The following is a 72,089-nucleotide window of genomic DNA, read 5'->3' on the forward strand; positions in this document are numbered from 1 at the left end:
AGCCCTCGGCCACACGCGCGCCACAGCCGACCGTTCAACAGACGCGAGCCGCAACAGAGACGCCTCTGACACCTGAGGATACCACTTCCACGGAGACAGCGCCTACTGGGGACCCAGCACACACGCCGGAAGCGGAAAGGCAGCTCGCCTTCCTGATGGGCCTCATCCCAGGCGCCAAACCATCTCCGGAAACTACGGAAGTGGTGCAGCACTCGCGTAAGCGGCCAGCTGACGCGAGCGCGGAAACCGACACCAAAAGGACCGCCACTAGCTCGTCTAATAGCGCGCCCACGCTCCGCACCCAGCGGAAGGCGTCGCGGAATGGATCCAGGACCCTTCCCCCGACCGTGGACGACGAGGGTTTCATGCAGCCCTCCCGCAAGCACACAGCCAGGGCTGTGGTGCTTGCCCAACAGTCGGCGGTGCACACCAGCAACCGGTTCGCTGGCCTCTCCAATGATGCCAGTTAACCCATGGACAGCCAGCAGCAGCAGCAGCAGCAGCAGCAGCAGATGAAGTCGTAGCCCCCACCACCTCCCGTGGTCATCAAGTGGACGGGCGACTTCCGTGAATTCAGAGAAAAAGTAAAATCGGTAGTCAAAGGGAACGTGACGTTCCGAGTCGCAGGGCGCGACTTGAACCGCGCCATTACGAAGACTGCCGAAGATTACCGCGGGGTCATGGACCTCGCAGAGAAGGAAGGGCTGCACAGCATCACCTACTCCTCGGAGCCGGTGAAGACGCTCAAAGTCGTGTTCTGCAAGCTACCATTTAGTATGGACCCTGGATACTTGCGGGAGCTGCTCGAGGACCTGGGCTTCCCGATACGCGCCACCGCGCGTATGAAGTCACCCAGGGACTTCTCCGACATGCCGCTATTTATGGCGGTTCACGATGACACCGTCGAGAATCGCAAAATATTCCAGCTGACCCACGTGGCTGATGTCGGCGTCACCGTGGAGAAGCTGCGCAGAAGACGCGGCCCGCCGCAGTGCTTCAATTGCCAAGGCCTGGACCACGTGGCGAAGTATTGTAAGATTCCTCCCCGCTGCGTCAAATGCGCGGGAGAGCATCCCAGTCGGGAGTGCAAAATCCCGCGGACCGACGCGCCCACATACTGCCATTGCGGCGAAAAGCATGTGGCGTGTTACCGCGGCTGCACTGCCTTCCGGCGCGACGCATCTAGAAGAGGACAGCCGGCGCGTTCTGCGCGGGTGCAAACTGGAAGGAGCTATGCATCCGCTGCCACCGACAAGGCACCCGCCAAATCGGTTGAGCAGCGCCCTGTCGCCCCCGCTGACGTCCAGGGGCGTGGGTCAGCCGGAGCGAACGAACGAACATACGAACGAAACGGGCTTCTGCAGGGGCCCGAACGAACGAACATACGAACGAAACGGGCTTCTGCAGGGGCCCCCCGACCCCTGGTTGGCGGAGTTCTAGTAGGCTTTCCCTACTTTGTCTCCAAGTCTTCTCCTATTTGGTGTGGTTTATTCTTCTCTGTTGATTTGTGTCTTCTTGTGGCCCTTCTCAGGTTGCTGAAACTTCTTGGCGACTGCACTGCAGACACTGGGTGGGCCCATGACAGGCCGTCTTCGCTGCTCCCGGCGCGGACGGCGTAGGGAGCGCCTTATTTCGACGGCTGCTGAGCAGCCGCCGGTGCGGGCACCACACACTCGCTCGGCGGACGCTGGAGACTGCGGACGGAGTGCACGAGGCAGTAGAAGAAGCCGGCGCGCACGCACCTCCACACGCAGGCGAACATGGCTTGACGCAGGAAGGGCAGCAAGATTGCGGCCGCGATCGAACTCCTGGTCGATGCGATCGGGAAGGACCGCGGTCGCAGTCGCCGCCACAAGAAGAAGCAGCGCACTGAGCAGCAATGCTTCAAGTGCCAAAAGATGGGGCACATCGCGAAAGTGTGCAGGGGCACTCCAGCGTGTCTGAAGTGTGCCGAGGCACACGACACACGCGACTGCACCAAGCCTCGCGACGCGGCTGCCAAGTGCGTGAATTGCGGCGGTGCCCACGCCGCAAACTCGCGCAGCTGCGTCTACGTGCGGGGCTACAGAAACAAGATGGCCGCCCCACGCCCAGCAGAAGTACCTGGCGTCGAGACGGACGTCCCGCCCCCCGTTCCCGCGGGGCTGGTGGACCGTGCCGTCACGAAGCCGCCACGGACGACGCACTGGCCGTCTTCCACACCAACCTTGCGGCCGAGAGGGCCGCCATGAGGGAGGAACTCGTGGCTGTTCACCGCCAGCTGCAACAGTTGCGTGAGGAGCTGCGGGTCCTCAAGAAGATGTCTACCCCCAACGCCAGCTCCACTGCGAGTCGGCCAGCGGGGGTTGACGCCTCCACCCAGACGGAGCCACCTGCGCCGCCAGTTGACGAGACGAGCGTCGTAGCGGCTCCCATGGACATCGAGGTGGAGCAGCCTGCTCTCCCTCCCGACGGGGAGGTCGAGCCGCGGGCACACGACAAGGAGGCGCACACTGAGACACCCCCACTTGCTGCAGTGGAGGCTGGATGGCTGCCACTCCCTAAGGCGGGCAGCGTGCAGCCAGTGCTGCAGAAGGTCGCCGCGTCTCTTCGTGATGGGACATACCCGCACCTAGACAACCCCTATCCTTTCACGCCACCCGACAGGACGAAACCGGCCCTTCCTCACCAGCCCTACGGACCAGTCAGGAGCAACAAGGCCCTCAGAGGACTGGTATCGAGGAAGGACCTGATCATCATCAACCACCACCCTGTCTTCACGCCCACTGACTGGGAATACATCTTCGAGGTCTCAGCACTGGGCGTGACGCCTGGGGAAGTGCGTCCGGAAATAAGTCAGCACCCGGCTTACCGGGAATTCCAGGAGATCGGAAAGCTCGGAGAGAACATGACCAAGGAGGATGTCGTCCAATTCTGTCTACGAAATCCAGATTTCATAGACATACTACGAGGCCAAAAGGCCACATAGAGCGCCTCTCTAGTCAGAGGCGCTCCCAGCGAAGATTCAAGTAGCTAGGGGACCAAATACGAAAATAGAAGACCAAGCAGGAACAGCAGCTACGCTGCTTACCCTGCTAACACACCTGGCAGAGGCCGCCAGAGTTTTACAGCGAGCGAGCGAGCGAGCGAGCGAGCGAGCGAGCCGCCGGTGCGGCGGTCATCACTGCTTCCGCAACTCTCTGCAGCGTGTCGGCAAGGTTTGCCGCAGAGTGCGGAAATTGCTGCTGCCAGCCCTCCTTTTTGCGCTGTTGTATCGGCGCCTTGGCTGGTTGCTGCCGGGTGAAGTGAGGCGGCTGGCGCATTACGACGCCTTTCGCCTCCCGTCGATGCGTGGTCTTCTCTGCGCGCCTTCCCTTCGACGTGGTAGGCGCGCTGGTCATCGGGTGTGCGCTCGCGCGCACGGTTTCTGACGCGAGTGCGCCAGCTTCTGTTGCCCCCTTCAGGCGGAGGGAGCGGTCGGCAGTCGTCGTGGCCAGCCGGAGCCGCCGCCGCTAGAGCATCTTCTTCAGGGTGTGCCCTCTTCCCCTGGTTAGTTGGAGTCCTTGCAGGATACCCCTGCATTGTCTCCATGTCATCTCTTTGACGAATGTTGGTAATGCTTCACTTTTTGTTGATGTCTTCTCGTAGCCCTTCTCAGGAATTTTTTGGCTTCTGTGTTGCCCGCGTGTAGGGACAACGGTGCTGGCCCATGGTGGGCCGACTGCATGTCTCCCGGCGCGGACGGCGCAGGGAGCGCCTCACTGCGGCTGCTGCTTGGCGGCCGCTTGTGTGGCCGTCATCATTGCCTCTGCAACACGCTGCAACGTGTCGGCAAGGTTAGCAACCTTGTCGATCGCCACAGACAGTGCAGAGACGGCTGCGACCAGGATTTCTTCATGCGCTGCCGTTGCAGCGTCTTGCCTTGGCGCAGCAGGCTGACGGGCGGTGGCAGTCGTGTTGCCACTCTTGCCTCCTCCCGTTGTTGTGGCGTCTTATTTGCGCATTATCCCCTGGGGGGGGGGGGGGGGGGGGGGACGCGCTCGGCTTCAGGTGTGCCCTCTCGAGCACGTTTTCTGGCGCGAATGCGCCTTCTTCTGTTCCCCACAGCGGTGGGGGCGTTGTTAGCGCCTGCGGCTGTCTTCTGCGTAGTCGCTGTTGCCGTACCGTACCGTACCGTGTGACTCACGTGCAATTCCCTGCACGATTTGAGGCAGGTTAAGCAGGTCAACTGCTGTTCCTGTGTGTTGTATTCTCAAGATTGATGTGGTCCTCACTTTATGGTAGGTCTTCTCATTTCACAGTGGTGGTCGTCCTCACTGGGTACTTGGAGTTATTCCAGCAACTGGTCCGGCCATCTGGTCGCTGGACGCCAGTGGAGTTGGTTTCCCAATCCACTGACCAGCGGGTTCCTGGACGTCCTCGCCGACTCGTAGAAGTTCCGTGCGAGCGTGCGGAAGCGGCGCTTCAGCATCGGAACTCCCGCGATGTCGTGCAGCATACGGGTGTCTTAGTCCCTCGGCAGGTGGAGCGCCAGCCGAAGGGCTTTGTTCCGCACCCGTTGCAGCGTCTGGACGTGTGTGTCGGCGGCATTTCCCCACACCACGGCCGCGTACTCTAGCACTGGCCTGATTAGTGCTAGGTAGAGCGTGAGGCCGCAGTGGGAGGGCAGTGTCGTCGTGGGGTTGAGGAGGGGGTACAGCGAGCGCATCCGTCCAAGCGCCCGGCCCCTCAGCTCCCTGATGTGTGGACCCCAGGTCAGGCGTCGGTCCATAGTGACGCTGAGGTACTTCCCAGTGCGCGACCACGGGATAGGGCCTCCCATGATCCGTACTTGCGGCAGCGCGTCGGGTATGCGGCGGCGAGTAAACACCACCGCCTGGCTCTTCCCGGCGTTGAACTTGAGCCGCTATTTGATGGCCCAGGCTCCAATCTCGTTGCAGGCGAGCTGCAGGCTGCGGCGCATCAGCTGCGCGCTCATGCTGCGCGTGTACTGCGCGGTGTCATCGGCGTAGAGCGGCAGATGAAGCCTCGGCGTCGTCTTTGGGACGTCGGCAGTGAAGAGGGAGTACAGCAGGGGGCCAAGGACGGACCCCTGCGGCACTCCGGCACGTATGTGGCGCGCCGTTGACACGCCACCGTCTGCACGCACATGGAACGTGCGCCCTCGCAGGTAGGACTGGAGAAGGCGGACGTGCGACACGGGCACCCCCTGTACCAGCAGCTTATACAGGAGGCCGTCGTGCCACACGCTATCAAAGGCCTTGGAGACGTCGAGGAGTACCGCCCCAAGGTACTCACGACGCTCCAGGGCCCCCATCGCCTGCTCCACTAGTCGCAATAGTTTGTGCTGCGACGAATGCCCACTGCGAAAGCCAAACGGCTCGTCAGGAAGCAGGCCTTCTTCTCTGACGTGACGTTGCAGCCGTTTGGCGAATATCCTCTCGAAGGTCTTGGAGAGGGAGGGCAGCAGGCTTATTGGGCGATCTGCGCCAGCCTGGGGTCCTTGCCAGCCTTCGGGATGGCGACCACCTCAGCGTGTTTCCACGCATCGGGGTAGGCGCCTGTGCGGAGGATGGCGTTAAAGATCGATGTGACAATACGCATTGCTTCTGATGGCAGCTTCTTCAGCAGTGCGTTGTCGATCTTGTCGCAACCCCCCGCCTTCCTGGGCTGTAGGAAGTCTAGGTGGTGTTGCACTTCCTCTGCAGTGGTTGGCTCGATGACGTCGTCCGCCTCCTGATGGGTCAGGTACAGCGGAAGACGCTCTTGCACCTCCTGGATGGTCTCTTCGTCGACAACATCGTCCACGGTGGAGAAGTTCTCGGCGAAGGTGTCCGCGAGCACGCTGGCCTACATGTCCGGCTCTGCGGCGACGTCACGGCCAACTTGAAGCGGCGGGATGCGCTGCCCCTTGCGCAGGAAGCTCCTGGTCATGGCCCAGGCGCTTCCGTCATCGATCCTGAGCGTGGCTATTTTGCCAGCTCAGTCCCGATTACGGTGGTGGCCGACGGCCGCCGAAATCTCCCGGCGCAAGCGGTTTAGCAGCCGCTTGGTGGCGGGGTTTCTCGTGATCTGCCACTCACGAAAAACCCGGTTCTCCTGTCGGATCAGCGCCAAGATGTCCGGCGGAAGCTGTTTGGAGTTGTCCTTCGGCTTCCGCGGTCCTCGCGGCGCTGCTACATCTGCCGCCGCAAGTGTGTAGTGGGTGAATGCTGCTAGTGCTGCATCCATCCCCTCCTCGTCAGGATCAGGTGTGGCTGCGACTGTCTCCGCCAGGTGCTGCTGGAAGTGCGCCCAGTCGGTGTTGAGGCGGGCGCTGCGGTGCTCAGGTGGCGCCCTACCGTCTGTGTCCAGGTCGAAGATCACTGGCAGGTGATCGGAAGATAGGGCACAGCGAGTGGTCGCGATCGCGTTGTGTGCTGCCCCTTTCACAATCGCGATGTCGAGCACGTCGGGACGGCCGCGCGTCGGGTAGTGCGTCGGGTCGAAGGGACCCAGCACCACGGCGTCATGGTCGTTAGCGACCTGGAGAAGCCGTCTGCCGCTGATGGTGGTGACCCTGGAGTTCCACTCCGGGTGTTTTGCGTTGAGATCGCCGCCGATGAACAGGTTCCCGCGCATCGACAGCAGCGTCTCAATTTCCCTGGAGGCCGCCACGAATGTTACGTGGCCCACAGAGGTGTTGACCACGACGCCGGTCGTCTCCAGGGTTGGCGTCACCGGGAGCTGCACCTGGTGGTGGCGCAACGACGTCTTCACGTACACCGCCGTTCCGCCGCCGTGGGTGACCCGGTATGCGCGGTAGCAGCGGAAGTTTGCCGCCCGCACGTCCACGCCCGGCTTCAGCCAAGTTTCTGTGACGAGACAGACGTCCACGTGTTCGTCCCGCAGAAAGTGGCGGAATTCTCCCGCTTGGGAGCGTATGCTGTTCGCGTTCCACACGCAAACGGATAGACCCTGGATGTGTCTATCCATGTTTGGGTGTGGGAACAGCTGGTGTGGTGGTGGCCTGGGCGGCCGACTGCACTGCAGACGCGATCATCCGCGGGAGTTGTTGCAGGAGCAGCTTGAAGTCCTTCCTCAAGGCCCTGACTTCGTCCGCGACGCTCGCTGCGGATGTAAAGTCAGTGTGGGGAGAGGATGCTGGCTCCTACGCTCGAACAGCTGCTGGCTCGCGGGCAGGGCGCTCCCTCCGCCGTCCGCGCCGGCGGCCGACCCTGGCTGGCGTTGGGTGCTCTCTCGGCGGTCCGCGCCCGCGCACGACTACCGCCGATGGCGCAGGCTCAGACTGGCGCTCTCTCTGCGGTCCGCGCCCGCGCACGGCTACCGCCGCTGGCGCAGGCTCCGGTGGAATTCCGAGCCGTGATGTCGTACCGAGCGGACCGCAGTGAGGAAGCGGAGGGTGTGGCGGATCGCTGTTCGGCAGAGCCTGCTCTGTCGGCGGCCCCATCCGGCCCCCCAACGGCAACAACTCAGCAGACGCCCCTGGACGTCGAGATGGATAGCGGCACGAACCAGGGCGGTCGTTATGCGACCTCAGCTTCGGCTGAGGCAGCGAGTGGCGCGGCGGTCGGTGGCACGGCGGGGCTTGCCCCGACAGCTGTCACAAACCGCCGCCCACCTACGACCGTCCGGTCCAGACGCACGGGTGTTACCCAGAGAGGCAGGCGCGCACTTTCGGCGGATGGGGGCATGCCCCTGCACGCCTTTGCCCGCGCGCTCGATGTTGGTGGCCCGCAGGCCGTACCCGCGGCCTCAGGCGCGCCACAGTCGACGGCCTTGACACCTGAGGCTACCACTTCGGCGGAGACAGCGCCTTCCGGGGACCCAGCCCACACGCCGGAAGCGGAAAGGCAGCTCGCCTTCCTGATGGGCCTCATCCCAGGCGCCAAACCATCTCCTACCATGAATGTGGTGCAGCACTCGCGTAAGCGGCCAGCTGACGCGAGCGCGGAAACAAACAGCAAGAGGACCGCCACTAGCACGTCTAGTAGCGCGCCCACGCTCCGCACCCAGCGGAAGGCGTCGCGGAAGGGATCCAGGACCCTTCCCCCGACCGTGGACGACGAGGGCTTCATGCAGCCCTCCCGCAAGCACACAGCCAGGGCTATGGTGCTTGCGCAACAGTCGGCGGTGCACACCGGCAACAGGTTCGCTGGCCTCTCCAATGATGCCAGTGAGCCCATGGACAGCCAGCAGCAGCAGAAGTCGCCCCCACCACCTCCCGTGGTCATCAAGTGGACTGGCGACTTCCGCGAATTCAGGGAGAAGGTGAAAGCTGTCGTCAAAGGGAATGTGACGTTCAGAGTCGCAGGGCGTGACCTGAACCGAGTCATTACGAAGACGGCAGAGGATTACCGCGGGGTCATGGACCTCGCAGAGAGAGAAGGGCTACACAGCTTCACCTACTCCTCGGAGCCGGTGAAGACGCTGAAAGTCGTGTTCCGCAAGCTCCCGTTCAGCATGGACCCGGGATACTTGCGGGAGCTGCTCGAAGACCTGGGCTTCCCGATACGCGCCACGGCGCGTATGGAGTCACCCAGGGATTTCTCCGACATGCCGCTATTTTTGGCGGTTCTCGACGACACCGTCGAGAACCGCAAAATATTCCAGGTAACCCACGTGGCTGATGTCGGCGTCACCGTGGAGAAGTTGCGCAGAAGACGCGGCTCAGCGCAGTGCTTCAATTGCCAAGGCCTGGACCATGTGGCGAAGTACTGCAAGATGCCTCCCCGCTGCGTCAAATGCGCGGGGGAGCATCCCAGCCGAGAGTGCAAAATCCCGCGGACCGACGCGCCCACATGCTGCCATTGCGGCGAAAAGCATGTGGCGTGTTACCGCGGCTGCACTGCCTTCCGTCGCGCCGCTTCAAGAAGAGGTCAGCCGGCGCGTTCCGCGCGGGTGCAAACCGGAAGGAGTTATGCATCTGCTGCCACCGACAAGGCACCCGCCAAATCGGTAGAGCAGCGTCCTGTCGCCCCCGCAGACGTCCAGGGGCGTGGCAGTCAACCGGAGCCTGCGCCAGCGGCGGTAGCCGTGCGCGGGCGCGGACCGCCGAGAGAGCACCCAACGCCAGCCAGGGTCGGCCGCCGGCACGGACGGCGGAGGGAGCGCCCTGCCCGCGAGCCTGCAGCTGTTCGAGCGCAGGAGCCAGCATCCTCTCCCCGCACTGACTTTACGTCCGCTGTGAGCGTCGCGGACGAAGTCAGGGCCTTGAGGGAGGACTTCAAGCTGCTCCTGCATCAACTTCCGCAGATGATTGCGTCTGCAGTGCAGTCGGCCGCCCAGGCCACCACCACACCAGCTGTTCCCACACCCAAACATGGATAGACACATCCAGGGTCTAACCGTTTGCGTGTGGAACGCAAACAGCATACGCTCCCAAGCGGGAGAATTCCGCCAGTTTCTGCGAGACGAACATGTGGACGTCTGTCTCGTCACAGAAACTTGGCTGAAGCCGGGCGTGGACGTGCGGGCGGCAAACTTCCGCTGCTACCGCACCGACCGGGTCACCCATGGCGGCGGAACGGCGGTGTACGTCAAGACGTCGTTGCGCCACCACCAGGTGCAGCTCCCGGTGACGCCAACCCTTGAGACGACCGGCGTCGTGGTCAACACCTCTGTGGGCCACGTAACATTCGTGGCGGCCTACCGGAAGCCGTCAGGACACCTCCACTCCGGGGACATTGAGACGCTGCTGTCGATGCGCGGGAACCTGTTCATCGGCGGCGATCTCAATGCAAAACACCCGGAGTGGAACTCCAGGGTCACCACCATCAGCGGCAGACGGCTTCTGCGGGTCGTTAACAACCATGACGCCGTGGTGCTGGGTCCCTTCGACCCGACGCACTACCCGACGCGCGGCCGTCCCGACATGCTCGACATCGCGATTGTGAAAGGGGCAGCACACAACGCGATCGCGAGCACTCGCTGTGCCCTGTCGTCCGATCACCTGCCAGTGATCTTCGACCTGGACACAGACGGTACGGCGCCTCCTGAGCACCGCCGCGCCCGCCTCAACACCGACTGGGCGCACTTCCAGCAGCACCTGGCGGAGACGGTCGCAGCCACACCGGATCCTGATGAGGAGGGGGTGGATGCAGCACTAGCAGCATTCACCCACTACACACTTGCGGCGCAGATGCAGCAGCGCCGCGAGGACCGCGGAAGCCGAAGGACAACTCCAAACAGCTTCCGCCGGACATCTTGGAGCTGATCCGACAGAAGAACCGGGTTTTTCGTGAGTGGCAGATCACGAGAAACCCCGCCACCAAGCGGCTGCTAAACCGCTTGCGCCGGGAGATTTCGGCGGCCGTCGGCCACCACCGTAATCGGGACTGGGCTGGCAAAATAGCCACGCTCAGGATCGATGACGGAAGTGCCTGGGTCATGACCAGGAGCTTCCTGCGCAAGGGGCAGCGCATCCCGCCGCTTCAAGTTGGCCGTGACGTCGCCGCAGAGCCGGACATGAAGGCCAGCGTACTCGCAGACACCTTAGCCGAGAACTTCTCCACCGTGGACGATGTTGTCGACGAAGAGACCATCCGGGAGGTGCAAGAGCGTCTTCCGCTATACCTGACCCATCAGGAGGCGGACGACGTCATCGAGCCAACCACCGCAGAGGAAGTGCAACACCACCTAGACTTCCTACAGCCCAGGAAGGCGGGGGGTTGCGACAAGATCGACAACGCACTGCTGAAGAAGCTGCCGCCGGAAGCAGTGCGTATTGTCACATCGATCTTTAACGCCATCCTCCGCACAGGCGCCTACCCCGATGCGTGGAAACACGCTGAGGTGGTCGCCATTCCGAAGGCTGGCAAGGACCCCAGGCTGGCGCAGAACTACCGACCAATAAGCCTGCTGCCCTCCCTCTCGAAGACCTTCGAGAGGATACTCGCCAAACGGCTACAGCGCCACGTCAGAGAAGAAGGCCTGCTTCCTGACGAGCAGTTTGGCTTTCGAAGTGGGCACTCAACACAGCACCAACTGCTGCGACTGGTGGAGCAGGCGATGGGGGCCCTGGAGCGTCGCGAGTACCTTGGGGCGGTACTCCTCGACGTCTCCAAGGCCTTTGACAGCGTGTGGCACGACGGCCTCCTGTATAAGCTGCTGGTACAGGGGGTACCCGTGTCGTACGTCCGCCTCCTCCAGTCCTACCTGCGAGGGCGCACTTTCCATGTGCGTGCAGACGGTGGCGTGTCCACGGCGCGCCACATACGTGCTGGAGTGCCGCAGGGGTCCGTCCTTGGCCCCCTGCTGTACTCTCTCTTCACCGCTGACGTCCCGAAGACGACGCCGAGGGTCCATCTGGCGCTCTACGCCGATGACACCGCGCAGTACACGCGCAGCATGAGCGCGCAGCTGATGCGCCGCCGCCTGCAGCTCGCCTGCACCGAGATTGGAGCCTGGGCCACCAAATGGCGGCTCAAGTTCAACGCCGGGAAGAGCCAGGCGGTGGTGTTTACTCGCCGCCGAATACCCGACGCGCTGCCGCAAGTGCGGATCATGGGAGGCCCAATCCCGTGGTCGCGTACTGGGAAGTACCTCGGCGTCACCATGGACCGACGCCTGACCTGGGGTCCACACATCAGGGAGCTGAGGGGCCGGGCGCTTGGACGGATGCGCTCGCTGTACCCCCTCCTCAACCCCACGACGACACTGCCCCCCCACTGCGGCCTCACGCTCTACCTAGCACTAATCAGGCCAGTGCTAGAGTACGCGGCCGTGGTGTGGGGAAACGCCGCCGACACTCACGTCCAGACGCTGCAACGGGTGCAGAACAAAGCCCTTCGGCTGGCGCTCCACCTGCCGAGGGACTACGACACCCGTATGCTGCACGACATCGCGGGAGTTCCGATGCTGAAGCGCCGCTTCCGCGCGCTCGCACGGAACTTCTACGAGTCGGCGAGGACGGCCAGGAACCCGCTGGTCAGTGGATTGGGAAACCAACTCCACTGGCGTCCAGCGACCAGATGGCCGGACCGGTTGCTGGAATAATTCCAGCACCCAGTGAGGACGACCAGCATTGTGAAAAGAGAGGACCTACATAAATTGAGGACCACATCGATCAGAAGAATTCAACACGCAGGAACAGCAGTTAACCTGCTATAAACCGTGCAGGAAATTGCACGCGAGTCACACGGTAGGTAGGCTCCGGTGGAGACAGCGCCTTCCGGGGACCCAGCCCACACGCCGGAAGCGGAAAGGCAGCTCGCCTTCCTGATGGGCCTCATCCCAGGCGCCAAACCATCTCCTACCATGAATGTGGTGCAGCACTCGCGTAAGCGGCCAGCTGACGCGAGCGCGGAAACAAACAGCAAGAGGACTGCCACTAGCACGTCTAGTAGCGCGCCCACGCTCCGCACCCAGCGGAAGGCGTCGCGGAAGGGATCCAGGACCCTTCCCCCGACCGTGGACGACGAGGGCTTCATGCAGCCCTCCCGCAAGCACACAGCCAGGGCTATGGTGCTTGCGCAACAGTCGGCGGTGCACACCGGCAACAGGTTCGCTGGCCTCTCCAATGATGCCAGTGAGCCCATGGACAGCCAGCAGCAGCAACAGCAGAAGTCGCCCCCACCACCTCCCGTGGTCATCAAGTGGACTGGCGACTTCCGCGAATTCAGGGAGAAGGTGAAAGCTGTCGTCAAAGGGAATGTGACGTTCAGAGTCGACACCGTCGAGAACCGCAAAATATTCCAGGTGACCCACGTGGCTGATGTCGGCGTCACCGTGGAGAAGTTGCGCAGAAGACGCGGCTCAGCGCAGTGCTTCAATTGCCAAGGCCTGGACCATGTGGCGAAGTACTGCAAGATGCCTCCCCGCTGCGTCAAATGCGCGGGGGAGCATCCCAGCCGGGAGTGCAAAATCCCGCGGACCGACGCGCCCACATGCTGCCATTGCGGCGAAAAGCATGTGGCGTGTTACCGCGGCTGCACTGCCTTCCGGCGCGCTGCTTCAAGAAGAGGTCAGCCGGCGCGTTCCGCGCGGGTGCAAACCGGAAGGAGTTATGCATCTGCTGCCACCGACAAGGCACCCGCCCAATCCGTAGAGCAGCGCCCTGCCGCCCCCGCAGACGTCCAGGGGCGTGGCAGTCAACCGGAGCCTGCGCCAGCGGCGGTAGCCGTGCGCGGGCGCGGACCGCCGAGAGAGCAGCCTGCGCCAGCAGGGGTAGCCGTGCGCGGGCGCGGACCGCCGAGAGAGCACCCAACGCCAGCCAGGGTCGGCCGCCGGCGCGGACGGCGGAGGGAGCGCCCTGCCCGCGAGCCAGCAGCTGTTCGAGCGCAGGAGCCAGCATCCTCTCCCCGCACTGACTTTACGTCCGCTGTGAGCGTCGCGGACGAAGTCAGGGCCTTGAGGGAGGACTTCAAGCTGCTCCTGCAACAACTTCCGCAGATGATTGCGTCTGCAGTGCAGTCGGCCGCCCAGGCCACCACCACACCAGCTGTTCCCACACCCAAACATGGGTAGACACATCCAGGGTCTAACCGTTTGCGTGTGGAACGCAAACAGCATACGCTCCCAAGCGGGAGAATTCCGCCAGTTTCTGCGAGACGAACATGTGGACGTCTGTCTCGTCACAGAAACTTGGCTGAAGCCGGGCGTGGACGTGCGGGCGGCAAACTTCCGCTGCTACCGCACCGACCGGATCACCCACGGCGGCGGAACGGCGGTGTATGTGAAGACGTCGTTGCGCCACTACCAGGTGCAGCTCCCGGTGACGCCAACACTGGAGACGACCGGCGTCGTGGTCAACACCTCCGTGGGCCACGTAACATTCGTGGCGGCCTACCGGAAGCCGTCAGGACACCTCCACTCCGGGGACATTGAGACGCTGCTGTCGATGCGCGGGAACCTGTTCATCGGCGGCGATCTCAATGCAAAACACCCGGAGTGGAACTCCAGGGTCACCACCATCAGCGGCAGACGGCTTCTCCGGGTCGTTAACAACCATGACGCCGTGGTGCTGGGTCCCTTCGACCCGACGCACTACCCGACGCGCGGCCGTCCCGACGTGCTCGACATCGCGATTGTGAAAGGGGCAGCACACAACGCGATCGCGAGCACTCGCTGTGCCCTGTCGTCCGATCACCTGCCAGTGATCTTCGACCTGGACACAGACGGTACGGCGCCTCCTGAGCACCGCCGCGCCCGCCTCAACACCGACTGGGCGCACTTCCAGCAGCACCTGGCGGAGACGGTCGCAGCCACACCGGATCCTGATGAGGAGGGGGTGGATGCAGCACTAGCAGCATTCACCCACTACACACTTGCGGCGGCAGATGCAGCAGCGCCGCGAGGACCGCGGAAGCCGAAGGACAACTCCAAACAGCTTCCGCCGGACATCTTGGAGCTGATCCGACAGAAGAACCGGGTTTTTCGTGAGTGGCAGATCACGAGAAACCCCGCCACCAAGCGGCTGCTAAACCGCTTGCGCCGGGAGATTTCGGCGGCCGTCGGCCACCACCGTAATCTGGACTGGGCTGGCAAAATAGCCACGCTCAGGATCGATGACGGAAGCGCCTGGGCCATGACCAGGAGCTTCCTGCGCAAGGGGCAGCGCATCCCGCCGCTTCAAGTTGGCCGTGACGTCGCCGCAGAGCCGGACATGAAGGCCAGCGTGCTCGCAGACACGTTCGCCGAGAACTTCTCCACCGTGGACGACGTTGTCGACGAAGAGACCATCCGGGGGTGCAAGAGCGTCTTCCGCTGTACCTGACCCATCAGGAGGCGGACGACGTCATCGAGCCAACCACTGCAGAGGAAGTGCAACACCACCTAGACTTCCTACAGCCCAGGAAGGCGGGGGGTTGTGACAAGATCGACAACGCACTGCTGAAGAAGCTGCCACCGGAAGCAGTGCGTATTGTCACATCGATCTTTAACGCCATCCTCCGCACAGGCGCCTACCCCGATGCGTGGAAACACGCTGAGGTGGTCGCCATTCCGAAGGCTGGCAAGGACCCCAGGCTGGCGCAGAACTACCGACCAATAAGCCTGCTGCCCTCCCTCTCGAAGACCTTCGAGAGGATACTCGCCAAACGGCTACAGCGCCACGTCAGAGAAGAAGGCCTGCTTCCTGACGAGCAGTTTGGCTTTCGCAGTGGGCACTCAACGCAGCACCAACTACTGCGACTGGTGGAGCAGGCGATGGGGGCCCTGGAGCGTCGCGAGTACCTTGGGGCGGTACTCCTCGACGTCTCCAAGGCCTTTGATAGCGTGTGGCACGACGGTCTCCTGCTGGTACAGGGGGTACCCGTGTCGCACGTCCGCCTTCTCCAGTCCTACCTGCGTGGGCGCACGTTCCATGTGCGTGCAGACGGCGGCGTGTCCACGGCGCGCCACATACGTGCTGGGGTGCCGCAGGGGTCCGTCCTTGGCCCCCTGCTGTACTCCCTCTTCACCGCTGACGTCCCGAAGACGACGCCGAGGGTCCATCTGGCGCTCTACGCCGATGATACCGCGCTGTACACGCGCAGCATGAGCGCGCAGCTGATGCGCCGCCGCCTGCAGCTCGCCTGCACCGAGATTGGAGCCTGGGCCACCAAATGGCGGCTCAAGTTCAACGCCGGGAAGAGCCAGGCGGTGGTGTTTACTCGCCGCCGCATACCCGACGCGCTGCCGCAAGTGCGGATCATGGGAGGCCCCATCCCGTGGTCGCGTACTGGGAAGTACCTCGGCGTCACCATGGACCGACGCCTGACCTGGGGTCCACACATCAGGGAGCTGAGGGGCCGGGCGCTTGGACGGATGCGCTCGCTCTATCCCCTCCTCAACCCCACGACGACACTGCCCCCCACTGCGGCCTCACGCTCTACCTAGCACTAATCAGGCCAGTGCTAGAGTACGCGGCCGTGGTGTGGGGAAATGCCGCCGACACTCACGTCCAGACGCTGCAACGGGTGCAGAACAAAGCCCTTCGGCTGGCGCTCCACCTGCCGAGGGACTACGACACCCGTATGCTGCACGACATCGCGGGAGTTCCGATGCTGAAGCGCCGCTTCCGCGCGCTCGCACGGAACTTCTACGAGTCGGCGAGGACGGCCAGGAACCCGCTGGTCAGTGGATTGGGAAACCAACTCCACTGGCGTCCAGCGACCAGATGGCCGGACCTGTTGCTGGAATAACTCCAGCACCCAGTGAGGACGACCAACATTGTGAACAAGAGATGACCTACATAAATTGAGGACCACATCGATCAGGAGAATTCAGCACGCAGGAACAGCAGTTAACCTGCTTAACCTGCTTTGAATCGTGCAGGAAATTGCACGCGAGTCACACGGTAGGTAGGCTCCGGTTGCTTTTCGAGGGGGTGGATCGGTCGTGAGGGGACGCTATACTGCCGCGCGCTACTGGGAAACCCTTTGGGAGCGCTACGCTTGCCGTAGCATAGCAAAATTTGTCGTGTGCGTTGTGCGTGCACAACGCAAGCAAAATTGTCGTGTGTGGTTGCGCACGCTTTGCGATTGCGCCGCAAATTTGTCGTGGTACGACGCTTACGTGGTCCCTTTGTCGTGCAGCGGCTGCCGGTCTACTGGCAGCGCGGTGGCGGCGAGGGCCGTGGTTTTCTAGTTCACCGGTCGTCTGACCTGCCTCAGACGTGAATCATCCAGATACTGCCGCAGGGCATCCTCCCTGCTCCTCCAAGAGTAGGGAAGTTCCTGCGCCAGGGTCCGTGGTACTACCCGGTAACCCGCGTGCAGTCAATGGTAGGGCTGGCGCTGTTCGGGGATACCTAACGGTGCCAACGAACGAACAACCAGTGCCCCTGGGCAGTAAATGTCAGACTTCAAGTTCCGCTGACACAGTCATCTTGGGTAAGCCCAAAGCCCCAGTCCGCTGCGGCACCCAGTCACTGGGTACCTGCGGCCAACAAACTTCAGCCATTACCAAAGCCAAAACACGTGTACAAGACTCGGACGTAATGCCAGCGCCTAAGCGTCCGGCCCCAAGCCGGCTCGCTGAGGAAACAGAGCAACCTGTGAGTGATGACATGGAAGTAGGGGGGGAAGCTGTTATCGCAAACATACCAACATCAAATAGTTTCGCTCCGATTGACACCGACGGAGCGGAAACGACCGAAGAAACGCCTACCCGTCCTTCGACCTCGGGCGCGCAAGCGCAATCGAGGCCGAAACGGGAAAAGGTGCCCCAATTCTTGCCACAATCTTAAACGGCACGATGAAAATCATAAAGGAGGTCGCCCCTCAACTAAAAGGAGGACTAAATACCTCATGCAGGGGGTCCTCGGTAAAATTTCAACCGTCAACCCTGCCCGACTACAGATTTCTCACAGCCTATTTCACACAGAAGAAAATACCCTATCACACTTACCCGGTCACTGAGAAAAACGCGTACAAGGCGGTGATCAAAGGTCTCCCCAGAGACACTGATCCCGCTGAGATAAAGGAACTTCTCCTTGCGCGTCACTTCAGGGTCATCGAGGTCAAACAGGAGACCAAGGCGTCCGACCCGAGCAACCCGGGAGAGGGGCGCAGGAAGAGAGCTTCATTCAAAGTAATATTACACCCTGACGAAAGAAATAGAGAGCTCTTAATAATCGAACTGTTCATGAACTGCAAGGTTACGGTAGAGAGGTATCGCCAACCTGAAGGTCCTGTCCAGTGCCACCAGTGCCAGCAGCTGTTTCACTCTGCAGAGCAGTGCCACCATCCTCCAAAGTGCGTCAAGTGTGCCGGCCCACACTTGACAAACACATGCAAGAAGAGCCGTGCAACCCCGGCGAAATGCGCCCTATGTGGAGGCGATCACCCGGCGAAATACAGCCGATGCCCCACACGAATACAATTGATGTCCACCCGCCCCCCTCGGTCGGTAAACGGTGCTGCCCTGTCACGAGGCGCTTCCGCCTCTACGACGCCGCAGCCCACATCTGCGGCCAACGCGCAGGCAGCTAGCTCTGCCTCCGCCAGCAGCCACAGAGCGACTGCACCGGGGCGAGATGCCTTTCCCTCGCTTCCCCCACCACGCGCCCCGACGGCTGCTGCCGCCTGGCCTCCCCCTCCACGCCACCAGCGCACTGAGGCGCCCGCAGCTGCCGCGCCGCCTCAGTCGGCTGCTGGCCAGCAGCCAGGGACGCCGCTCGGCGTCTTTGACGAGCTGCGCCAACTGTTTGCGGGCTTCAGCCTGGCGAATATCATGTACACAATTAGGGACACCATGGCGCGCGTGCGGGCGGCGCCTGATGGCCTAAGTAAATTCATGGCCCTCGCCGAGGGAGCAATCACATTATTCGATGTATTTAATGGATCGCCCTAGATCCAGAAAGTACAGCATTTTAACTTTTAACGCCAATGGCGTAAAAACACAGAAAAACATCCTAGAGGAGTTTCTAGACCGGTATGCGATCGACGTTGTGTGCCTGACGGAAACCCACCTTAAGCCCGCTTTTCGGTGAGAAATTACTCCATTCATAGAGTTGACCGCGTAGGCCGCGAGCGCGGCGGAGTAGCGGTCCTCGTAGAAGGCAGAAGGTGTTTCCGCACAGTGGACCTACCGCAGACACCCAGCATCGAGGCAGCCGGTATAGAAATCAAAATTCAAAACACACTATACACCATCATCTCCGCCTACCACCCCCCGGGCGCCACCATACTGACACAGGACCTTCAGGCTCTGCTGGGTACTGGCGCTCGTGTGATTGTGGGAGGGGACCTAAACTCGAAACATACGGCCTATGGCTGCCGCGCCGAGAACAGAAGTGGTGAGAGATTGCATAGACTCGTCGAGAGGCGTGCCGCCCTCAGTGTCATCGCACCCGACGAGCCTACGCATATCCCTGTGGACCCGACAAAAAATCCGGATATCCTGGATATTTTTGTCGTGAAAAACTTTGCTCTCGACGCGACAGTCACCGTGCACTACGAGCTGAACTCTGACCACAACCCGGTCGTTCTGGACATAGCCAGTGTCGAAGACGAAGCCGGGAGGATGGCAAAAACAGAAGTAATAACAAACTGGGACCGATACAAATACCTGGTGGGTGAGCACGTGGAGGAAATCCCACAGATGGAAACAAAAGAAGAGATAGACGAAGCAATCACCAACTTTACAGACGTCCTCCACGCCTGTGCTCGCGCTACAAGCGTCAGGCTCACCATAGAGCCTGGCGCCAGGGACCTGCCCCCTGACATCTGGGACCTCATAGTCGCCAAACGCAGGTTGCGTAAGCTGTGGCAGCGTCACCGCGACCCAGCTGACCGCCGCCGGCTGCGGCGGCTGGAGGACCAGGTAAAACTCCGACTGCAGGAGCACAGGAGCCGCTGCTGGGAGGAGATGTTACAAACCGCCGAAACAGAGAACAGCAAACGCAAGATCTGGCAGATAGCCCGGCAGCGGAAAGCCCCCACCAGAGAAAACAGGCCACTCCACGGCGTGAACGGTCTAGCGTACGAAGATCACGACAAGGCGGAAATAATGGCACAATCACTAGAGTCACAATTCCGAACTCACGTCATCGACGATGACGAGAGTGACAGGCAGGAAAGATTAGTCGTCGGACGAGTGACTCAGATTAGAAATACGCGCCCAAATACAGAATTCATGCCCGTAAACGAGCCGACAATTAGCGCACTTATCAAGCGTCAGGGAAACCACAAAGCTCCTGGCCCTGACCAAATCCGCACCCCACTCCTAAAGCACCTTCCACCTCCTGCCATAACATTTCTGGCAAGCGTCTTCAACGCTTGCCTAAAACTCACCTACTTCCCCTCAGTGTGGAAAACTGCAAAAGTAATCACCCTCCCCAAACCTAATAAAAACCTGCTCCTTCCAGAAAGCTATAGACCTATCTCCCTACTAAACGGCATGAGTAAAATACTCTAGCTGCTCATCCTCTCACCCCTTCAACACTTCCTTACTGCACACAACATCCTGATGCCCGAGCAGTTTGGATTCCGCTCTGAACACTCCACAACCCAACAATGCCTGCGCTTGGTAGAGCACATTTGTATGGCCAGGGCAAAGAGAGAATCTACAGGAGCAGTGTTCCTGGATATAGAGAAGGCATTTGACCGCGTCTGGCACGATGGCCTAATATATAAACTAGACCAAATAGGGTGCCCAGGACATCTAATACAGATCATTGATTCATTTCTTGCGGAGCGTCAATTCTTCGTAAGAAGTGGATCGAGATAGAGCCAGACACGACCGATTGCGGCCGGAGTACCGCAAGGTTCGGTCTTGGGTCCCGTTCTCTACTCAGTCTACACTAACGACATACCCAAGCAGGTCGGCGGAGGGATTGCTCTCTACGCCGACGACAGCAATCTTCAGGAGCTGTCGTAACCTTGCATTCATCCGACGCAAGCTACAAGAGCACCTCGATACCATCACACAGTGGTGCAACATCTGGAAGATCAAAGTTAACCCTGAAAAATCCCAAGCCATATACTTTACGACCAGGCTGAAACTCCCAGACCAACAACTCACCATTGGTGGTCGGGACCTAGCCTGGCGTAACCGTATAACATACTTAGGTCTCGAAATAGACAGGCGTCTCACGTGGCAACAACACATTCACAAAACTGCGAACAAAGGCTGCGCCCTCCTGTCGCAGCTATACCCCCTCCTAAAGGGCGACGGCCTCACCCTAAACTGTAAAATGCTTCTCTGGCGCCAGCTCATACTACCGGCCATCTTGTATGGATCGGAAGTATGGTCGATGGCGTCAGACACAACACTAGCAAGATTACAGCGACTGCAGAACAAAACCTTCCGAGTCATTACAGGCGCCGACAGATACGTCCGAAACACACAAATTAGAGAATTTTTAGGCCACCCAACCATATACTCCCTCATAAAGGAGAAGTCCACCAAGCTTTATGAGAAAACACAAACATCGCCCCACCACCTCATACAAAATTTAGGTCACGAACACCCCGATTTTCAACATAAGCGCCCAAAATTAACAATCACCCGTCAATTTAGAGACATTTAGATAACACATACACACACACAAAACAAACATTTACATAAAAACACGCACACAACACCATATCTCATTTTCATAAATCCCCTAGCGCATTACTTGAAGTCAGACGGGCACAGCCCAGTGGCACTTCGGTATCCTAGAACAATCAGAAAGCCTGTCACTCCGGTTGCCTGCCACGCCCCTGAACGTCTGCGGGGGCGGCAGGGCGCTGCTCAGCCGATTTGGCGGGTGCCTTGTCGGTGGCAGCGGATGCGTAACTCCTTCCTGTTTGCACCCGCGCGGAACGCGCCGGCTGTGCTCTTCTTGATGCAGCGCGCCGGAAGGCAGTGCAACCGCGGTAACACGCCACATGCTTTTCGCCGCAATGGCAGCATGTGGGCGCGTCGGTCCGCGGGATTTTGCACTCCCGACTGGGATGCTCCCCCGCGCATTTGACGCAGCGGGGAGGCATCTTGCAGTACTTCGCCACATGGTCCAGGCCTTGGCAATTGAAGCACTGCGCCGGGCCGCGTCTTCTGCGCAGCTTCTCCACGGTGACGCCGACATCAGCCACGTGGGTCAGCTGGAATATTTTGCGGTTCTCGACGGTGTCGTCGAGAACCGCCATAAATAGCGGCATGTCGGAGAAGTCCCTGGGTGACTTCATACGCGCGGTGGCGCGTATCGGGAAGCCCAGGTCCTCGAGCAGCTCCCGCAAGTATCCAGGGTCCATACTGAACGGGAGCTTGCGGAACACGACTTTGAGCGTCTTCACCGGCTCCGAGGAGTAGGTGAAGCTGTGTAGCCCTTCTCTCTCTGCGAGGTCCATGACCCCGCGGTAATCTTCTGCCGTCTTCGTTATGACTCGGTTCAGGTCACGCCCTGCGACTCTGAACGTCACATTCCCTTTGACGACAGCTTTCACTTTCTCCCTGAATTCGCGGAAGTCGCCAGTCCACTTGATGACCACAGGAGGTGGTGGGGGCGACTTCTGCTGTTGCTGCTGCTGGCTGTCCATGGGCTCACTGGCATCATTGGAGAGGCCAGCGAACCGGTTGCCGGTGTGCACCGCCGACTGTTGCGCAAGCACCACAGCCCTGGCTGTGTGCTTGCGGGAGGGCTGCATGAAACCCTCGTCGTCCACGGTCGGGGGAAGGGTCCTGGATCCCTTCCGCGACGCCTTCCGCTGGGTGCGGAGCGTGGGCGCGCTACTAGACGTGCTAGTGGCGGTCCTCTTGGTGTTTGTTTCCGCGCTCGCGTCAGCTGGCCGCTTACGCGAGTGCTGCACCACATTCATGGTGTCTGGAGATGGTTTGGCGCCTGGGATGAGGCCCATCAGGAAGGCGAGCTACCTTTCCGCTTCCGGCGTGTGGGCTGGGTCCCCAGAAGGCGCTGTCTCCGCCGAAGTGGTAGCCTCAGGTGTCAAGGCTGTCGACTGTGGCGCGCGTGAGGCCGTGGGTACGGCCTGCGGGCCACCAACGTCAAGCGTGCGGGCAAAGGCGTGCAGGGGCATGCCCCCATCCGCCGAAAGTGCGCGCCTGCCTCTGTGGCTAACGCCCGTCCGTCTGGACTGGTCGGTCGTAGGTGGGCGGCGGTTTGTGACAGCCGTCGGGGCAAGCCCCGCCGTGGCACCGACCGCCGCGCCACTCGCTGCCTCAGCCGAAGCTGAGGTCGCATAACGACCGCCCTGGTCCGTGCTGCAATCCATCTCGACGTCCAGGGTCGTCTGCTGGGTTGTTGCCGTTGGGGGGCCGGATGGGGCCGCCGACGGAGCAGGCTCCGCCGAACGGCGATCCGCCACACCCTCTGCTTCCTCACTGCGGTCCGCTCGGTACGGCATCACGGCTCGGAATCGCGCCACTCACTGTTATACCTTACGGGTCTGCCCTGACCCGTGCAGGAGCAGGCTAAGCAGTCTGCTGCTATTCCTGCAAAAGCCTAACGTTTCGGAGGGACTGCCTCTCTTGATGGATTGTCTTCAAGGTTTTCCTGGGTGGGTGTCCTGTGTCTGTTGCGGAAGTTTTCACTCCCGCAGCAGGTCAGGCCAACGTGTTGTTGGCCTGTGATGTGCAGGGTGGCCCAGATCCCTGATGAGCCTGTTTTCGGACCGTTCGGTCCGCTCATAGAAGGTCCGCGCCGATTGCTTGAAGCGGTTGCGGAGGAGGGGGATTCCGGTTTGCTCGTGTAGCCGAGCGGTCGAATATAGCCTCGGTAGGCGCAGAGCGAGCTTGAGCGCCCTGTTCTGCACCCTCTGCAGCTTTTTGATGTGTGTGTCGGCTGCGTTGCCCCACACCACGGCCGCGTATTCCAACACTGGACGAACCAGCGCCAGGTACAGCGTGATGCCGTGGTGGGGAGGCAAGGCAGACGACGGGTTGAGCAGAGGGTACAGAACGCGTATGCGCCCTATTGCTCTGCCCCTGACGTCATCGATGTGGGCTTTCCACGTCAGCTTCTGGTCGAGAGTGACTCCCAGGTAGCGGCCAGTCCTGCTCCATGGGACGGGGCTTCCCATGACGGTGACTGGCGGAAGATCTGGTGGCAGTGGTCTTCGTGTGAACACCACTGCCTGGCTCTTCGCCGCATTCTGCTTCAGGCGCCACTTCGTCGACCACGCTCCAAGGGCCTCACATCCACGCTGGAGCAGGCGGCGCATCTCGACTGCCTTCATACTCCGCACGAATAGCGCCGTGTCGTCGGCGTAGAGTGCCAACTTCACCGGCGCCACGCGCGGAGCATCGGCCGTGAATAAGGAGTAGAGCAGGGGACCGAGAACGGACCCCTGCGGCACTCCAGCACGGATGGGTCGGTGCGTGGACGTCCCCTCGTCCAAGCGGACGTGGAAAGTCCTGTCGGCCAGATACGACTGGAGTAGGACCCCGTGCGACGTCGGGACCCCGTGCACAAAAAGTTTGTACACGAAGCCGTCGTGCCACACGGAGTCGAATGCCCTGGAGACGTCCAGGAACACCGCCCCAAGGTATTCCCGAGTCTCCAGGGCGCGCATGGCTGCTTCTACCAGCCGCATCAGCTGATATACAGTGGAATGGCCCCTCCTAAAGCCGAACTGCTCGTCGGGTATGATGCCTTCCGCTGTTACGTGACGGAGCAGGCGTTTGGCGTACAGGCGCTCGAACACCTTCGAGAGTGCCGGCAGCAGGCTGATGGGCCTATAGTTGGCGGCGTCCCGTGGGTCCTTGTTCGCCTTGGGGATTGCCACCACCTCTGCATGTTTCCATACAGAGGGGTAGACCCCAGAGCGAAGGACCTGATTGAAGATGCCCGCCAGGAACGGGTGTGCACCCGCCGGCAGGCTCTTCAGCAGATGGTTGGTGACGCCGTCAGCGCCGCCAGCCTTCCTGGTGTTGAGCGCCATTATCTGCGCGCCCACCTCCTCGTCGGAGATGGGGTCAATCTCGTCCGCGTCGTCCCTGGCTTCCAGGAACACAGGGAGCTGCTCTTCGACCCGGTGGAGGTGTTCTTCGTCTAAGTTGTCATCCACCGGGGTGAATGACAGCTCGAAGTGGTCCGCCAGGGCGCCTGCCTTGCCGTCCGGGCTGCAGACGTCTTGTCCGACGAGCAGAGGCGGGACACGCTGCCTTCTGCGTAGAAAGGACTTCACAGTCCGCCACGCACTGCCGTCCTCAGGGTTGAGGGAGGCGACGAAGTCCGCCCAGACGTTATTCCTGTGCGCCTCAGCCGCCGCTTTGATGTCTCTCCGCATGCGGTTGAGGCGCCGTTTCGTCGCGGGTTGGCGGGTGAGCTGCCACTCCCGGAAGAGGCGGTTCTTCTCCCGTATTGCGTCCCGGATGTGGGGCGGCAGGTTACGGGAGAAGTCCCTGGTACCCTGTGGAGGGGGAGGGGAGGCCGCGTCGGCTGCTTGCAGCAGCTGGCGGGTGAAGAATTGAAGGGCGGCATCCGCCCCCACTGCCGCGGGGCCAGGTGAGTACGCCAGTGACGCCATGACATTGTCCTGGAATCGGTCGCCGTCCAGGCGCCGGTACGTCCGCCGACGTGGCGGGAGCGTGGCTCCAGCGATGTCGATTTCGTGGACCACCGGCAGGTGGTCGGACGACATCGCGCACCGCGTGGTGGCGGTCGTGTGATGCCCGATTCCTTTGATGACGGCCACGTCGAGCACGTCAGACTGCCCCCTGGCCGGGAAGATGGTGTGTTCCTGTGGGCCCAGGACCAGGGCGCCATTCCTCTGGGCAGCGCGAAGAAGTCGGCGGCCGCTGACGTTCGTGAGGCGGGAGTTCCATTCCGGGTGCTTCGCATTGAAGTCACCCGCAATGAAGGTCCTACCCCCAAACGTCAACAGCGCGTCGACGTCCGCCTCCTGGAGGTGTCCACGCGGCCGCCTGTATGCGGCCACGAAGGTTATTTGCCCTGCAGCCGTGGTGACGTTCACCCCGGTGGCTTCCAGGGTGGCCATGGCTGGGAGCAGTACCTGGTGGTGCCGGAGTGAGGCGCGGACATAGATGGCGGTACCCCCGCCTGCCGTCGGCCTGTCGTTCCGGTAGCAAACATAGTTTGCTACCTTCACGTGAACTCCTGGCTTGAGGTGAGTTTCGCAGATCAGACACAGGTCGATGGCCTCGTCCTGCATGAACTGACGAAACTCACCTTGCTGCGGAAACAGGCTGTTGGCGTTGAAGCCACAGATGGTCAGGCCATGGATAAGAGCATTATCCATGGTGTGGCTTCGCGGCGACGGTAGCGGCCTGGAGGGCCCCCGTTACGGCGGTGACGAGCACCGGCAGTTGTTGTAGCAGGGCAGAGAGGGAGCTCAACATTGCTCCCAGGTCTGCTGCTTCCAGTCCTGGAGTGGCAGCTGGAGGCGCCGCAGTCGCAGGTGCGGCGGGGCGCGGAAGAGTAGTCGCGTCCGTCCGCAGGGCCGCATGCCTGGCAACTTGAGGGGTGGCTGTGGTGGGGGGACGGGTGTGCCGTCCGCCCTGGTGTTGGTCGTCCCGGGTGCCGGCTGCCTGGTTAGGCGCCGTGATGGCCGGGAATTCCGCCTGCCGCCCCCTGTGGGCGTCCGAAGACTCCCCCTTGGTGGCAGAGGCGAAGCTGGTGCCTGGTTGCACCTTTCGTGCGGGTGCCGCACGTCCTTGCTGCCGTGGGCGACGCTTGAAGGCGGCGCAGCCTCTGTAGCTCGCCACATGTGGCTCGCTACAGTTGCAGCACTTGGGCGCCTCCTCCCTCTTCTTAGTGCAGTCCCGACTCTGGTGGAGTCGGCGCACTTGACGCAGCGGGCCGGCATCGTGCAGTAGCGCGCCACGTGGTCAAGGCCTTGGCAGGAGAAGCACTGGGCGCGCCTCCCCTTGGCCTTGAGCGGCTCCACTTCCACGCCGATCCTGGCCACCATCTGTAAATGAAAAATCTTCCTGTTTTCGTAGTTGTCCGGAAGGACAACCAAAAACAGTGGCATGGGTCTCCTCGTCCTGGGAGACTTCATTAGTGTGACCGAGCTGGCCATGTAGCCCAGCCCAGCTAGTTCACTCCTGAGGTGCTCGGTCTCCATTTTCAGCGGGAGACGGCGAAACACCACCTTCAGCTGTTTCACCGGCTCCGCATTGTGGGTGAAGCAGTGAAGCTTCTCCACCTCTATGAGCCGCATGGCGGCTCGGTATTCCTCCATCGTGCTGACCCAGACTCTGTACAAGTCCCGACCAGCACATTTGATCTTGGCGGAGGACGTCACCGCCTGGAACTTCTCGAGGAAGGACTGGTACGTGTTCGCCCACGAAACAGTGATCGGTGGCGGGGCGGGTGCCCGCCTCTTGGGTGCCTCAGTAGCATCCATGTCCTCTTGTTCTTCAGGTACGTCGACGAATGCGTTCGCTGTCGGCAGCGGCTGCACAGTCTCAAGCCGTTTGGCCCGAGCAGTGTGCCGCCGCTTCGGGACAACGAAGCCGTCGTCGGTCCCTTGCTCTGCCTCGGAGGGGGCAGGAGCTTCCGGCATCTTCTTCTTTTGACTCCGCCTGAAAGCAGAATCAGAGTTTGCGGAGGACTCGTCCTCCTCCGCCGCTGCAGGCCTCTTTCTAGAGGGCTGCGTTGTGTCCATGGCTACCGCCTCGATCAGGTCGCCAAGGTTAGCCTCAGGGATCATGCTGTCCTGTGGCAGGACGGTGACGTCTTCTGTCGTCACGCCTGGCGGTACAGCGATCGGTTTATCTGTGGTCTCTTCACTGGAAGAGACCGGAGTGGCAGTCAGCAGTACACCAGTTTCTTCCGTAACTGGGCCTGGTGGTGCAACACTCAACGGGGCCGCCGCTGGCAGAACAGTGTCGTCTTCCCTCGACACGCCTGGCAGGGCTCCCGTCGGTACTCTCTCCTCTTCGAATTCCACGTGACCGATTGTCATCAGATACTGTTGGAACTCGTGGAGTGCTCGTTCGTACGTGGCGCGTCTGGAGGGTTCCTCTTCCTTTGGTATACTGGTTAGAACGACGTACACCTGCTCTGGCGTGAGCGGGCTAACGCGCCTTGGACGTGCCGTTGCGTGGTCAGTCGTCAAATGCTGCGTCGTCGTACGTGGGGGGCCGGACGGGGCCGCCGACGGGGCTGGCTCGGTCGCCCGGGCCAGTCCCGCCGGGCAGCGGTCCGCCACACCCTGCGCCTGAGTAGCGTGGTCCTGCTCGCACGGCATGCTAACTCTGAATGGAATCGAGCCAGTCGCTGTTGCCTGCCGCCTCGCCGGTTTTGCGCCTGGGCGCGGACGGCCGAGGGAGCGGCCGGCAGACTTCTGTGCGGCCAGCCGGAGCCTGCGCTCCAGCCACTAGAAGACGGAGTAGACCTGCAACGCACCGCTAACATTGAACGTGACGTCACTGCACTACTGCAAGAAGACGCTGACGACGACGAACCAATCACCCCAATTACACCTGAAGAAGTACAAGTGGGCATCAGACAGCTTCCAAACAACAAGGCACCAGGATCGGACGACATCACCGGCAGAGTACTCAAGCAACTACCCTGGTCGGCGATCGTCCATCTAGCTGCGCTGTTCAACTGGATCCTAACGACAGCTACGTTTCCTGCCGCATGGAAGCACTCAGTCGTCGTAGCAGTACCGAAACCGGGCAAAAACAAGAAACACCCCACCAGCTACCGACCCATCAGCCTGCTTCCACACATCAGCAAGCTCTTCGAAAGACTTCTCCTTCAACGCCTTCAACGACTAGCGACCCAACTGGACATCCTACCGCCGGAACAATTCGGCTTTCGAAGTGGGCACTCGACTACGCAGCAAATTCTCCGAGCGGTTGAATACATCAAAGACGCCTTCAACCGACGGGAATTCTGTGGCGCAGTCCTCCTAGATGTAACTAAGGCGTTCGACAGCGTTTGGCACCGTGGACTTCTTTGGAAACTACACACACTTCGCCTGCCAAGAATCTATATAAAACTGATAGCATCTTACCTTGAGCATCGGACGTTTGTGGTACGGCTCGACAATGAAGTCTCTCGTGCGCGCAACATCAGAGCCGGCGTGCCCCAAGGATCGGTCCTTGGACCAGTACTGTACATAATGTACACCTCCGACATACCAACGGTACCTAGAGTGGAGAAGGCTATTTACGCTGACGACACCATGCTGTATTCCAGCAGCCGCTGGAAAGAAGTACTTGTTCCAAGACTGCAGAGCGCCCTCAACAGACTGGAAGACTGGGCGGCTCGCTGGCGGATCAGTTTTAACCCGACGAAGACACAGACCATCATCTTTACGTGGAAACGGACAATGCCGCAACGACAACTCCGACTTTACGGAACACCACTACCCTGGCTGTCATCAGTGAAATACCTGGGGGTTATTATGGACAAGAAACTTACGTGGCATCAGCACATCACAGACCTTCGAAAGAAGATCCATCAGCGCCTAGGGGCCTTATACCCTATTCTCAACGAGCGGTCTGAACTGTCCATCTCTAACGGCATCCTCATTTACCGGATGTACCTCCGCCCTCTGTTTGACTACGCTTGTGAAGTCTGGGGCGTTGCTGCTAAGACACATATTCAACGACTACAGTCTTTACAGAACAAAATTCTACGCCGAGTGTACCATGTAAACTGCCAGTTTCCACACCAATACCTTCACGACGCTGCAGACGAACTGGAAGTCCTCGACCGACACAAGAACGCAGACATTTCTACGAGACGACGCGGACATCTTTTCGTGGATCCTGAGAACTGCAAACTATCCACGCGCCTGGAAGCACTCCATCGTGGTGGCCGTACCTAATCCTGGGAAAGACCGCCGCCAACCATCCACCTATAGGCCGATCAGCTTGCTACCACATCTCAGCAAGCTGTTCAAGAGGCTCTTGCTTCGACGGATGCAAGTCCACATCGCTGCTGAGAAACTCATGCCGCCGGAACAGTTCGGCTTTCGCAGTGGCCACTCCACCACGATGCAGATCCTCCGGGCTGTTGAATACATCGCCCAGACGTTCAACCAACGCGACTATTGCGGGGCCGTCCTCTTCGATGTCAAGAAGGCATTTGATAGCGTGTGGCATCGGGGACTATTATGGAAACTGCACCGACTGCGCTTCCCGAAGGCCTACATCCGTCTGATAGCGTCCTACTTGGAGCAACGCACCTTCGCTGTCCGAGTCGACGATCACCTCTCCGCAGCCCGCCCTATCCGAGCTGGCGTCCCTCAAGGCTCCGTTATCGGGCCGGTCCTATACTGCCTGTTTACATCGGACCTGCCAACACCTCCACGGGTCGAAAAAGCTATCTATGCGGACGACACGATGTTGTTCTCCAGAAGTCGCTGGCGCGAGGTGCTGATCCCTCGCCTTCAGGCAGCTTGCCACGCCTTGCAGGACTGGGCTGCGAAATGGCGCATTGCCTTTAACCCGGCGAAGACGCAGGCCATTGTCTTCACGAGGAAGAGAACTGCGCCGGAACGACGACTCCGCCTCTACGACGTCGAAATTCCGTGGAATGATACCGTCCGCTACCTGGGGGTCCTCCTGGATAAGAGGTTGACCTGGAAGCCTCACATTGAAGACGTGAGGATGAAGATCCTTCAACGGATGGGCGCCCCCTACCCATTCCTCAATGAACACTCCGAGCTGTCGCCGGCGAATGGCCTTCTCGTCTTCCGCCTCTACCTCCGCCCGCTATTTGATTATGCGTGCGAGGTCTGGGGCTGCGCAGCGAGGACACACATTCAACGCCTCCAGTGTCTGCAAAATAAGATCTTGCGGCGGGTCTTCCATGTGCACTCACAGTTCCCCATGGATACCTCCACGAGGCAGCCGAAGAGGACGCCGTGCTGGAACGGCACAAGAAGTGTGCAAGACGGTTCTATACCCGGACGAGGGGTTCTACGAACCCTCTCATCAGGGCGCTAGGAGCCCCCGCCAATCCCAGAGACCGCTACCGACGACCTGTGGCCCTACTCGACCGATGACGACTCCAAGCAGAAAAGCACTGCCATCCCCCATCGTAACCTGACGCCCATGGAAGCCCAACACCTGATGACCCCACAACGTCCCGCACCCACAGATGTTACGCACTAAATAAAGATGACAACATACACACATGCCCCCTCAGCAGACGCAGAAAATGCCGCGAGGTAAACTCTGCACCAAGCAGCTAATTTAAGTTAGCCTTAAGTAAAGCGGATGGATGGAGCGGCACCACCGCACCAGTCTGCGCTGAGCCGCCGTAGCGAGAGGACGCTCTGGCTCAACGCAGCTGCTATTGTCTCGCTCGCGCTATTGTTCTCGCGCGTCGCGCGTCTTTGTCTGCGCGCCTTTGTTAAGGTGCACTGGTCAACGGCGTCCGCGTGGCAAAAGCAAAAGCTTGTCTCTCCTGCTGACTACTAGCACGCGGGTTGGTTAGCGGCAGAATTGTCGTGTTATCAGCTACTGGCTGTGGCACAAATCGATTCAGGAATCGATTTGCATCATGCCTAGGGAACGTTAGGGCACGCTGTGATCCAGGACCCCCTTCACGTGGGACCAGTCCGCGATCACTAGAGTTAGATGTCTACATCTTTTCTTTCTCAATTACAGGTGCCCCATGGACCCAAAAAATAGCTGCCTAACCGCCATGGAGGATACTGTCCCGACAGATCGCGCTCTGTCGGCGGCAACATCCGCCACACTACCCGCCTCCAGCGATACCGCGTCCACGGTCGGCGCTTCTTGCGCCCCCTCAGGCTACCGCCCCATCTCTGCCGTTGAACTGTATGTGATTATGAATCTCATGACAAACCCAAAAACACCCGCAGAAAAAGAGGCCGCAGAAAAGGCGTACAAACTTTTCGTGCGCCACGACTTAGCCGCCGCCCGGGCACAACAGCCGCAAACAGAGTTTTCCTTTCTGCTGAGTGAACTGCCGCGCTCGGCCATAGAAGAGCAGATTGTTCCGCCGGGAGCCCTGCCGGGTGTAGCAACTCAAGATGTTGCTGCTCTGGTGGAGGCGGCCCCGAATGGTGTTGCGTCACCAGACTTTGCTACTCAAGAAGCCAGTGCGCTGCTGATCGCCCCAACGGACAATTCCAGTGAAGAAGCCGCTAGTGCGCCAGTGCTCGCCGCGCAGGGACTGACCGACAGCGACCACCCAAACCCAACACAGCACCCAACAGTGCCAGTTCTACTAGAAATTCCTGAAGCCAACCTGGGGACACTTCTATCGGCAGAAATGCCGATGGAAGTGCAACAGGCATCACGGAAACGACCGGCCACCTCTGACTCTGAGGAACAAACCACAGCAACCGCGCCTGAAGGGCGCCAAACAAAAAAGAAGGCTGCTGCTGCTGCAGACGCCCCCACAGCGCCCCCTGCAGCCGAGGAAGACTGTTTTACCGTACCAAACCGGCGGCACACTGCCAAGCCCAAAAGGCTTGAAAAGGTGCTCCCCCACCTCCAGCCACATCAAATCGGTTCGCAGAGGCAACCGAAGATGTCATGGAAGCGGAACCCGCCGCCCCAGCACGTAAACAGACACGCCCCCCTCCAGTAGTCATGAAGTGGGACGATGACTTCATGGACCTCCGCCGCATGATTAAAGAAGTGGCGGAAATAAAGTCATTCAAAGTCCAAGGGAATAACGTCTATAAGGTCCTCCCAACATCCATAGACGAGCACAAAAAGCTCATGGATTTTGTTAGGGATCAGGGACTCCATTGCTATACCCACAACACCGAGTCCCTGAAGCTACTAAAGGTGGTTATACGTCACCTGCCAATCAAGATGGACCCCACCCACCTTAAACCCGAACTCGCGGAGTCGGGTTTTTCCGCGCGCACGGTAGAATTAATGACATCGCTGCGTACGCACAAAAAGATGCTGTTGTTCCTTGTCGTCCTAGTGGACAACGAGGACAACAGGAAAATCTTCCAACTCGACAAAATTGCGGACATCGACGTTTCAGTCGAACTGCTCAGGGCCAAGGGCAAGAGGCTTCAGTGTTACTATTGCCAAGGCCTAGACCATGTTGCACACAACTGCACCATGCCCGCGCGTTGCGTGAAGTGTGCAGGTGCACGCCAAAGCCGTGATTGCGTAAAAAAGCGCGACGAACAGCCCAAATGCTGCAACTGCAGTGAGCCGCATGTTGCCAGCTACAGGGGCTGTAACGCATTCAAACCCCGCAAGCGTGGCAAGGCTGCCAAGAAAGTGCAGCCAGGAGTCAGTTTTGCGTCCGTTGCCGGGAGACGGGCTGCTGAACAGCAGGCCCCGCCTCGCGGTGAACGCCGCCTACCCACCCGCAATCTGCAACCACCTACCAACCCACAGCCGGAACCCAGTGCTGCTGGGCTACCGCCACCGCCCCGCCCCCCCCCCCCCGACCCGCGCCGAAAATGGACAGGCTGCGCAGACACCCGTCGCAAATCAGTGCCAGCCTAGTACAGCGCCACCCGCCCCCGCTGCCGCGAGCGCTATCACTGATGATCTGCAGACGCTACTGCAAACATTAAACAGAATCATGACACAACTACCCAATTTAGTCTCCGCAGCTGCGACGGCCCTCCAGGTCATCGCCCAGCCCCCCAGTCACGGATAACGACCATACCCATGGCCTGACTATTTGCGTTTTCAACGCAAACAGTCTTGTACCGCAGCAGGGTGAATTTAGGGAATTTCTACACAACGAGGCAGTAGACATCTGCCTCGTCTGTGAAACATTCCTAAAACCCGGTGTGCACGTCAGGGTCGCAAACTACAGCTGCTACCGCACCGACCGGCCGACCCACGGCGGCGGAACGGCGGCGTATGTCAGGTCGTCCTTGCGGCACTACCCGGTGCAACTGCCACAACTCGAGCACATTGAAGCCACCGGCGTGACCGTCAACACGTCTGTCGGCAAGATCACCTTCGTGGCGGCATACCGGCCGCCGCGGGGTGTTCTGCAAGAGGCCGATTTCGACACCCTACAGCACATGGAGGGGAGGCTGTTCATCGGGGGGGGGACTTTAACGCAAAGTCCGCCCACTGGAACTCCCGCCTCACAAATGTCAGCGGGCGCAGACTTGAACGCGCCGCCCTCAGACACGGCGCCATCATTCTAGGGCCCTACGACCCAACCCACATCCCAGTGCGCGGACAACCAGACGTTCTCGACGTTGCTGTACTGAGGGGGGTCGATCGGTTTACGACTGCCGAGACGAGGACGGCTTTGTCATCAGATCACTAGCCAGTGATCTTTGACATGGACGTCGTCGGCGCGGCGGTGCGGGCCGGTCGTCCATCCTTCAAAAAAATCAACGTCGAGCACTTCCAAACCGAGGTACGGGAGTACCTCACAGATGCCCCTGATCCGGAGGAGGTGGGGGCGGAAGCCGCCATCACCTCCCTAAATCAGGCGCTCCTGCGAGCTGCAGAGACTGCCACACCTGGTCGCACTCGTCAGCCGCAAGCAAGAAATACGGGAGCTTATAGTGGCGAAAAACCATCAACGCGACAGCCAGAAACGAAACGCCGCATAAACCGCATGCGTCGTGCCATCACTGCGGCCGTCCGCGAACACCGCAACCAAGCATGGGCCGACTTTTTTTTTGTGGTTTTAGGGCGCACAACGTCAACGGTCATTAGCGCCCAGACTACTGTAGGAATGCACCGCGAGTCACAAGTTTAAAACAGCAACGAAACGGAAAACACGATGGAAGACATACTGACAGGCATAGGATTAAAAAAGAAAACAGCATAATCAAATGTCCTTTGAGAGGGTTGTCAAATTGATAAAATGAAGAACGCGAGCAGCTGCTCGTGGGTCATCCGCTAAAATGGCTTCTACAGTACATGGCAGGCCAAGATCGAGACGCAGGGTGTTAAAATCCGGACACGACGTTAAAATGTGGCGGACCGTCAGCAATTGCCCACATGGGCAGAACGGCGCCGGCGCAGCCGTCAGCAGATGGCGATGGCTGAACCGGCAGTGTCCAATTCGCAACCGGGCCAAAACTACCTCCTCCCGCCGAGAAGGGCGTGAGGAGGACGCCCAAGCCACGGGAAGAGCTTTCAAGGCCCGAAGCTTGTTGTCTGGAAGTGCAGCCCAATCGGCATGCCACAGCGATACAATGCGCCGACAAATTACCCTGCTACAATCTGACGAAGGGACACAACAAGAAGCTGTCCGAGGCTGGAGGACCGCAGCCTTGGCCGCGGCATCTGCAGCTTCGTTCCCAGGGATACCGACATGGCCAGGAACCCACATAAAGCTAACCGGAGAACCGACGTCCACCAGCTGCTGAAAAGAGCGTTGGATCCGGTGCACGAAAGGGTGAACCGGGTACGGATCACCGAGGCTCTGGATAGCGCTCGGGGAATCGGAGCAGATGACATATGCAGAATGTCGGTGGCGGCAGATGTAAAGGACAGCCTGGTAGAGGGCAAAGAGCTCAGCTGTGAAGACCGAACAATGGCCATGGAGCCGATATTGGAAACTGTGCCCCAACAATAAAAGAACACCCGACCCAGTCATTGGTCTTAGAGCCATCTGTATAAATGAAGGTCATATTAATGAACTTCGAAGTTCGACAAAACGGGAGTGGTAGACTGAACCGGGGGTAACCTCCTTCGGGAGCGAGCAGAGGTCAAGGTGGACGCGAACCTGAGCCTGGAGCCAAGGTGGCGTGTGGCTCTCGCCCACTCGAAAGGTGGCAGGGAGTGAAAAATTAAGGTGTTGAAGGAGGCGACGAAAGCGAACTCCAGGGGGTAGCAGGGCGTAGACATACAACCCGTATTGACTGTCGAGAGAGTCATCAAAAAAGGAACGATAAGACGGGGGGTCGGGCATTGCCAGTAGCCGACAGGCATACCGACAAAGCAGTATATCGCGCCGGTAGGTGAGTGGCAACTCACCAGCGTCAGCATGAAGACTCTCGACGGGACTAGTATAAAACGCTCCGATCGCAAGTCGTAAACCCCGATGTTGTATGGAGTTGAGGCGGCGTAAGATGGATGGCCGTGCAGAGGAGTATACGAAGCTCCCATAATCCAGCTTGGAGCGGACGATCGACCGATATACGCGAAGTAGGACGGTTCGATCCGCTCCCCACGACATACCACTGAGAACACGGAAGACACTGAGAGAACGGGTACAACGGGCAGCCAAATAAGACACATGTGGAGACCAACTAAGTTTCCTGTCAAATGTAAGACCTAAAAATTTTGTTGTCTCCACGAATGGGAGAGCAACGGGACCGAGTCTTAAGGACGGTGGGAGAAACTCTTTGTAGCGCCAGAAGTTAATACAGACAGTCTTCTCGGCAGAAAAACGGAAGCCATTGGCGACACTCCAGGAGTAAAGACGGTCAAGAGAACGCTGAAGACAGCGCTCCAGGAAACACGTACGCTGCGCGCTGCAATAGATGGTAAAATCGTCCACGAAAAGGGAGCCTGATACATCAGCTGGGAGGCAATCCATTATTGGATTGATCGCTATGGCGAAGAGAGCGACTCTCAAAACTGAGCCCTGTGGCACCCCATTCTCCTGGCGAAAGGTGTCTGACAGGACAGAACCCACACGTACCCTGAACTGTCGATCCATTAAAAAGGAACGAATAAAAAGGGACGAATAAAAAGGGACGAATAAAAAGGGACGAATAAAAAGGGACGAATAAAAAGGGACGAATAAAAAGGGACGAATAAAAAGGGACGAATAAAAAGGGACGAATAAAAAGGGACGAATAAAAAGTGACGAATAAAAAGGGACGAATAAAAAGTGACGAATAAAAAGTGACGAATAAAAAGTGACGAATAAAAAGTAACGAATAAAAAGTAACGAATAAAAAGTAACGAATAAAAAGTAACGAATAAAAAGTAACGAATAAAAAGTAACGAATAAAAAGTAACGAATAAAAAGTAACGAATAAAAAGTAACGAATAAAAAGTAACGAATAAAAAGTAACGAATAAAAAGTAACGAATAAAAAGTAACGAATAAAAAGTAACGAATAAAAAGTAACGAATAAAAAGTAACGAATAAAAAGTAACGAATAAAAAGTAACGAATAAAAAGTAACGAATAAAAAGTAACGAATAAAAAGTAACGAATAAAAAGTAACGAATAAAAAGGAACGAATAAAAAGGAACGAATAAAAAGGAACGAATAAAAAGGAACGAATAAAAAGGAACGAATAAAAAGGAACGAATAAAAAGGAACGAATAAAAAGGAACGAATAAAAAGGAACGAATAAAAAGGAACGAATAAAAAGGAACGAATAAAAAGGAACGAATAAAAAGGAACGAATAAAAAGGAACGAATAAAAAGGAACGAATAAAAAGGAACGAATAAAAAGGAACGAATAAAAAGGAACGAATAAAAAGGAACGAATAAAAAGGAACGAATAAAAAGGAACGAATAAAAAGAGGGATGCGACCGCGAAGGTACCATGTATGCATGGTGCGGAGAATGCCCGCCCTCCAACAGGTGTCGTAAGCCTTCTCCAAATCGAAGAACACAGCCGCGGTCGGGCGCTTCCGCAAGAAGTTATTCATAATGAAGGTCGACAAGGTAACCAGATGGTCAACAGCAGACCGGCGCCTACGAAATCCACATTGTACATTGGTAAGGAGGCGTAGAGGCTCGAGCAGCCATACCAATCGAGAGTTAACCATTTGCTCCATCACTTTACAGACACAGCTGGTAAGCGAGATGGGTCGATAACTGGAAGGCAAGTGCTTGTCCTTCCCCGGCTTAGGAATCGGGACAACAATAGACTCGCGCCAGCATGCGGGAACATGTCCCTCAATCCAGATGCGATTGTAAGTACGAAGAAGAAAACCTTTACCCGCAGGAGAAAGGTTCTTCAGCATCTGAATATGAATAGAATCAGGCCCTCGAGCGGAGGACCGTGATCGGCCAAGTGCGTTTTCGAGTTCCCGCATGGTGAATGGGGCATTATAACTTTCACGATTCGAGGAGCGGAAGTTAGGTGGCCTAGCCTCCTCTGCCTGTTTGCGGGGGAGGAAGGCAGGGTGGTAATGAGCGGAGCTCGAAACCTCTGCGAAAAAGCGGCCGAAGGCATTGGAGACAGCCTCAGGGGCCACAAGGACGTCATTCGCGACCGTCAAGCCAGAAACTGGTGAGTGGACCTTAGTGCCAGATAGCCGGCGCAGGCTACCCCAGACAACAGAAGGAGGAGTAAAACTGTTGAAGGTGCTTGTGAAAGCAGCCCAGCTGGCTTTCTTGCTTTCTTTAATAATACGACGACACTGTGCACGTAATCGTTTATAATTGATACAATTCGCCACTGTAGGGTGGCGTTTAAAGGTGCGTAAAGCACGTCGACGAGCACGTAAAGCGTCTCTACATGCTGCGGTCCACCAGGGGACCGGTACGCGACGTGGAGAAGTAGTAGGATGAGGGATGGAATATTCAGCAGCAGTGAGAATGACTTCCGTCAGGTGTGCGACCTGACTATCGCAGCTTGGGAATGTTTGATCCTGAAAGGTCGCCCTGGAAGAGAAGAGCCCCCAGTCTGCTTTGGAGATGTTCCAACTAGATGAGCACGGAGAGGGGGTATGCTGCAGGAGATGGATAACACACGGGAAGTGGTCGCTCGAATATGTATCAGAAAGTGCATACCACTCGAACCGGCGTGCAAGTTGGGGAGTACATATAGAGAGATCTAAATGGGAATAGGTGTGAGATGTGTCCGAAAGAAAAGTAGGGGCGCCAGTATTGAGGCAGACAAGATTGAGCTGGTTGAAAAGGTCTGCTAACAGGGAGCCCCTCGGGCAGGATGCTGGAGAGCCCTAAAGGGGATGGTGGGCATTGAAGTCTCCTGTTAACAAAAATGGTGCAGGTAGCTGAGCAATAAGTTGCAGCATGTCTGCCCTGGTAACGGCAGACGATGATGGAGTGTAAACGGTACAAATGGAAAATGTAAAAGTGGGGAGAGTAATGCGGATGGCAACTGCCTGCAGGCCGGTGTGCAACGTGATGGGATCGTAGTAAATATCATCCCGGACCAGCAACATAACCCCTCCATGAGCCGGGATACCTACCACAGGGGGTAGGTCAAAACGCACAGAGGTGTAGTGTGCCAAGGCAATTTGATCGCATGGGCGTAGCTTCGTTTCCTGGAGGGCTACACAAGCGGACGGTGCAAGCGGAGCAGCAACTTCAAGTCCTCTCGGTTGGAGCGAATGCTGCGAATATTCCAGTGAATAAGTGCCATCGTAAGAAAAAAAAAAAAAGAGGGAAGATGAAAGAAGGGGTCACCTCGAAGGCCGCTGAGGGCCTGGCTTCGAGCGAGCACTGCCGCCGCTATCAGTAGGCGGACAGTCAGCGTCCATTGGGTCTATAGGTTCATCGGCCATCTTGGGAAGATGGCCGGGAGGGGGAGCTTCCTCCGCCGGTGAACGGCCAGATGTTCGGCTACCAGCGGTGCGGCCAGGCGAAACGGATGACGGCGTGGGGCGGCAACCGCTGGGTGGCGCAGGAGAAGAAATGCGCCGTGGCGGAGAAGGAGAACTGTGCTTCCTATTAGCCTTCTTGGAAGGTCGTTTGGTGGAAGTACTGGTCGATGGCTGGGAGGTTGAGGTACGTAGGAAGTCTGCACGGGACGGTTCCTTCTTGAAGGCCCGTGCATCTGACTTCTGGGTCTTCGTCTTAGCAGAAGATGATGAAGGGGCTGGTGTCTGTGGGGTGATGGGAGGAAGAGGAGACGTCGACCGCGCGATCTTAGCATTGGCCGAACGGACGACCGTGGTGCTGAAGGTCAGATCGCAGGTCTGGGTTGCCACCTCCCTGGTAGTCCGAGGAGAGGAGAGGACAGTACTGTATTTCCCCACTGGGAGCAGCGTGGGCTTCCTACTAGCCAATAGCTTGCGAGCAGCCGAGGTGGACACTTTCTCTTTGACCCGAATTTCTTGGATACAGCGTTCTTCCTTATAGACAGGACAGTCGCGGGAGGATGCGGCATGGTCACCCTGACAGTTCACACAACGAGGAGACGGAGGTGGACAGTCACCCTCATGGGCATCCCTGCCACAAGTGACACATTTAGCCGCATTGGAACAAGATTGGCGAGTGTGATTGAAACGCTGACACTGGTAGCAGCGCGTAGGTGTCAGGACATAGGGGCGAACAGAAATAACCTCGTAGCCCGCTTTGATGCGCGATGGCAGCTGAACACTATCGAATGTCAAGAAAAGTGTCCGGGTCGGTACAAGGTCATTGTCGACCTTTTTCATGACCCTGTGGACAGCCGTCACGCCCTGCTCAGCGAGGAAAGATTGAATCTCCTCGTCAGTCAAGCCGTCGAGGGATCTAGTATAGACCACACCACGAGACGAGTTCAAAGTTCGGTGAGCCTCCACCCGGACAGGGAATGTGTACAGGAGTGTGGCCTGAAGCAGTTTTTGTGCCTGAAAGGCGCTCTCAGTTTCGAGTAATAAGGTACCGTTACGCAACCTGGTACAAGATTTGACAGATCCGGCTATGGCATCGACGCCCTTCTGGATAACGAAAGGGTTGACAGAGGAAAAATCCTTTCCGTCCTCAGATCGAGAAACGACGAGGAACTGTGGGGCAGGTGGTAGTACTTTTGTCACTGGTAGCTGGTCACGTTTCCGTTTTTGGGCAGAAGTCGAGAGAGATGGATTGAAATCCATTGTGGAGGAATCCCCCATGATTGCCAGCGTCTCCGATGGCGCGCTCCTTCCTTGTGGGGACCCTCTCAGAGGGCACTCCCGCCTTAGGTGAATGTTTACACCTCAGGTCACACCTCCCGAGAAACAGACGGAGGGACCAATCGGCATGGTCAGAAGGTATCAGCTTAGGCAATCACCCCTCCCCGGGCCTGGCCTGTACCAGGGGGTACGTGCGTGCCTTTCATGTCTACCCAGGGCGGGGAATTACGCGTTACCCCGTCTCCGGCTACGCGTGCGAACGCGTGGGTCGGCCTTCAGGCGCGCACAGGGAGGAAGGAAGAAGAGGAAAAAGGAGAGAGGGAGAGAGGGGGGGAGAGAGAGAGAGAGAGAGAGAGAGAGAGAGAGAGAGAGAGAGAGAGAGAGAGAGAGAGAGAGAGAGGACAGTGTCTCAAACGCCGAGGTGGAGACCAGAGAAGCCAAGGAGAAGAAGGCAAGGAGAAGAAGGCAATGAGAAGGCGAGGAGAAGAAGGCAATGAGAAGGCAATGAGAAGGCAAGGAGAAGAAGGCAATGAGAAGGCAAGGAGAAGAAGGCAATGAGAAGGCAAGGAGATTATGCAGGAGAAAGAGTAAGGAAGACAGTGAGGTGGAGAAGAGCAAAGAAAGGAACCAACCAAAGGAAGGAAGAAACGAGAAGTGAAAAAGCAAAATGACCGCAAATAGAGGTCGTGGAACCGTCCGTCTCTGGACGCAGGCGCTAACTACCCCCGTGAGGGGGAGGGACTCCTTTTAGTCGTCTCTTACGACAGGCAGGAATACCTCGGGCCTATTCTTACCCCGGACCCGCAGGGGGGATGGGCCGACCTTGTCGAGTCCCTCGACCCGGACGACGGCAGTGCATGGCGCGTCGTGAGATGTTTTCTGCGCCGCAGGCAGCGCATTCCTCCCCTGCAACTAGGTCAGGACCATGTCTGCGAGCCGGACGTCAAGCAAGTGTCCTAGCGGACACCTTTGAGGCAAACTTCCGACCCGTGGTAGAAGACATTGACGTGGCCCACGTCCGTCTAGTGGAAGAACGTCTCCCAGTCTTCCTCGACGCACGAGAGGAGGGTGACAGCATAGACACCATCACCGCCGAAGAAGTCGCATTGCAACTCCGATCGCTCAACGCCCAGAGGGCAGGTGGCATCGACGGCATCCCGAACTCACTCCTTAGGAATCTTCCTCAGGAGTACGAGCAATACGTGGCCACAGTCTTTAACGAAATCCTTGCCTCGGGTGTCTACCCCTCGGTGTGGAAACATGCCGAGGTGGTGGCCATCCCGAAGCAGGACAAGGACCCCCGATCGCCATCCACCTACAGGCCTATCAGCCAGCCTCCTCCCATGCCTCGGTTTTCGCGAGACTTTACGTGAGGCGACTCCTACAGCACGTGGACCAGGAACAAATACTGCCAGACGAGCAGTTTGGTTTTCGTGGAGGTCACTCCACGACCCACCAGCTGCTCCGCCTCGTGGAACCAGCTATGAGGGCGCTGGAGACGAGAGAATACCTTGGGGCGGTATTCCTGGACGTCTCACGCGCCTTCGACTCCGTGTGGCATGACGGCCTCGTCTACCAGTTGTTTGTACTCGGGGTACCGACGTCGCACGGAGTGCTTCTCAGGTCCTACTTATCTGGCAGGACCTTCCACTGGTACGCCCAGTGTTACAGTACGCGGCCGTGGTGTGGGGCAATACCGCCGACTCCTCCATACGATCGCTACAAAGCGTACAAAACAACGCGCTGAAGCTTGCGCTGGGCGTTCCCAAGTTCTACCCCACCACCTTTCTCCATGAAGACACGGGTATAATGACGTTGCGGGACCGATTCCGAGTCCTAGCACGTCAGTTTTACCAAAAAGCGGGTCAATCCCGCAATCGGCTCATTCAGGGCTTGTGCCAGCAGCAACACCACCGACTAACTACCCGTTGGCCGGACCTGTTGCGGGAATAACCCTTCCCCCAACAACACCAGGACCCCCGAGATAAACACCGAGAGGACCCCAACAACGGTTACGAAGTCTTTTCTAAAACATCTATTTCAGGTTCTGCAGTAACAGCACAAAAGTGCTTACCCTGCTCACACACGTGCCTCAGGTAGGCACGTCAGTAACGGAGTCTGAGCCTGCGGCAGCGGCGGTAGTCGTGCGCGGGCGCGGACCGTCGAGAGAGCACCCAACGCCAGCCAGGGTCGTCCACCGGCGCGAACGGCGGAGGGAGCGCCCTGCCCGCGAGCCAGCAGCCGCACGGCCCGCTGTTCGAGCACAGGAGCCAGCATCCTCTGCCCGCACTGACTTTACATCCGCAGCGAGCGTCGCGGACGAAGTCAGGGCCTTGAGGGAGGACTTCAAGCTGCTCCTGCAACAACTCCCACAGATGATCGCGTCTGCAGTGCAGTCTGCCGCCCAGGCCACCACCACACCAGCTGTTCCCACACTTGCGGCGGCAGATGCAGCAGCGCCGCGAGGACCGCGGAAGCCGAAGGACAACTCCAAACAGCTTCCGCCGGACATCTTGGCGTTGATCAGAGAGAAGAACCGGGTTTCTCGTGAGTGGCAGATCACGAGAAACCCCGCCACCAAGCGGCTGCTAAACCGCTTGCGCCGGGAGATTTCGACGGCCGTCGGCCACCAACGTAATCGGGACTGGGCTGGCAAAATAGCCACGCTCAGGATCGATGACGGAAGCGCCTGGGCCATGACCAGGAGCTTCCTGCGCAAGGGGCAGCGCATCCCGCCGCTTCAAGTAGGCCGTGACGTCGCCGCGGAGCCGGACATGAAGGCCAGCGTGCTCGCGGACACCTTCGCCGAGAACTTCTCCACTGTGGCCGACGTGGTCGATGAAGAGACAATCCAGGAGGTGCAAGAGTGTCTTCCGCTGTACCTGACCCATCAGCAGGCGGACGACGTCATTGAACCAACCACTACGGAGGAAGTGCAACACCACCTCGACTTCCTACAGCCCAGGAAGGCAGGGGGTTGCGACAAGATCGACAACGCACTGCTGAAGAAGCTGCCACCGGAGGCAGTGCGTGTTGTCACAGCGATCTTCAACGCCATCCTTCGCACAGGCGCCTACCCTGATGCGTGGAAACACGCTGAGGTGGTCGCCATTCCTAAGGCTGGCAAGGAGTCCAGGCTGGCGCAGAACTATCACCCGATAAGCCTCCTGCCTTCCCTCTCGAAGACCTTCGAGAGGATATTCGCCAAACGGCTGCAACGTCACGTCAGAGAAGAAGGCCTGCTTCCTGACGAGCCGTTTGGCTTTCGCAGTGGGCATTCGTCGCAGCACAAACTATTGCGACTAGTGGAGCAGGCGATGGGGGCCCTGGAGCGTCGTGAGTACCTTGGGGCGGTACTCCTCGACGTCTCCAAGGCCTTTGATAGCGTGTGGCACGACGGCCTCCTGTATAAGCTGCTGGTACAGGGGGTGCCCGTGTCGCACGTCCGCCTTCTCCAGTCCTACCTGCGAGGGCGCACGTTCCATGTGCGTGCAGACGGTGGCGTGTCAACGGCGCGCCACATACGTGCCGGAGTGCCGCAGGGGTCCGTCCTTGGCCCCCTGCTGTACTCCCTCTTCACTGCCGACGTCCCAAAGACGACGCCGAGGCTTCATCTGGCGCTCTACGCCGATGACACCGCGCAGTACACGCGCAGCATGAGCGCGCAGCTGATGCGCCGCAGCCTGCAGCTCGCCTGCAACGAGATTGGAGCCTGGGCCACCAAATGGCGGCTCAAGTTCAACGCCGGGAAGAGCCAGGCGGTGGTGTTTACTCGCCGCCGCATACCCGACGCGCTGCCGCAAGTACGGATCATGGGAGGCCCCATCCCGTGGTCGCGTACTGGAAAGTACCTCGGCGTCACCATGGATCGACGCCTGACCTGGGGTCTACACATCAGGGAGCTGAGGGGCCGGGCGCTTGGACGGATGCGCTCGTTCTACCCCCTCCTCAACCCCACGACGACACTGCCCCCCCCACTGCGGCCTCACGCTCTACCTAGCACTAATCAGGCCAGTGCTAGAGTACGCGGCCGTGGTGTGGGGAAATGCCGCAGACACACACATTCAGATGCTGCAACGAGTGCAGAACAAAGCCCTTCGGCTGGCGCTCCACCTGCCGAGGGACAACGACACCCGTATGCTGCACGACATCGCGGGAATCCCGTTGCTGAAGCGCCGCTTCCACGCGCTCGCAAGGAACTTCTACGAGTCGGCGAGGACGTCCAGGAACCCGCTGGTCAGTGGACTGGGAAACCAACTCCACTGGCGCCCAGCGACCAGATGGCCGGACCGGTTGCTGGAACAATTCCATGCAGCCATAGAGGAAGACCAGCATTGTGACTACGAGAAGACATACAAAAAAAAAAGTGAGGTCCACATTATATCGAGTGAATATCCGACGCAGCAACAGCAGTTAATCTGCTCTAAATCGTGCAGGGAATTGCACGTGAGTCACATGGTACGCCTGGAAGACGAGCCGTGGGAGCCGACCGAGGCGGACCGAGAGCCGCGCAGCAGCAGCAGCCGTCGAGCGAGCGCAGTGCCCGCGCACCCAACCCACCCCCACCACGGCACCGAGGGAGATACCGCAGCCGCCGCTGAACAACGCGCCAGCCCACGCGGTGACCAGCCGTCTTCTTCAACAACGAGAAGGCAGAACAGCGCCATCGCACCTCCCACACCGAGGTGTATTCCAAAAGAGCAATTTTGTCCTGTTTGTCGCAATTTTGTCGTGTCGTCTTCGTTTACCTAGCGCAAGCGGGTAGACAAGCAAAATTGTCGATACAACAGCGTCGAACGGCAGCCAGTGCTGCCTCCTCCCATCAGAGTAGGGTAATCTCCGTACCAGGGCCGGTGGCGCAGCCCCGATACCCGCGTACGTGTAGAACAGGCCAAATCAGCCCACAGCTACCCTACGGTGACACCAAGTGGGACTGAGCTGGAGCAGTCACTGGTGCGACCACACGCATCACACACGACCCCATCATGAACACTGAGGATGGAGGTGGAACCCCCCCCCCCCGCCCCACTCCCGATCACCCGCCAAGACACTGTTGGCTGAGCAGAAGCGGCTGCACCAACGACTGACAACCGTACGGTGAATTACGTCGTGGAGAACCTTCCCCACATCACACAGAAATCCATGGCAGCAAAAATTAATTCCTTTGTAGAATACGCGGTCAGGTCAGAAATCAGGTCCCTGAACGTAAGAAGAAATGGGAGGGCCTACATCAACTCCGCAAGTAGAGGGCGGGAGGAATATTTCCAAAAGATCTTCCGTCATCATATAGTATCCTCAGTCACAGTGCACCCTCAAAAAATACGCGAACCGAGACAGCTCATTAAAAGGTCTGGGAAGCCACCCCTCAGCGCGGTCATCAGAAAAGTGCCACTAGATGTTGAGGCAAGTGACGTAATTCAACAGCTGCGCGACCAGAGCCTAGATGTAGAGAGGTACTTGGCGAATCACTTCAAGGGAGAGGCAAGCTCCCACCAGGAACATCAGAGTGATATCGCGAAATCAGGACACGATCGACAGCATCCCTACCAAAGGCGTGGTCATCGACTAGGCGAAAAAAGAAGCGGAGCCCTCCAAACTTCCTCCACCGCAGCCAGCGCAATGCGGGCAGAGCCTGGGCTTTGATCACTCCACGGCGAACTGCAAGGCCCAGCCAAAGTGTCCGCAGTGTGGGAGAAATCACAAACGTAGCCGGTGCGACATAAAAAACCCGGAGAAGTGCTCCAACTGCGACGGTGACCAGTCGGCCTTGTCGTACATGTGCCCCAAACGACCCAAAGTTGCTGAAAAAGAGGAACTCCGTGCACCAATTAAAATTATGGACGAACCTACACCCATCCCACCTGCAGAAGACCTTCAGCAGGAGATGGTCCTGAAAAATGACTTCCTCTGCATCCTCACTGGAGCACTCTTCAGTCTTTTCCAGGACTGGCGAGAAGAAATAGTGAAAACTGTGAATCAGGTGTCACAGCAAATTTTACACAAAAGCGTCAAGGCAACCCAATCAGGAGTCTGCCTCCATGTAACAGTGGCAGACAGGGTCAGTTCGGCAACACAGCTGGACATAACACACACCCCACAATCACCTGCACAACTACAGACACCCACCACACAAACACCCCAACCGCAACACGCGCCTGCACGAACACGAAAGACCACGCAAAACACACCACACACACACACACACACACACACACACACTTCCAGAAACAAGACTTACTAAAACCTAAGTAGCGGTACCAACATGGCCGACCACCAACAACAGTTAAATCTCCTCTTCGCCAACGCGAGAGGAGTTGAAGGCAGGAGGACACTACTCACGCATACACAATTGCGCAACAACATACACGTAGCCGGCATCGCCGAAACGTGGCTGTCTGATGGGAAGCAGTGCAACATACCGAAGTTCAACTGTTTCCGCAAGGGCAGAGACGGTAGAGGCGGCATCGCGCTATACGTGCGCAATACAATAGCGGCTACGGAAATCCCTCCCCCCGCACAGCTTGGGGACACAGAGATCGTCATGGTCAAACTAAAGGGCCACAACGCAAGGACCATAACAATTGCATGTTTGTAAAACCCTTCAAATAATCCCCTCCCGATCCACGCGATACGACACCTTATGACGAAAGACAGATTCATCCTACTAGCTGACCTCAATGCGCGACACGAGAGACTTTGTGACCACAGCACAAACCACAACGGACAAATCCTCTTCGACCTTCTGACGACCGAACCTGTAGACCGCCTCCCCATATACCAACCTACTTTTATAGGCCACCGAGGAACGTCAGCGCCCGATCACATCCTATACAGCCCTACCATGAGTGACTCAATAGCCAATGCGGGAGTCGGCAACTCAATAACAAGTGACCACCTCCCCATCCTCTTTTCCACAAATGCAATAGCCCCTCCAAATCCTCCACCAATCAGACGAACTATACGACACTACTCAAACGCCGACTGGAGTAAGTACAAAGACGTACTCGAACAAGAATTATCCATCCCCATGACCGTGACAGACCCCCACGACCTCTAACTTGCCACGACTAAAATAGAATCAGCCTTTGAACACGCAACAGAGGAAGCCATACCGCAAATTACCATAGACAACTGGAAACCTACTATCCCCCGAGAAGCTCTCGACCCAATACAACGGAAAAGACGACTACAAAGAGAGATGAGACGTACCAACAACCGGAACTTACGACAAACTTGGAACCGACTGAACAATCGCGTCAAACAAATCATCTCGACACATCGACAAAGACAATGGGAAGAAACATGCGAGAGACTTAACTACAGAAACGGAGGACAATTTTGGGAACGATTTAAAACACTGACGGGACAAAGAGCAACAACTACCAACACACTAATTACAAACAACGAGCCAACGACAGACCCACAGCAACAAGCCGACATTTACAAAGACGTGTTAGAAGACGTATACTCCTTCCCACACAACAACTTCGAAGAGGTTTTCAGACGAACAGTAGAACTCCGACTCCGACGACTGCTTAACACACGAACAGTAGAGACGGAAAACGAAAACTCCTTAACTAAACCGATAACTGACAGAAATAATGGACGCGATACTAACGGGACGGAACTCAGCGCCAGGCCTAAACGACATACGACGAATTCACCTACAAAAGGCACCTCTCCTTACACTCATCCCTATCCTATCCCCCATATTCAATTATTGCATCAGCACAGAGACCATCCCAACTGCCTGGAAAACAAGCAAGACAATCATGATCCCTAAACCAGACAAACCAAGAACAGACCCACGATCCTACAGACCCATCTCTCTTTTAGACGTGCTGGGAAAAACCTATGAAAGAATCATCAGACAGACTCAAGACATACGTAGAACAGAAAGAACTCCTTCCCCTGATCTAAGCCGGCTTCCGCAGTAAGCACTCCACGAATGATCCACTGTTCAAACTTGTGAACGGAGTCACACAGGGCTTTAACAATGGACACCACACCCTCGCAGTATTCCTGGATATTGAAAGGGCGTTCGACAAGCTATGGTATGACGGACTCCTCTACAAGCTGTGCGAGATAGGGATCCCTGTCAAAATGGTCCGGCTCGTAAAAGCATACCTCACCGACCGAGTATGCAGGATACATGTACACAACACCTCTTCCCCACAAGCAGGAGTGCCACAGGGCGGCATCCTGTCTCCGCTGCTGTACGCGCTGTACACAGCAGATATACCGACCACCCAATCCCCAGACGAAACAATAGCCCTATACACAGAGGACACAGCTTACTGGTGTACATCACTCAGGACAACAACTATACAGAGGAAGACGGACGCATACCTAAAACGACTCTAAGACTGGATGAAAAAGTGGAGAATTAGACCAAACCCAGCAAAGACACAAACTGTACTCTTTCGACACAGAAACTTGACCAAAAAGAGACAGAAAAACGACAACGACATACAATTAACACTCTGGAACACGCCACTCAGACTTGTCAACACGGCCAGGTACCTTGGCGTATTCCTAGACAAACACATGAACTGGATGACTCACCTGAACTACCTCCTCGACAAGACCAGAAAACGCCAAAGACTGATACGACAAGTACAAGGACGCCTCCGTGGCTGCAGTATGGAAACAGCCATACACACTTACAAAACTTATCAGACCTCTCCTCGAATCTGCCAGCGGCCCGCTGGGAGGAATTCCGCACACGGTAGCAGACAGACTATACAGTACGGAAAGACGACTGCTCCGCAACCTCGCGAGACTCCCGGCAAGGACGCCCAGCAACGACGTATACGAAATAGTTAACGTGGAACCACTCCAGACACGACTGACAAAACCGCGCGAACTACGGACAACGAATACTAACGCAAAGACCTGACATGGAAGACCTAACTACAACAAGACCTCGTACTCAACGACTCCCCAAACACAAGTATATCTGCCCAGCGCGTACAGTAGCACAAAACACATCAAACCACTTCCCAGATTTAGCCCCCACTATGGAACCGCTGACAACCCATACCACTACCCCTCCCCACCTAGACGTCAGACAATGAAACACAGACAGGCATATAACATGGAAACCAACACCCAATCACTCTCTCTCTCTCTCTCTCTCTCTCTCTCTCTCTCTCTCTCTCTCACACACACACACACACACACACACACACACACACACACACACACACACACACACACCACAACGACAACACTCGCACAGTTAAACAAGCCGGCCCACTCTTCAACTACTCAATCCTGTGCTGCCACTGAAAAATATGAAAATAGAAAATAGCCATAATTGTAAAACAAAAACTAGTAACAATAGTATCATTATACGTTACCCACAGACTAACTTTAAAAACCTCTTCTCATTTGCTCTCCTCCCCTCTGCTCCACAACCGAACACAGATTTAATTTAGGAAATATTACACACAAATCACACACAGAAACACTACACACTCCAACGTAAATAACCACAATTATATATTACCATATGCCAATGTTTATGTCTTCAACTCTCACCAAATGTTAATGCTGAAATCTTTATCTCTTACTGTCACCCCCAAATCTCTCCCTTAACCTCTCCCCTTCCATATTCTATTATTATAAACATCGTTAATTCTAGTACTATATACATTGAGAAACTAAAATATAACCTTGTAATTCATACCTCGTTGTTAAATTCTACTACTATATACCTTGTTAAACTAAAATATAACCTTGTTAATTACATAAACTTGTTAATTATGTATTGTAATACTAAATGTTGTTAATGACCACATCAAAAGTGCAAAAAATCTGTAAAGCACCTTTCTGCAAACACCTTAAATTGTATTAAAAAGAAAGTAAAATTGTAAATCTCGCCTATGGCTAAAAAGTGCAATGCAAGCACTAGAATAGCACGTCCTCCCCCGAAGGGAAGGGAATGAAATGAAATGTACTAAAAAAAAAAAAAAATTACCCGCAGAGATACAGGGACGACCACAGCGCCAGAAGAGTAGAAGGAGAAACAACCGCAACAGGAGGAACACGACCACACCACAACAAGTACACAGGCAACAGGACACCAATACTCACGAACACAACCCGGACATCAACTCGACAACCCACACAACACACCCACACACCACAGAAAATACACAAGCGCCCACAACTGTCACATGAACGGCCGACACACAGGCTAGCCCTCATCAGACTCCAACACAGGAACAAGCGGCCGCTAACACGACCAATAACTCGCAGGCCGACATGACCAACATTACGACAACATTCAAGAAGAATAATGGAAACATTATTCCCCGGACGCACGATCACCGAAATACTCACGAAGATTATGGGGTGTGTCTCACAACTCTTCATGCAGTTCATATCGAGCAGGCTCAACTGGACTAGCTTCCAAGCCAATATCACACCACTTTTTACACTACTGCATGGATAATACGCCACACCAGCCCCGAAACGCAGACGCTATCACAAACTCACAGATCCTGTTTTGGAATGCCAACGGGATCGCTAGCAAAAAAGCCGAAATTGCCGCGTTCATGGAGCGAAATGGTATCCGAATCGCACTTGTGAACGAAACACTGCTTACGCCTCACAAACAACTAAACATCCCAGGGTATTGCGTTTATCGTACCGACCGAGCGGATGGCGGGAGGGGAGGCGGCACAGCAATCATCATACACAGAGACAAAGAACACACGAACATAGAGCTCCCTGCGCTTGAAAGACTAGAGGCTACGGCCGTCAGGGTCAAGTTCAACGCACTGGTATCGATGTACAATCCTCCTAAAAACATAGTAACACGCGATATCAGCACAGTACTCAACATAGCACCGCGGGTAATTGCCGCTGGAGACCTCAACGCAAAACACCCTGATTGGAACTCACGAATACGAACCTCCAACGGCAAGAAACTGTACGAACACGCACTAGGCCGAAACTACATTATACTTGGACCGGACGTTCCCACGTTCGTGCCTACACAGGCTCGACATAGGCCAGACGTGTTAGACATAGCACTCATAAAGGGCATCACATGCACACTGAATCTCACGGTTGAAAACCATCTGGACTCTGACCACATGCCTGTAATACTGCACACGAAAGAAACACTGCAGGACATCGAACCACGCAGGAAACTGCACTACAAGCGCGCGAATTGGACACTGTTCAAGGAAACGCTTGATAGTCGTATTCTTGACACCCACGAAATTAACAACATGCAGCAAATCGATGAGGCTGTGGAGGCTCTCACAACTGCCGTCCAAGACGCAATGACTGACGCCATTCCATTTACAACACCAAGACAACACTCCACGGCCCTGCCGCAGCAGATCCTGGGCCTTATCTCAATGAGGAACCGCCTCAGGAGATACTGGCAGTGTACCAGGCGCCCGTTCTATAAACTGCACGTCAACAGACTCCAGGGCATAATACGGGATAAAATACAAACATTCGAAAACGAACAATGGGGACAAACTCACTGGGCTAGATACTGCAAGTCCTGGCCTGTGGCAGCTGGCCAGACACTTCACCAGGGAGAAACATTACGTTCCCACGTTACAAGGACCAGACGGCCCAGCCTACTCCGCGACAGATAAGGCAGAGCGTATGGCCACAACACTTGCAGCGTCTTTCATGACGGATCTGGTTCCCTCAGAACCAGTATTCACACTTGAAACGGACCAGGAGGTTACACGACTTGTAGCCCAGGCCTCGCGTAACGAAATTAGACGTACTAGCACAAATGAAATCACATGGGCTATCAAGCATACCAACGCTAGAAAAGCCCCTGCGCCTGATGGCATTCAAAACCGTGTCCTCCAGGAGTTCACAGATAAAGCCGTAGAATACCTCACACACTTAACGAATGCCATCCTGACACACCAACACTTCCCTGACTTTTGGAAGGCGGCCAAGGTCCTGATGTTCAGGAAGCCAAGGAAAGACAACTCCCTGACTTGCGAGTGCGTTAGCGGCGAAATTGTCGTGTACACCTCGCTACCGGCTGCGAAACAAATCCATCCAGTAATCGATCTGTGCCGCGCCTAGGGACCGTTAGGGCACGCCGTGAGCCAGGACCCCCTTCGCGTGGGACAAGTCCGCGGTAGAGTTAGAGACTACCATTATTTCTTTCTCACTATACAGCTGCCCGATGGACCATCAGATAGTCGCGGAGGATACTGTCCCCCCGACAGAGCGCGCTCTGACGGCGGCAGCATCCGTCCAACAATTCGCGGCAGACCAGGTGACGACCACGGTAGATACCTCCGCTCCCCCCCCCCCCCCCGCCTCCCCCAGGCTATCACCCTCTAAAAGGGGTAGAACTCTTCGCCATCAGGAACCAGATGGCAAAAGCTGTCTCAGCCTCTGAACGAGAGGGCGCCGAGAAGGCTTACCTACGGTTCATGAAGTATAAACTAGCCGCCACACTACCAGCCACAGCCATAGAAGAGGCGAAAGTACCGCCGGGAGCCCCGCCAGTACAGGCCAATCAAGGGGCTGCTGCTTTGCCAGCTGCGTCTCAAGCGACTGAGGTCATTCCAGATGCAAACCTGGAACAACTCATCCTGGAAGGAGAGGCCATGGAATGCACGCTACCGTCTCTAAAGAGACCCGCAAAAGGGGTGGACGACGACGACTCGTCCGCGTGCGCTTCTTCTATTAACAGGTTACAATAGAAGAAGCCACACACGCCAGAGGGCGCCTCAGGCGACAACGAGGCCGCCCACGAAGACTCAGAGGGATTTGTCGTCCCAAAACGGCGGCACACGGCTCGAGCAAAAAAGCTCGAACCGGTGCAGCCAATAGGGAGACAACTTTTTTTTCAGATCCCCTTAAGAAGAGACCATGGAAGCGGAACTGCAGGCACCACAAACCAAGAAGCCACCTGTTCCCCTGCCGATCGTCATACTCTGGAAGGGCACCTTCAGGTCCTTTCTAGAGAAATTCAAAGAGGTGACATCCTCCTCAAAAATAAGATGCCAAGGAAACGAGCTCTACAGGATCTCGCTCTACAGGAAGGCCATGCACATAATTCAGTAAGACGGGTTGTTCTGCTACACCCGTAACGCAGATCCCATGAAGCTCCTAAACGTGGATTTCAGGCACCTTCCTATCAGGATGGAGCCAGACCACCTCAAAGAGGAACTGCACACGGTGGGCTATAGTGCTCAGTCAGCCTCATGAAATCACCTAGGACCAGGAAAGACATGCCCCTATTCCTGGTTGTACTGCCTGACAACATCGAGGCAAGGAAAATATTCCAGCTAAAGGAGGTTGCTCGAGTGTGGGTAGAGGTGGAACCACTTAGGGCAAAAGGCAGAAGAGCGCAATGCTTTTCATGCCTGGGTATGGACCATGTGCCACGTTTCTGTTCTAAGCCGGCCCGCTGCGTAAAATGCGCGGGAGCACACCAGAGCCGAGACTGCAAAAAGCCATTGCAGGAGAAACCGCATTGCTGCAACTGCAGCGAGCCCCACGTGGAGACCGGAAGGCGTGAACGGCGCGCAGAGCACCTGACCCGTGCCAACCCCTCACTAGAAACGCCCACAGAGCCGAACTCGGCCACGCAGGCACTCTCGACCGCCACCCATTCCACTCCAGCAGAGCAGAATGAGCTGAGTGCACTCCTGCACTCAACACTCTGCTACGACAACTGCCAATACTGATCACGGCAGCTCTGCAGGCTGGTTCCGTTCCCCCCCCACGCCTTGCCATGGATAATGGCCTCATACATGGCCTCACCGTTTGTTGTTTTAACGCAAACGGACTGTACCGCCAACAGGGTGTATTTATATAGTTTCTGCAAGACGAAGCAATTGACATCTGCCTCGTTAGCGAAACACACCTGAAGCTTGGCGTAAACGTCAGAATAGCAAACTACTTCTGCTACCGTTATGACAGGCCAACGGCCAGAGGAGGCACGGCAGTTTACGTCAAAAGGACCATCAAGCACCACAACCTACCAGATTTCAACACCCTAGAGGCCACTGGGATCAACGTGAACACTGCCATCGGGCACATCACGTTCGTGGCGGTCTATAGACCACCTGGGGCCAGCCTGGAGCCGACCGACTTCGACGAGCTGCTGACTTTGGGGAGGCAAGTGTTCATTGCGGGTGACCTCAACGTGAAACACACGCAGTGGAACTCGCGCTTCACGAACGTCAGTGGCCGCCGACTCCTCCGAGACGCACTTAGGAATAGCGCCTACGTCTTAGGGCCGTACGCCCACACCATCTTCCCTGGCCGAAGACAGTAAGACGTGCTCGATATCACCCTTATCAAGGGAATCGAGCAACACATTACAGCCAACACTCGATGTGCTCTATTGTCAGACGACGTGCCGATGCTTTATGACAGACATAGTAGGCACAGCAGTACCCCCTCGTCGTCGAAACTACAGACGCATGGACCTGGAGAGGTACCAGGAGGGCGTCACCACCCTATTAGTAGACGCACCAAATGTGAAGTGGGAGCCGATGCTGCCCTGCAGTTACTAAACCGCCAGCTGATACAATCAGCTGAAGCAACCACCACCACCACCACATCACTCCCGTCGCCTCCCACCACAAATACGAGAAGCGATCGGGGGGGGGGGGGGGGAACCGCGTGTTCAGGCAATGGCAGCTCACGCGTCAACCAACCACTAAAAATCTCCTCAACCACATGCAGCGGGAGATCAATGCTGCGGTTTAGGCACATAGAAACCAAAACTGGGCTGACCTAGTGGAGACAGTGAACCTAGAGGACGGCAGTGCCTGGCACACAGTGAAGTCGGCCGACGACAACAGGTCCCCCCGCTACCTGTTGCACAGGAAATCATCTGCAGCCCTGACGCGAAAGCAAGTACCCTGGATGACCACTTTGAAGTGTCTTTCACGCCTGTGGAAGACCATCTCGATGTGGAAAACATCCGCAGGGTAGAGGAGAGGAACAGCTGCCTATTTTCCTGACAGCGCGAGAGGGGGGCGATGAAATCGAGCCCATCACGGAAGCGGAAGTGGCCGCAGAACTACAGGCGCTCAACACCAGGAAAGCGGCAGTGACGGAGTAGACAACCTTTTACGTAAGAACCTACGTGCAGGGGCTCACCAGCCTCTAGCAGCGCTATTCAACTGGGTCCTTCGCACAGGGAAATACCCTTCTGAGTGGAAACACGCAGAAGTCTTATTCCCCAAAGCAAACGAGGACCCACGACACGCCGCCAACTACAGACCGATTAGTCTACTTCCGTCACTCTCCAATGTGTTTGAGCGTCTGTTCGCCAAACGGCTCCTACAACACCTCACGGCGGAAGGAGTCATCCTTGATGAGCAATTTGGCTTTCGCAGCAGCCACTCCACAACACACGAGCTCATGAGACTGGTCGTGGAAGCCATGCAAGCACTGGAGACCAGGGAATACCTACGGGCGGTATTCCTAGACGTCACTAAAGCATTCGACTCCGTGTGGCACGACGGCCTCGTGTTCAAGCTCTTTGTGCACGGGGTACCGACGTCACACGGAGTGCTGATCAAATCATACCTGGATGCAAGGACCTTCCACGTCAGGTTAGACGACAGAACGTCAACACATCGCCAAATCCGAGCAGGAGTACCGCAGGGATCAGTATTAGACCCCCTATGATACAGTCTACACTGTGGACACTCCGCAGACAGCGCGAGTAAAAATTGCACAATACGCCGACGACACTGCACTGTTGATGCGGAGCATGAACACAGCAGAGACCAGGAGACAACTTCAGTTACGCTGCGACGTCCTGGGCTCATGGTCGACAAAGTGGCAGCTCAAGTACAATGCTTCAAAGAGCCAGGCAGTGATCTTCACGAGGAGAACACTGCCACCCCCTCTGCAGCCCGTCAGCATCATCGGAGGCCCCATCCCATGGAGCAAGACCGGAAAATACCTCGGGGTCACTCTTGATCAAAGGCTTACCTGGCGACCATACGTCCAGGACGTCTGGGACAGAGCTATAGGGCGCCTAGGAGTCCTGTACCCTCTGTTAGACCCCACATCAACTCTTCCCCCACACCATGGCATCACAATATATGTAGTACTTATACGACCAGTGCTAGAGTATGTGACAGTGGTGTGGGGAAATGCAGCAGACGAGCACATCAACGCACTACAGAGGGTGCAGAAAAGAGCTCTGAAGCTCGCTCTGTGCCTTCCTTAGTGGTACCTCACGGCTCGGCTACATGAGCAAACAGGCATTCCGCTCCTCAGAAACAGGTTCAAACAGTCAGCCAGTCTGTTTTATGCCGAAACCGCGCATAACCGGCTCATAAAGGACATGGGCCAACAAATACAGCTCAGGCCAACTATTCGCTGGCCTGATCTGTTGCACGATTAACACTCAGGCACAAACATAGGACGCCAGGAGCGTCCAGCACGGACAGACCATCAGGCAAACAATGCCAAATCCAAAGTACCTGCGGCAGTAGCACCACGTGCTTAGCCTGTGTCCACAACGAACCAGAGCAGGTTGGTTAGGTGAACAGCAGCAGCAGCAGCAGCAGGAAGACTATATCAGCGGTTCCAAGGTAGGACTGAAGTGGACGGACTTGCGTCTACCTGTGCTCCGCGCCGCTATTGTGATTCTGCCTTGGGAAATCCCACCTCGCGCTCTCGCCTGTGGCTAGAGCTCGTCTCATTGGTTGGAGCTCGCGTTCTTTGTCTCGTCTGGGTGCCTTCGCATCGTTGACCGCTGGGAGACGGCGGTCGTGTTGCTGCCTGGGTTGCTGCTGCCTGGGTTGGTTTTCCGTGATCGTTGGCACTTCGAAAAGAGCAGAATTGTCGTTATTGAAGCGGATTGTCTTTGTTCTAGCGCCATTCGATCGGGCTGCTAATGTTGGGGCATCTGCGCGACTTGTGGTGTGGATGGCATAGCGGGGGAGCTGCGCTGCGATCTCAAGTTAGAAGAAAGAAGAAGGAAGGAGAAGGAAGGAGATTTCAAGAGGAAGAGAATTCTGCGTCCTAGGTGTTAGGGTATCTGCAGTCCAGGGAGCCGTTGCGCTCTGTGGCCGACCGTGCAGGCCGCGCAGCGGATAGCGGCATCCCGCGCCCGCTAACATAGGGCGACGGAGTTGTGACACAGAATTGCCATAAGATAGGGAGTAGGAATGTCATATGCTCGATGAACTACGTCTAAGCGTAGTGGGTAGGGAAATTCGGACTCTGCAAAATCCCACCTTTTCGTGGATGTCCCACCATGGAACACCTACAGAACAAAAATTCTGAGGATGACTCATAAGATGAGATCGTCCACAAACACACTACCATCCACCCCACTGCTATCAGTGACTTCAAAAAACAGCCCACACCCAATATCGGAAATGCCAACTGCATGGGCACCTTCATCACTGACACTGGCTCCGACTGTTCAAGTCAGCACCTGGTAATCGACACTGACTCCTCATCTGGGGACAAGGGTCAGCGCCGCAGTGGTAGGATTGCGGAGAAGAGGGAAAGGGAGGAGAAAATCAAAATGGAACATGAGAGACTAACGTTAGAGGAGGCAAAACGGTTAGTCAATAATACAAACCCTGGGCAGCCCTCGCAGCCTGTGAATACAAAATACAAACTGGCGCGCCAAACTCTCGGTGGCGGGAAAACCACATGCTCTGCGCAAATAGCGCAGAAAGAGCAAGCAAACGAGGATCACACCAGACCCACGAAAAAGCAAAATTCCGACACACACGGAGAAACATCGGCAGTGCTGCCAAAACAGCTTTTGGCAGACGGAAGGCCTGCAAACAACAACTCTACAGAAAATACAGCAAGTGACACCCAATCAGGAAGACCAAAGCAATACAGAGGCAGGAGGGTCCCTCCAAGAACTGTTTACGAAACAGAGGGTTATACAACCATCATTGGCCAGACAGGGGAAACTGTCAGGTGCACTAAGCACGTCATACAGGGGTGGCTGCATAGTCTATCAGGCCACAAACCCTGATGACTATCAGTTACTCAAACAAGAATTCCGGAGGAGGAAATTTGAGTTTTTCTCGTATAACAACGACCCTAAGGGCACTCTGAAGGTAAGCATAAAACAGCTTACTCCGCACTGGGATCCCAAAGACGTAAAGGAAGCACTTCTCGACCTGGGGTACCCTGTACAAGATGTATTCCAACAAATGCAACCCCAGAAAGAAAACCAATTTGGCGAGAAAACATCGGCCCCGCGTAGGAAAACAACGAACTTTCAAGTGAACTTGCTTAACAACGAGCAAGACAGAAAGATTTTTAAGCTGGAAAGCCTACTTCAATTGAAAATCGCCACTGAACTGTTCAACAAACCAAACAGACCTACCCAATGCTAGGTCTGCCAAAGGTTCCGACACAGGGGGGCGAAACTGCGAGCTCGCACCAAGGTGCGTAAAATTCGCCAGCCCGCACCTCTCCAACGTGTGCAAGAAGAAATGGGACGAACTGGCAACATGTGCTAACTGTGGTGGAGCACACCCAGCGTTCTACAAGGGCTGCCCAGTAAGACTGCAGATTGTCCAGGAATGGGAACAGAAAACAGGCCCCGTCAGCATCAGATAGGGCCCACCCCCATCAACAAGCTGGGACACAGCAGCCATCACTGGCTACCAACAGCAGAGAAATTGTCCCCCCCCCCCTGCAACTACTATTGCTGCAACTGAAGAAAGGCAAAACAGCCCATAGCTCCTCCACCCACAACACCCCCCTCCCCCACCTCAAATTGTGCCAGTGTCCGGCAACCCACAACTTCAAGTCACCCCACCAAGTGTCAGGACACACACTGAAGTAGTAAGAACTGGTAAAACTCCACCAAGCATCCCAAAACCCCAGCCCCAAAGGCTACCTCAAATGCCATGGTACCAGTCAGCAAAAACACAAATCCCACAGTCAGCCCGCCTCAACCGAAACCACTTCACTTCTGCAGCCAGCACTGCAAGCCACCACCGCTGAAACAAACACAGCGGCACCCCCTCCCGCTAACGCCCAACCCACCGCACCACAAGCAACGCTAACTTCATCCCAACCAGCAATTCCGGCTGAAAATGCCGACACAGACATCGACAGTGGCCTGACCACTGAATAACAAAGCTCAGCACCCGCTGAAGAGCACCCACTTCAAATCCTAGCACAGCTCTGGAAATTTATCAAGAAACTTCTCTCCCATGTCACCATCACCAAAATCAAACAGATCTATCCATGAATCATAAATGCACCAGACATGTTTTCCTACCTTCCCTGATGAACCATGGACCTTGCCGTTGGTGGGGAGGCTTCTGTGCCTCAACGCTACAGATAGCTGTACCGTAGGTGCAACCACAACGGAGGGGTATCTGTTGAGAGGCCAGACAAATGTGTGGTTCCTGAAGAGGGGCAGCAGCCTTTTCAGTAGTTGCAGGGGCAACAGTCTGCATGATTGACTGATCTAGCCTTGTAACACTAACCAAAACGGCCTTGCTGTTCTGGTACTGCGAACAGCTGAAAGCAAGGGGGGAAACTACAGCCGTAATTTTTCCGAAGGGCATGCAGCTTTACTGTATGGTTAAATGATGATGGCGTCCTCTTGGGTAAAATATTCCGGAGGTAAAATAGTGGTTATGAACTGTAGATTAAAACTGAAGAAATTGCAAAAAGGTGGGAATTCGGATCTCCGGGCGGGGACTACTCTAGAGGACGTCGCTATCAGGAGAAAGAAAACTGGCATTCTATGGATCTGAGCATGGAATGTTAGATCCCTTAATCGGGCAGGTAGGTTAGAAAACTTAAAAAGGGAAATGGATAGGTTAAAGTTAGATATAGCGGGAATTAGTGAAGTTCGGTGGCAGGAGGAACAAGACTTCTGGTCAGGTGAATACAGGGTTATAAATACTAAATCAAATAGGGGCAATGCAGGAGTAGGTTTAATAATGAATAGGAAAATAGGAGTGCGGGTAAGCTACTACAAACAGCATAGTGAACGTATTATAGTGGCCATGCCCACTACAGTAGTACAAGTTTATATGCCAACTACCTCTGCAGCTGGCGAACAATTTGAAGAAATGTATGATGAAATAAAAGAAATTATTCAGATAGTGAAGGGAGACGAAAATTTAATAGTCATGGGTGACTGGAATTCGGTAGTAGGAAAAGGGAGAGAAGGAAACATAGTAGGTGAATGTGGATTGGGGCTAAGAAATGGAAGAGGAAGCCGTCTGGTAGAATTTTGCACAGAGCATAACTTAATCATAGCTAACACTTGGTTCAGGAACCATAAAAGAAGGTTGTATACATGGAAGAATCCTGGAGATACTAAAAGGTATCAGACAGATTATATAATGGTAAGACAGATTTAGGAACCAGCTTTTAAATTGTAGGCCATTTCCAGGAGCAGATGTGGACTCTGACCACAATCTATTGGTTATGAACTGTAGATTAAAACTAAAGAAATTGCAAAAAGGTGGGAATTTAAGGATATGGGACCTGGATAAACTGACTAAACCAGAGGTTGTACAGAGTTTCAGGGAGAGCATAAGGGAACAATTGACAGGAATGGGGGAAAGAAATGCAGTAGAAGAAGAATGGGTAGCTCTGAGGGATGAAGTAGTGAAGGCAGCAGACGATCAAGTAGGTAAAAAGACGAGGGCTAATAGAAATCCTTGGGTAACAGAAGAAATATTGAATTTAATTGATGGAAGGAGAAGATATAAAAATGCAGTAAATGAAGCAGGGAAAAAGGAATACAAACGTCTCAACAATGTGAGTGACAGGAAGTGCAAAATGGCTAAGCAGGCATGGCTAGAGGACAAATTTAAGGATGTAGAGGCTTATCTCACTAGGGGTAGGATAGATACAGCCTACAGGAAAATTAAATAGACCTTTGCAGAAAAGAGAGCCACTAGAATGAATATCAAGAGCTCAGATGGAAACCCAGTTCTAAGTAAATAGGGGAAAGCAGAAAGGTGGAAGGAGTATATAGAGGGTCTATACAAGGGCGATGTACTTCAGGACAATATTATGGAAATGGAAGAGCATGTAGATGAAGATGAAATGGGAGATACGATACTGCGTGAAGAGTTTGACAGAGCACTGAAAGGCCTGAGTCGAAACAAGGCCCCAGGAGTAGACAACATTCCATTAGAACTACTGACGGCCTTGGGGAAGCCAGTCCTGACAAAACTCTACCCTCTGGTGAGCAAGATGTACAAGACAGGCAAACTACCCTCAGACTTCAAGAAGAATACAATAATCCCAATCCCAAAGAAAGCAGGTGTTGACAGATGTGAAAATTACCAAACTATCAGTTTAATAAGTCACGGCTGCAAAATACTAACGCGAATTCTTTACAGATGAATGGAAAAACTAGTAGAAGCCGACCTCGGGAAAGATCAGTTTGGATTCCGTAGAAATGTTGGAACACGTGAGGCAATACTGACCTTACGACTTATCTTAGAAGAAAGATTAAGGAAAGGCAAACCTACGTTTCTAGCATTTGTAGACTTAGAGAAAGCTTTTGACAGTGTTGACTGGAATACTCTCTTTCAAATTCTAAAGGTGGCAAGGGTACAATACAGGGAGCGAAAAGCTATTTACAGCTTGTACAGAAACCAGATGGCAGTTATAAGAGTCGAGGGACATGAAAGGGAAGCAGGGGTTGGGAAGGGAGTGAGACAGGGTTGTAGCCTCTCCCCGATGTTATTCAATCTGTATATTGAGCAAGCAGTAAAGGAAACAAAAGAAAAATTCGGAGTAGGTATTAAATTCCATGGAGAAGAAATAAAAACTTTGAGGTTCGCCGATGACATTGTAATTCTGTCAGAGACAGCAAAGGACTTGGAAGAGCAGTTGAACGGAATGGACAGTGTCTTGAAAGGAGGATATAAGATGAACATCAACAAAAGCAAAACGAGGATAATGGAATGTAGTCAAATTAAATCGGGTGATGCTGAGGGAATTAGATTAGGAAATGAGACACAACTGTAAAGGAGTTTTGCTATTTGGGGAGCAAAATAACTGATGATGGTCGAAGTAGAGAGGATATAAAATGTAGACTGGCAATGGCAAGTAAAGCGTTTCTGAACAACAGAAATTTGTTAACATCGAATATAGATTGGACGATTAATAGTTTGGACAAGAAGAGAATAGAAGCTTTCGAAATGTGGTGCTACAGAAGAATGTTAGGGTAGGTAGGTGGGTAGATCACGTAACTAATGAGGAGGTATTGAACAGAATTGGGGAGAAGAGGAGCTTGTGGCACAACTTTACTAGAAGAAGGGATCGGTTGGTAGGACATGTCCTGACTCATCAAGGGATCACAAATTTAGCATTGGAGGGCAGTGTGGAGGGTAAAAACCGTAGAGGGAGACCAAGAGATGAATACACTAAGCAGATTCAGGAAGATGTAGGTTGCAGTAGGTACTGGGAGATGAAGGAGCTTGCACAGGATAGAGTAGCGTGGAGAGCTGCATCAAACCAGTCTCAGGACTGAAGAACACAACAACAACATTTTTTCCAAATTCGCAATCTTTTGGACCGCCACTGCTTTCCGATGGCTAATGAGAATAAACACATCATCTAAGTCATCTGGAATGCCGATGCCATTTATCACGACCGTTACGAACTAGAAATGTTCCTAGATGAGTACAGGATAGACGTTGCCTTGCTAAACGAAACACATCTTACCCCGGACGTTGATTTTACCATCAGAAATTACATCCTCATCAGAACTGATCGACCCAACAGACAGGGAGGTAGCACGGCATACGTATAAACGACATATTTGCTATGGGGAAGTACCCAGACCACCAGTTATCAACTGTGAGGCAACTGCTATTGAGCTCATTTTAAACAATCATTCCACTGACCTGGTTGCAGCATACCATCCACTTAACATCAGACTGCACCACAACGATCTAGACAGCTTATTAAATTGGAACTGTAAAACAATATTAGGAGAGGACCTGAACACCAAGCACAGGGCTTGGGGTTGCTGGACCACTAACAGCGGTGGTAATCAACTTCTCCGCTATTTGGATAACCACCCGGCAGTGCAGGTGGTCTCAACAGATGAGCGAACCCATTTTCCTTTCGACTCTCGCTGCCTGCCAGACAAACTTGACTTCCATCTCATAAAAGACATTAATCTGCACGCTACTACAGAAGTAATAAATACCCTAAACTCCGATCATAACCAAGTTATTCTGAGGTTTGAGGAGGACCAAACTCTGCCCAACGCAAGACCCACCACCACTTTCTATGCCAACTGGGACAGGTACAGGGACATGATAATACAGCACATCCCAGAACACTCACCGGAAATGACATCGACGGAGGAAGTAGATCAGGCCATCGCATACCCAGTAACCATCGAACAATGCGAGAAGGCCATAACTATCAAAATCACACACTACTCGAGGAGGAACGATCTACCACCCAACCTTGCCCAGCTAATTGCCGATAAAAATCTGCCTCCGTAAACGCTGGCAAACATACCACAATCCACAGGATAGGAGACTAATGTACCACATAGCCAGGTAGGTGAAAGTCAGATTGAAACTACTCAAATGCGCTCGATGGGTACGAAGCCTACAGGAGGCTGAGCGAAACCCAGAGAAAATCTGGAGGAAAACAAAAATCAGGCGGCAAACCCAAAGCTCGAACAAGCCACTTCACGGTCAAAACGGGCTAGTTTACACCCCATCGGACAAGGCGGCTGCCATGGCGAAAACGCTCGAACTCCAGTTCCAAGAAAATATCATCGACGACGACGACGAGGTGGAATCCGAAGCCCTGGAGCGCAGAGTGGAACGTCATCTAGATCGAAGACTACGCGCCAGAGCCGACACAAACTTAGAGATATTCAGCGAACATATAGTTACTATTCTAATCAGTCGAATTGGCAATGCAAAAGCCCCTGGACCCGACCGCATTAATGCTCCTCTCCTCAAAAACCTTCCCCAACCCGCAATTTCACACCTCACAGCAATCTTTAGCAACTGTCTATTCCTTCAGTACTTCCCTCCCGCCTGGACGGTTGCAAAAGTCATCTCTATTCCTAAACCAAATAAAAATCACCTCTTTCCCCAAAACCATCGCCCTATCTCCTTGCTTGACCTCATATCCAAATCTTAGAAATCCTAATCCAACAGCCCACGCAACACTTCCTGGTCACCAACGACATCATTACCCCCAAACAATTCGGATTTCGTGCTGGTCATAGCACCACGCAGCAAGCCATTCGACTATGGAACAAATCTGCACGGAAAGAAGACAGGACAACAGCACTGCGGCCATTTTCTTGTACATTGAGAAGGCGTTCGATCGTGTTTCGCGTGACGGACTACTTTACAAAATCTCCAAAGTAAAATGCCCTATCGGCCTGCTTAGGATGATGAAATCCTTTCTAACAAAGAGGAAATTCTACTCTACCATCCAAAGCTCTGACAGTGAGCTCAAACCCATTGAAGCAGGTGTCCCACAGGAATCTGTGCTTGGCCCCCCCCCTATACCTCCTCTACACAAACCATCTGCAAAAGAGCCAGACGGCAACATAGCCCTTTATGCAGATGACACTGCGCTCTACCATAGTGGCAGGAATACTAATCACCTCGCCCACAGTCTGCAACGCCTCCTCAACAAGGTCACCAAATGGTGCAACCTTTGGAAGATATGGACAAACCCTGACAAATGCCAGACCATACTACTCAAATCAAAAAGCCAATAATAAAAATCAAATACAATGACCAAGAACTATCCTGCAAAGAATCCAGCTCATATCTGGGCCTAAAAATTGATAAAAATCTTACATTCAGACAACACATCAAAGAAGCCAGGGTACAAAGGCTCTGCCCGGCTGTTTCAACTCTACCCTCTCTTAAAAGGCAGGGACTCAACAATCAAAGCTAAGATGATAATCTGGAAGGCAATCATTCAGCCTGCCATCCTCTACAGGTCAGAGGCATGGAGTATGGCGGCAGATATCAACTTAGCCTATAGTGAAACAATACCAAACAAAACCATCCGTATCATTGCCGACGTCCCCTGGTTCACCAGCAATGAGGAGATCAGGGCAATATTAGGGCAACCTTCCTTCTACCAACTCATTCAGAACAAATCCACACAATTTTATACTACCACGCAAACCTCACCTTATCCGTTCATAAATTCCTTAGGCAAGGACGCAAACCCTGACTACAGGACCCCTAAATCAACTATTGACCGCCAATTCCGGCATTAATCTAAATCCAATTTCAGTAATATCAACCTAACTTTAACTAATGTAGCAAAGCTCATATACCATGCCGAACTACCGCCAAATGTCTTATACCCTGGGGCAGAATACCCAAAGACATTATGAAGCAAAAGCCAGTCCAAACCCCTATGCAACACTACGTGAGACAGAGCGTCACTAAGGGCGCTGGCTCTCCAGAAGAGAATTTGGGTGAAAACCCAACCAATTCGAGTCAGCAAGACTATGTCACGTGTATAAAGGGCCTCTCCCTGGAGGCACCACCTTATCGTAGCACTGTCCGTGCGGGTGGGAGAGTTTGCGTGTTCCTGTGATGCTGAGAGCTATACAGATGGTAGCGTAGCTACTGGCAGGTTCAACCTAGCCGGTCAGGTCTCAGCAGAGGAGCCAGACGAAGTGTGTCTCACAACGACCTACCGTCCTTTCCTCCCTTTTCCTTCCAGTCCCTTCCCTTTCCTTCTTCCCTTCTGTCAGTCTCTTCATCGGTGTAGGAGGCGGGTAATATCGATAGGTAAACACTCACGGCTTCTGTACCGACGAAGCAAGGCACCTGTGATGTGCCTTAAGGGCGGATGTCAGGATACTTCCAGTGGCATATGGCCATTCACTGCATCCCCTGCCTCTTGCCAGTCGTATCGGCCCTACGATCCACTGCCAACTAGAGGCAGAGGACGAGAGAGTGGATCTGCATCTGGGCAACTGCTTGTCCACTTTAAATACCTTCACGCACAGATGACTCCGGCAAAGTTTCAATGGACTATGAGCTTTGAAAGTCCTGCGGCGATGGGGTACTGATGGTGAGGCAAGGGTTTGGTGTACCTGAACCTTAGTTGGTGCTCTGCACGTTAGGCGGTCAGACGGTGATGGTCGTTCTGGTACTCTTGAGAGACGGGAGGACTGGTTCGGCAGCTCGTCAGACGACAAAGCAGCCCTATTTAGGATCGCTCTGCTTTCCCTAATCCAGGGAGGGGCCTAGGAAAGGTGGCCTAAACATAGACCGTCTCAACCCAGCACAAGTGGCAAACTGCGGTCACTTGTTCACTAACATATGCGGTCAAAAAAAATAATAAAATAAACAGTTACCTTAAATATCTAATGATTGGAGTCTGGAACGTCCGTGCTTTACAGGATAACGACCATAATCAGTGCCCAGAGAGAGACAGGACTTATCGCAAGGGAATTGGCTAGATATAACATCGACATTACCGCCATAAGTGAAACACATCTTAGTGACTGGACAGTTATGTGAACCGCTCGGTGGTTATACCTACTACCGGAGTGGAAAATCATCCACTGAAAGGGCGGAAAGTGGGGTAGGCTTTGCCATACGCAATAAATTGGCATGTTCACTAACAGAACTCCAAAAAGGTATCAGTGACAGAATAGTAACACTCAGACTTCACCTAGCATCCAAGAAATATCTTCACTTGATCAATGTATACGCACCTACATTGCCATCTCCGGATGAAGAGAAGAACAAGTTCTACCAAGACCTCCGACATGTCCTTAGGGATATTCCTTCTGCAGATAAACTTCTGTTATTTGGTGATTTTAATGCTCGTGTTGGGAATGATTTCAGTGCTTGGAATGGAGTCCTCGGTCGCCATGGGATTGGAAAATGCAACTCGAATGGTTTGGATCTTCTAACTCTATGTGCTGAGTTTGAACTCTGTCTGACAAATACATACTTTCGTTTGCCTGAAAAATATAAAACGACATGGGTGCATCCGCAATCTAAACACTGGCACCTTCTGGATTATGTGATAGTACGGAAAAAAGATCTTGGTGACGTACTGGTCACACGTGCAATGAGAGGCGCTCAGGGATGGACAGACCATCGACTCGTGAGGTCCAAATTAAAGATAACTTTGAAGGCACCACGCCGAGCTTCACACAAAATACCAACAAAATTGTCCTGCAAAATCTTGGCCAATGATCAGACTATGAGAGCAAAACTGGATGAAAAATTTGGTGTCGATGGCCTTTTGATATCTGAATCTGCCCCTGTAGATGAACAGTGGAGTGCATACGCTATCAGACTGCGTGGCTGTGCTTCAGAAGTCTTGGTAAAGCCTCAGAAGAAGCACCAGGACTGGTTTGACGACTCAGATCCAGAGATCAGAAACCTAATTAATGATTTCAGAACCTCTCTTCGCACCCCTGATGATAACAAGCGTAGAGCAGCGCATTACAATCTGAAAGTGAAGGTACGTGCTCTCAAAGACAGTTGGTGGGCAAATAAAGCAAATGAAATACAGTTATATGCCGACACACACCAAACGGGCAGATACTTTGAGTCCCTGAAAACTATCTTTGGTCCAAGAGTTGGGAAGATAGCACCAGTCTATAACAAAGATTAAAGTTGTCGGCTGACGCAACGGAGTGAAATCCTGTCTCGGTGGGCGGAACATTTTAATAACGTTCTTACTCCCGACCATCAGACAACCGATATTCCATACATAGAAGCACTTGAAGACCTGCCAGTTGAGGAACAACTTGCGGATCCCCCTTCCTACGATGAATTCATTTCAGCACTGGCTAAGCTGAAAAATGACAAAACAGCAGGATTAGATAACTTGCCATCAGAGCTATATAAATATGGGGGGCCAAACATCAAGAAACCATTGTTTGCTCTGATCTTAAGGATTTGGAAGTATGAAATGATTCCAGAAGACTGGAAAGATGCTTGTATTTCCAAGATCTATAAAGGCAAGGGTGACATATCAGACTGCAGCTCCCACAGGGGCATTTCTCTTCTCTCAGCAGCGGGAAAAGTCCTTGCCCACATAATTAACACCCGGTTAACACACTTTGCAGAAAAACTGCTACCAGAGACCCAGTGTGGCTTTCGCCCAAACAGAGGCACAGTGAATGCCATATTTGTTGTCAAACAAATGCAAGAGAAAAGCTTAGAGCAACATCGGCCTTTGTTCATGTGCTTTGTAGACCTGGAAAAAGCTTTTGATCGTGTCCCACGGGAAGCTCCTGGATCATACTAAAGAAAACTGGGTGCCCTGACAAAATTGTCAGTTTGATTCGGCAGTTTCATGAAAACATGATGGCAAAAATCCGCCATGAGGACAAGCTCTCAGAACAGTTTCCCGTGACATGTGGTGTAAAACAAGGCTGTGTTCTGGCTCCCACACTCTTCTCACTCTACTTCGCAGTTATTATGAGAGACGCGACCTAAGCCTGTAGTAATCAAATTAGTCTCGACACAAGGACAGACAGAAGTGTCTTCAACATCTCTCGCCTCAGAACAAAAAGTCGCGTAACCAAACTATCCATCTTAGAGATTCTCTACGCGAATGATGTATGCATGATGGCTAATTCTTGCGAAACTCTTCAGACTTACATAAATCTGCTAAATGCCTCCTGCAGAATATTTGGCTTAGCCATTAGCATAATTAAGACGCAAGTTCTCAAACAGCCACTTAGAGGTCTTAATGCAGATGGCTCCAGTATTGAGATAAATAACAAAACCTTGCAAAATGTGTCAAATTTCAAATACGAGTACCTGGGAAGCCAAATTAGAAGTGACAACAGCCTGACAACGGAAATCGCAGCGCGTATAGCCAGCGCAGCCTCAGCCTTCGGTAAGCTTAATGACCGAGTATGGAAATCACATGATCTCTAACTACAAACAAAAATTGCAGTCTACAAAGCAGTAGTATTATCCACCTTACTCTATGCTTCGGGAACCTGGTGCTGTTACAAAGCTGACATTAAGAAGCTAGATAAATTTCATCTTCGATGTCCGAGATCAATTCTGCGCATCAAATGGGAAGACCGTGTCCCAAACACGGAGATTTTGCGCCGCGTGAAACTGGCTAGTATTGAAGCTTTAATAATGAAACCAACTGAGATGGAGTGGTCACATAGTACACATGGATGACAGTAGGCTACCTAAAGCGGTGTTCTACTCTCAGCTCTCGTGCGGGAAGAGGAGGAAAGGTGGTCAACACCTGCGATATAAAGACACCATTAAACGCCACCTTGCAGCCTGTGGCATTCCAAGCAACCGTTGGGAGGAGCTAGCATTGCGCCGATCGGAGTGGCGATCAACTGTACATAAGAGCATCGAACAATTCGAGCAAAAGCGTCTAATGAACCTGGATGCTAAAAGAGAGCTCCGAAAATCTCAGCTCAAGCCTGTCTACACGTATACTTACAACTCTGCTGGTCAACTTCACTGTGCTTCATGCAACAGGATATTCAAAGCGAAATTCGGATTCGCGAGCCACATCCGAGCCTACCACAACAAGGACAGAGAAGACTGACGGAGTCGCTGTCGCCGGACACGGCGAGGAGGACATCATCATAATAAAGGGGCGCAGCAGCCCAGGAAGACTATATTGGCGCACTTCGGCCTGAGCTAGCGAGGCCCATCCGCCGTACCTAAGTCCCAAGGAGAGGAGAATGATACAGGATTTACCTGACGGCATTACCTGCATTTGTCAGAGGATAGAGGGGGTATTTAACTTCTGTATTTGTTTGGTGGCATCTTGTTATGCGGGGTGATAAAATCATGCCGATAATAACGGAACTGCAAGCAGTGTCCGTTGGGTGCACCCTCGGTTACTCAGCGGTCGAGGAGTGCAATGGGCCGCTGATAGCGGTCACGACCATCTTGAGGAGCGCCAGCATCTCAGAGGACGGGATTGTCAGAGGTGTGCGACTGTTTGTAGATATGGCTGGCAGTCTTCTGGATGCGGAGCATCACTTCTAATTCGTCGGATTCTTGGTGCAGGTAGCGATGCGGAAATTGCAGGTGAACATGAAAAACCCGGCGGAGAATTTTGTTGTGCTGCGCCTGGAGACACTGGATATGCGTGTGGGCTGCATTGCTCCAGGCCTCACACGTGCAGTCATCAATCGGACGAATAAATAACCAGAAAATGAGGAGGCCATTCCAGACAGAGTTCAGACCCTTCATTGAGGAGTGGGTACAGCGCTCCCATCCGCTGGTGGACCTTAGCACGGACAGCATCGATGTGCGGCTTCCGGAGTAGTCGATCGTCCATGATGACGTCCAGGTAACGGACAGTCTTCTGCCTGGGGAGGGCAGTCCCGTAAAGTCGAAGTGGCGGGGCCGGCATCGTTGTCTTCCACATAAAGACGATGGCCTGCGTCTTCATGGGGTTGAAACGGATGTGCCAGCATGCCACCCAGAGTTCCAGGTTGTCGCATGCCTGCTGCAGCCGAGAATGCATGGTTGCACGCCACCGGCTCCTGGTGTGGAGCATCATATCATCCACGCAGATGGCTTTCTCCACATGGGGCGACGTCGGAAGATCCAAAGTAAATATGGTGCAAAGGACAGGGCGCCCAGGACATGCGGCACCCTGGCGATGATAGGCCTGGCAGTGGAGAGGGCCGCTTCAACGCGAACGGCGAAAGTTCGATGCTGCAGGTACGACGCAATGATGCGCACGTATGCCCGGGGAAATCTAAGGTGGTCCATCTTCCACAGCAGACCAGCATACCAGACACTGTCAAACGCTTTGGCGACATCAAGAATGACCGCTCCACAGTACTCACGGTTGTTGAAGGCACGAGTGATGTACTCAACAACACGGACGATCTGCTGGGTCGTGGAATGGCCACTGCGGAAGCCAAACTGTTCAGGAGGGAGAATTTCCCGAATGTCCAGGATGGCCCGTAGGCAGTGAAGAAGAAGCTGCTCGAACAGCTTGCTGATACGTGGGAGCAAACTGATGGGCTGTTAGTTTTTCAGGTCCTTCCGATCCTTTCCCAGCTTTGGGAAAGCAACGACAAAGAAGTGCTTCCACGCTAATGGGTAGATGCGAGTGTGCAGAACCCAACTGAAGATGGCAGTGAGATGAACAATCGCCAGGAGCGGCAGGTTCTTAAGGATCCAGCCAGTGATGTCGTCGACACCCGGAGCCTTGGACGCCGGGAGAGCCTTGATGCCTGCACGTACTTCGACAACAGAAATAGGCTGGATGTCGTCGTGGTCCTCCTCCTCTTCCCCATGGAGGATGGTCTGCACTTCTGCTTCAGTCCAGTCCACACCATCGTGAAGTGGAGTAAAATTCTCCTGAAAGACGTCCGCTAGGAGATTCGCCTTGTCAACATGGAGATAGGCCATTCCAGTCAGGGTCACAAGAGGGGGTATCCAAGTCCTGTGTTTCGTAAAGAAGCGGATCGCATTCCAGTGCATGGGGTCTGGGGTGAACGCCTGCAATTTCTAAGCCCGGCGTTGGTTCTTATGCTGGACAATCGCCGCCTTGATGTCACAGCGCAGGCTGTTTATGTGGCGCTTCAGCTGTGGGTCCTGGGTGACACGGCAGTCCTTGCAGAGGCAGTTACGAGTGTGTATGCCTGCAGGATTTCCGCCGGGAGAGCCGAAGTCGCAAACGTGCCAGGGCGCGGAATGGGGGCCGACGCCCCCTCCAGAGCTGCAGTGATAGTATCAGCCAACCGTTCCGCAGAGGCCTCGTGAACGCCGACGCCATCCTCCTGTTGCTGCAGGGCTGCAGTAGCTCGCTGATGGAAGCAGTGCGGTTGAGACTGAGGCGGCCTGGACTCTGCGCCAGGGCCATGTCCAGTTGAAAGAGAACAGGCAGATGGTCGGAGTTCATGGCGTGGATGACTTCAGCCATCAGAACTGGTTAAGCCCTCAGGCAATGGCGATATCAAGAATGTCGGGCCTCCCTCTGCTGGGATAACATGTCAGTACCACAGGCATACGCATTAACTTCTTCAGTGGCCTGGAGGAGAAGCCGCCCATTGAGGTTGGTCCCCAAGGAATTCCAGGCAGCACGTTTACAGTTGAGGTCACCAGCGATGAAATATTTGCCAGGAGTCCGAAGAAGG

The sequence above is a fragment of the Schistocerca nitens genome, chromosome 9 (genome assembly GCF_023898315.1).
Source record: "Schistocerca nitens isolate TAMUIC-IGC-003100 chromosome 9, iqSchNite1.1, whole genome shotgun sequence".
In the NCBI taxonomy this organism is placed as follows: Eukaryota; Metazoa; Arthropoda; class Insecta; order Orthoptera; family Acrididae; genus Schistocerca; species Schistocerca nitens.